This window comes from Triticum urartu, chromosome 4, assembly GCF_003073215.2.
Source record: "Triticum urartu cultivar G1812 chromosome 4, Tu2.1, whole genome shotgun sequence".
Classification (NCBI taxonomy): Eukaryota; Viridiplantae; Streptophyta; class Magnoliopsida; order Poales; family Poaceae; genus Triticum; species Triticum urartu.
In genome coordinates, this window is record NC_053025.1 from 262,165,209 (window position 1) to 262,237,297 (window position 72,089).

Sequence of the window (72,089 nt, forward strand, 5' to 3'; positions counted from 1 at the left end):
CACAGGAGGAAGATGAGCCCCAACCCACTGCAACTCCACCGGCGCCTACATTCCGTAGGATTCGCAAAGGGTCAAGGGCTCAGGCTGCTGACGACATTCCGGCTTCATCAGCCGAAGAGCATTCAGAAATACCACAAGCTCCAACTCCCCCGCACCAACAAGAAGCAGTTCTCGAGGAGAACGTGCCTGAGTTCGTCCCTCCCACTACACGTGTGGAGGCTGCAAATGTTGAGGCTGCCACAAACAACGCCGAAGCAAATGTGGAGCCCTCCCCAACAACAGCTTCAGAAGACAATGAAGCTACTGCTCCTGAACCTTCTGTGCCTGAGTCTGCTGCGGGTCCCCAATACAACTATCATATTGCGCACAGGCCCCAGGTCCAGAAGCCGATCCCACGACTGCCAAGGTTCCCAGGTCCTGCATCAGCTCCTGGTTCCTTCAACATCAACGGCTTCAGGGCAGATAACACGTTTTTCGACCGCTCCAAGAACCCTTATTCAAGGGAACGGATTATATCAGATAGGTTCTGGAGCCATCAACAGCGCAGCTATTATTCATGCATCCTATACAACCAAGGCCGCATCTTTCCTCACAAGCGCCTTGAAGTTGAAGCTGTTGCTGGTCTGCCTGGACTGGAAGGAGCACTGGATTGCTTCAAGCAAGTGGGTCTGCTGCCGTTTATCACTGATGAAGAGCACTGGAACGAAGAGCTTCTGCTCCAATTCTATGCCACCCTGCATATCAAAGGCTATAACAGAGATCCGAAGACATGGGTCCTGGAGTGGATGACAGGCAATGTCCATCATGAAGCCAATGCTTTCGACATAATTGAGCTTACCGGCCTTCCCACTCCTGGCGAATTCTTTGAAGAAGGGTGCCAACTCCATGCTGAAGCAATTGAAAGCATATTTCAGCGTCCTGAGCCAGATTTGAGTCAGATGCTCTCAATGATGAAGCCATTGCCTCCTAATGCACCCTATCAAACCCGGTTCTTCGTTGAAGACTTAGAGTACCTGCCCAGAACAATATGTCACATCATAAGGCGGACTCTATGGACCGTTAAGGGACACTCTCGATATGCAACGATTGATGGTGCAATGAAGACTCTCATCTTCTGCATTCTTCATGGCAAATGCTTCAACGCACAGGATCTCTTCATCTGTCAATTTGCAGCGTCTGCCTCAGAATTGTTTGGATTGAAGTTCTATGCTCCTTGGGTTATGAGGCTGATCAAGCTTCACTCTGCAATCTCCTATCAACCCTCAGCCCACAACCATAGGATATTTTTGCCAGATGTGGACACATCAGCTGAAGCAATATATCCAGAGCCTGCCAAGCAACCATTAAGTCTTCAGAATGCAGAACACCAGAGCTTCACTCAAAATATTGAAGGTGTTGAAGCTCTCTCCCGAGTGTATCCAATGGCTGGCACCACACGTGCCCCTGCATCAACTGAAGCCACTAACAGCACAGCTGCACAGAGACCCAAGAAGCGCGCTCGTGCACTTAATGACCGAGAGCTTCTTGTGGCTCTTCACCAAAAGCAAGATAGGCATCACGATTGGCTCAAGAGGCAGATGAGAAGCATCATGCAAGACGTCAATCGCATCAGAAATCTGGCAACCAAGAATGCGTTTGTCGCACACGAGACCTGTCGCCGCACTTGGAAAGGCCTCACCATGATGAGCAATGAAGCTGACCTGCAAGAGGATGGCTTCAAAGAGAGATTCAAATTTGACTCCACGCCTCCAAGAAGAGCTGTGATGCGAAGCACACCATCACTTGAAGAGTCAGAGTTCTCTTCTTCTACTGCCACCGTGTCTGCCCAGATTATTGAAGAAGAGGACGACGCGACATCATCTCCACCTGCTTCAACGCGCGTCGAATCTGCACCAAGCTCGTCTGCACCGCCACCAAACTCAACCGACCCTGCTGCGCCTGGGAACGCGTAGAAAACTCTATGTCTTCAAACCTTTTTGGTCATCACTGACAAAAGGGGGAGAAGCATATGATGTTTATAGTCTTCAAGCGGGTCACTATGGGCGGGTGCCTTCATATTTTGCTACATTTTGCTTCGTGCTTACAACTCCCGTTTTTCTTGCTACATTTGCTTCATTGAGTTGTAACACTTAGCCTTGATGGTCGTCTGCTACCTGTTTGTCACCCCGTTTTGCGAAGATAAATTCCGCACTCATCTCATTCTGCAGACGTCCATTTTCCATTATGCATGTCATTATCTTAATATATTTTCACATGCATAGTGAATTGTCATCATAAGTTGAAGTGGATCTCCACAAGTACAACCTGCCATGTGCATTTGCATTCAAGAAGCAAATTACTTATATGCACATCTTCAGGGGGAGCCCTTGCAACTTATGAAGACAATTTCTTTACTATTTCACAAATTATGTTCCCCGTTGAAAACTTCAACTAGTTTGTCATCAATCACCAAAAAGGGGGAGATTGTAAGTGCATCTAGTGCCACTCCTAGTTGGTTTTGGAGTATTGATGACAAACCTAGTTGAGGGACTAATGTGTTTGTGAGAATTGCAGGAAAACACAGGTAGAAGTCCCTCATTGATTCGGTTTAACTACCAGAGATGACCCCTAAAAATGTACGAAGACATTGAAGACAATGGTGGTTTATGAAGATATTCATATTGAAGACAATGACATGAGAAGACTCCCTATGAAGCTTATGGACCTCGAAGACTTAGATCCTTCGTAGTTTCATTTCATTTATGTTGTGTCGTAGGAACCACCGTACTGTTAAGTGGGGTCCAGGAGAACAAGTCAGAATGACTGAAGTGATGCCTAATTCAAATCCTATGTCTTCGAGCGAAGACTATGAGAGAAAATCTTGTCCAGAGTCAGACAAGTCAGCTTTACTGTAGCTCAAGTAAAGTTGCCGTGTGAGTTCAAAATTCGACCGTTGGTACACGTGTCAGTTCCTTAGTGACCCAGGGTCATTTCGGACAAATCAGGTCAGGTTGCCAAGTGGCTATAAATAGTCCACCCCCACAACCATAAACGGTTGGCTGCTCAGATTTTAGTGCACGGCTTTTGTCGTTTGAGAGCAACCCACCTCGAAGCCTTAGAGAGAAAATTCCTAGCGAGGAGAAAAGCCCTAACCACCCAGAGCCAGAGTAAATTGGGCATCACTTAAGTCTTCGTGTCTGTGTGATCTGAAGACTTATTACACTTGAGGACCGTGCATCCTCCAGATGGTTAGGCGTCGCGTTCAGAGCATCCAAGAGAAATTGTGGATTGCCAGTGAACGAAGTCTGTGAAGGTTTGGGAGTCTACCTTGAAGACTTACCAGAGTGATTGGGCGAGGTCTGTGTGACCTTAGCTCAAGGAGAAAACGGTGAGGACTGGGTGTCTTGGACTAAGTGTCCTTGACTGGGTGTCCGGGACTGTGTGTCCTTTGGTTTAAATACCTAGCCGCTCCAACCAGACGTACAGTTGTCACAGCAACTGGAACTGGTCCAACAAATCATTGTCTTCAATGTGTCACTGGTTTCATCTTCACTTCCTTTTACTTACATTTATTCATTGTGAAGTCACTGCATGCTTGCTTTATCTTTTGTCTTCACAACATGAATGTATGATCTGTTTGGCTTCATAACTTCTTCCTACCTGATCCTTATTACACTGAAGCTGTTTGTCATTGCACTTTCACTCTATTGAATACATGACCATGGCTGGCCTAGTGTAATCTAACTTCCGCAACATAGTAATAGGCATAATCTTCACTGTTTGTCTTCATAACTCTCACGTTTTGAAGACTTTCATAAAAATCGCCTATTCACCCCCCCTCTAGTCGATATAACGCACTTTCAACGTGCAATAAAAAATACCTCGAAAATAAAAGTTCTCCAAATACCTTGAAAATTTAATATGATTTTTCTGGAATATTTGAGAATATCTGGCACTGAGAACACGTTAGGGGGAGCCAGCACCTAGCCACGAGGGTCCAGGGTGCGCCCCCGCCTCGTGGGACCCTGGTGGCCCCCCTCCACTTATTGCAGCCACCACACATGACAGGACCCCGATTCCAAGTCACATCGATCTAGCCGGTAACACCTCATATCACATTGCGGCCTCACGCATGGTATCCCCATGGGAGTCGCCTTACCATGGCCCGAGACCGTTTGCGCCTTTTGGCTCACGTATATGATAGTGTCGCTAGCATCCATATGACAGAGAACCCGGGCCGACATGGCTAGCCATGAACCCAAAGAGGCACAGACCTATGGAGACAGGCATACATGAATCACATCGAGCATGTCGGTCATCAGTGTGTGAATCCGGGCTGTAGCACTGGGCTAACAGGACTCCGGGGAACCCGGGCTGTAGCAGGCTAGGCAGGACTCCGGAAGTCACGGCATGACATTTCCCCGAAGGGACAGACATAGGAACAAAGTGAAACACATGCCGGCCAGTCAAGTGTCCTGAGCAGTAGTGCTGGGCTAGCAGGACTCCGGTGAACCGGGCTGTAGCGGACTACTATGGCTCGAGGAGCACTAGACTACATTTCCCCATAAGAAAGGCTGCCAAGGATAAACAACTAGATTGTCGGATCCCACACATACCAAGCATTTCAATCATACACACAATATGCTCGATATGTGCAAATACAACATGGCATCACAACAAAACTCTACAACTCAAGTACTTTATTTAAAGGCTCCAGAGAGCCATACATAACATGTTCATACAGGTAGGGGTCACATGACCCGACACTCAAATCATACAAGCATACAAGCACATGCGGAAGCAAATAGTCTGAGTACAGACACTAGAAAGAAAGAAGGCTTCTCGAAGCCTGTCTATCTACATAGGGCCCTCCATGGCCAGGATCACCACCTAGGTGGCTAGTTACTCGTCGACATCAAGGTCTACGTAGAACCCATCGGAGGGGGCGGTGTTGTCGTCTGAAAATAGTAATTAAGCAAACATGACTACAAAGGTACTCATCAAGTCTTACATCAGAACCTACTATACATGCTCATTCTCAAGAAGGTGGTGGAGTTATTGCAGCAAGCCAGCTTTGACTCTTGGCTAAGCTATAATACGAGACTCCACTAGTAAAATAGTTTTCGCACACGAGTCCACTACTCACCAACACAATACTCCACCGGGGATCCTCCCTCGTCATCCTACGAGAGGGCCATCCTCGGTACTCACACTTATCTTGAGTCGTTTAGTAGTATCCATTAACTTGTCTATGAACTGTATAGGCAACCAAGTAGTCCTTTACCGCGGATGCGGCTATTCGAATAGATGATGTTAACCCTGCAGGGGTGTACTTCTTCATACACGCTTTCACCACTTACCGCCGTTTACACGACATGTACTCGGCAACCTTCAAGCGGAAGCCCAACGAGGGTGTCGGCCACGGCCTACCTAAACACTCAAGTCTCTAGCACATGTTTATCACCTATCCAGGTTCCATCCGCAGGGAGTCCGGCCGAGGTTTCCACATACGGCCCCGAAAGATGTGAACAGGGTCCCGAGACGCCAAACGGGCACCCAGCATACCCGGCCACGTGTATCTACCACAACATAGCCCACCCCTAGGGTCAGCGCTACACACGGCCGCCAACACATAACCTACAAACACCAGAAACTATTTGCAACTCCTGGACAGAGTACTAGGGTGATTAAGAAGCGGAGAGGGTCCATTGGTTTTGGGCCCAATGTATGGTAGTAACTGAATCTTAAATCACACATACAAATCTCAGTTCTTAGGGACGGCCTCAATGAAACAACCCACCATGTACTCCTACATGGCCTCTCATCGATACCTTTACCAAAACATGTTCAACACATCCCTCACATTACCGACATAATCATTTCACTCTAGCCCATCACCCAGATGAACCAGACCTGACACAACTCTAAGCATAGCAGGCATAGCAAGGTAGGAAACACATACAAGGCTCAATCAACTCCTACGCATGCTAGTGGGTTTCATCTAGTTACTGTGGCAATGACAGGTCATGCAGAGGATAAGGGTTCAACTATCGTAGCACACAGCAGTTTGAATCGCGTTGTCTTAATGCAGTAAACAAGAGCAGAAGCGAGAACATGGGTTTGTATCGGAATGATCAATGGGTTGCTTGCCTGATGTGGTGGTAGTAGGGTACTGCCCTTCAGACGGATATTCGGGGTTATCCTCGGAGGCAGAACCTACCACGAAAGACACACATAACATAATCAATACATGACGATATGCAACAATATGATGCATACTATGACATGGAAATATGAATGTGTCTTGGCCTAATGCAAGCTAAAACAGAAAGGAATGAACCCATTTGAATCAAAGATTCAAATGTTAGTTCATTTAACATAGCCTTATTAGTGCATTATATTATTTTGCTTAAACAGCAATGTCATCTTGTTTTATCATGCATGAAACCATTACCAATTGATAGATTGATTTTTTCTGGTCAAAATTCATATATCATTTGTTTGATTTGGAGCTATGGTTGATTTTCTATGATTTTTAGAAGTTTTGGCTATTTTTCTAGAATTTCCTATTAAAGAATAAATCCAGAAAAGGATTTACTGCGTCAGCCTGGCGTCAGTGTGACGTCAGCGGTCAACTGAGACGGTCCAGGTCAACACTGACCTGTGGGTCCCGTCTGTTAGTGTAAACTAACTAACTAAGTTTAGTTAGTGTTAAACTAATACTAACCTAGTTTAATTAGTGGCCTGGGGCCCACACGTTAGTGAGTCAGGGGAAAGTCAAACAGGGGTCAACCCGGGTCAAACTCGCCGGAGTTGACCCGGGGCTCGTCGCCGGCAAGGCCAGGGACGGTGGAGGGGTGCGGGTTTCTTCCTCCGACGACCAAATGGCCGGCGGAGGGCATCTACGTGACCCGGGCACTCGTCCACGTCGAGTGGTGTAGGTTGTTGGGCCTGGGGTGGCCGGAGTCGTCGCCGGCGTCGACCTTGGCGGTCGCCGGGGCCCGGGTGAGGTCAGGGTCATCGTTGTGACGGTCGTGGTCGCTCATGCGGGGCACGTACGTGCTCTACGCGGCGCGGGGAGGAATCCGGGCACGACGGCCAAACCATTAGCTGGCCGGAGACTCATCGGCGGTGAGCACAGGCGGCGGCGCGTGCGGGTGAACTCGAGGCGGCGCGTACGGTGCACGAGAGCTAGAACGAAGAGGGGGAGAAGGGTCAGTGGCTCACTGCGGTTGCAGGGGGAGCGAACGGTGAGTTCGGGGAAGAGCTGGAGCGAGCGGGGCGGCGAGGGGGATCTCCGGCGATGGCGGATCGGCATGAGCTCGGTGCAGCATCTCCGGGGCGAGCGAGCGCTCGGGGATGGGTCGAGGCGAAGTAGTGGACGATGGCAGAACTTTTTGGCATGGCGAGGCAACGAGTGGATGGCGGTGGCTGCGGGTTTCACGACGTCGCGGGCGCGGCTACATCGGCCATGGCGTCGAGGGAGCGAGGGAGAGAGTAGGGGGGAAGTGTGAGGTGTCGGGAAGGTAGGGGCGACACCGAGGAGGCATTCGCAGCGTCGAGGCGGTGGCCAGGTGAAGCAGAGGAGCAGGGAGGTGGCGTGGTGAGCTCGGGCGCGCGCGCGCCGTGTCCCTCCTCTACCTACTGGCAGAGGTAGGCGATGACTGGCACGGGCCAGCACAATGCTGGGCCGGCCAGTGGGCCAGGTGGGCTGCGCCAGGTAAGTTCCTTTCTCTCTCTTTTTCTGCTTTTTTATTTATTCTATTATTTCTGTAACTTCAGGGCTTTTATTAAAAATTCCATGGCATTTCCAAAAATCATAAAATTAATCATGGCTACTGCTTAGAATATATCCAACAACAAACATTTTAGTTTATGATTATTTGAGCATTTAAAATATTTTATAGCATTTAAATGCCCAAATGCAAATACTATAAGAATTAATCCAATGACCTTAAGATGTCCTAGAAAAATGTGCACCATTTTTGTCAAAGGTTTTAACCCAAAACAAAAAGGGTGGGCTTTCTAGAAGGGCATTTCAGGTTCATTGAAAAAGTTTTTAGTAAACCCTAGTTGTTCCAGGGGGGTGCTGGGGGTTCTGTCATCCCCATTTCAGTTTTCTGGGAATTTAAACATGATGCAACACTCTAATGCTTGAACTAGCTAGGGTGTGACAACTCACCCCCACTCAAAAGAATCTCGTCCCGAGATTTAGGATCCGTTGGGAAGAAGGTGGGGTCTCGAGTCGAAGACGATCCTCCCTTTCCCAAGTGGCTTCTTTTTCAGAGTGGTGTGACCATTGAACCTTGAGAAACTTGATGTTATGGCGTCGAGTGGTACGCTCGGCTTGATCAAGGATACGAACGGGATATTCTCGATATGAAAGATTATCTTGTAGATCAAGCGTTTCGTGGTCCACTCCACAGATAGGATCCGCGAAGCAACGCCTGAGTTGAGAAACATGGAAGACATCATGAACTCTGGAAAGATGCGGAGGTAGTTCCAATTGGTAGGCAACTTCTCCTCGTTTGGCAAGAATGCGAAAGGGTCCAATGTAACGAGGAGCCAATTTGCCTTTGATACCGAAACGATGGGTTCCCTTTAACGGAGTAACCCGAAGCTAAGCCTTCTTGCCGACTTCATAAGTCATGAGCTTATGTTTACGGTCATATTGGCTCTTTTGACGAGATTGGGCTGTTTTCAATTTCTCATGAATAACGCGAACCTGCTCTTCTGCTTCCTGAATCATATCTGGACCAAAGAGTTGTCTTTCCCCGGTTTCTGACCAGTTAAGAGGCGTTCGACATTTTAGTCCATAGAGAACTTCGAAAGGAGCTTTGCCCAAGGTAGCTTGATGACTATTGTTATAAGCAAACTCCGTGAACGTAAGGCATTTCTCCCAACCCATTCTGAATGAGATGACAGAAGCTCGGAGGATATCTTCCAAAATTTGATTGACTCGCTCTACTTGACCACTTGATTGAGGACGGAAGGTGGTGCTAAAAGAGAGACGAGTTCCCATAGCATTTTGGAAACTTTCCCAAAATCGAGATGTGAAGAGACTCCCACGGTCTGAGTTAATTTCCAATGGGACACCATGAAGAGATACTATTCGGGAGATGCATAAATCAGCTAGCTGGCTAGCGGTGATACTCTCACGAACAGGTAGGAAATGGGCTACTTTGGAAAGATGGTCGATCACAACGAAGATGGCATTATTCCCTCTCTTGGTCCTGGGAAACCCAGTAATGAAATCCATAATGATTTTATCCCATTTCCACTCAGGAATAGCGAAAGGTTGAAGGGTGCCAGCAGGCCGTTGGTGCTCTGCTTTAACACGACGACAGACGTCGCAACTAGCAATGTATTGAGCAATTTCTCTCTTCATCCTAGTCCACCAAAACCTCTGGTGTAGGTCTTGATACATTTTAGTACTACCAGGATCAATGGTGAGAGGGGATTCATGAGCTTCCTTAAGGATCAGCCGCCTCAGGTTTCGTGCCTTGGGAACCACTAAGCGGTTTCCAAAGTATACGACACCTTGATCATCAACGGAGAAACAATTCGCGACTCCTTTCTTAATGTTTCTCTTAATACGAGAGATTCCTGGATCTACCTTCTGTGCCTTGATGATCTGATCCGTAAGGGTAGGTTTCACCACCAGGGTGGATAGGAATCCTCGAGGAACAATGTGAAGATTAAGCTTACGAAATTCCTCATGGAGAAGTGGTTGACTTTGTTGTAACATCAGGTTGTTACAATAGAATTTACGACTTAGTGCATCAGCCATGACATTGGCTTTGCCCGGGGTGTAAGTTATTCCTAAGTCGTAATCCGAGATCAACTCGACCCAACGTCGTTGTCTGAGGTTCAAATCCGGTTGGGTGAAGATATATTTCGAACTTTGGTGATCGGTGAAGATCTCGCAACGATTACCGAGGAGGTAAAGTCGCCAAGTTTTAAGTGCATGGACTACAGCTGCAAGCTCTAGATCATGTGTGGGATAATTTTCCTCATGTGGGTGTAATTGCCGTGAAGCATAGGCAATTACCTGACGATCTTGCATGAGTATGCAACCTAGTCCTTGTCGTGAGGCGTCGCAATAGATAATAAAGTCCTTGGAGAAATCTGGTGGTACCAGTATGGGAGCAGATGTCAGGCGTCTTTTCAGTTCCTGAAAGCTGAACTCGCACTGTGGGGTCCACTCGAACTTTTTATCATTCTTGAGGAGTTCAGTTAGAGGTTTAGCAACCTTGGAGAAATTCTCGACGAAGCGGCGGCAGTAGCTCGCTAAACCAAGGAAGCTCTGAACTTGCTTGACCGTCTCAGGTGGAGTCCAATCAAGGACGGCTTGAACTCGCTCGGGATTGACAGCAATACCCTTACCAGAGATTACATGGCCTAGATAGGTCACTTCTGGCAACCGAAATTCACACTTGGAGAATTTGGCATAAAGACGATGCTCTCGAAGTTTCGTCAATAGCAGCCTTAGATGTTCGGCATGTTCCTCTTCATTCTTGGAGTAGATGAGTATGTCATAGAGGTATACTACGATGAATTTATCCAAATACTCCATGAAGACTGAGTTCATTAACCGAGAGAAGGTGGCTGGGGCATTGGTTAAACCGAAGGACACAACGGTGTACTCATATTGGCCATAACGAGTAACAAAGGCCGTTTTGGGAATGTCCCTGTTTCTGATTTTGATTTGATGGTAGCCCAACCTAAAATCCATCTTGGAAAAGACTGAGGATCCAGCGAGCTGATCATACAGATCATTGATCCTGGGAAGTGGATACTTGTTCTTGATGGTGACCAAGTTGACAGGTCGGTAATCAACAACCATCCGATCCGTTCCATCCTTCTTCTTGACGAAGAGGATGGGGCAAGCCCAAGGAGAGGAACTAGGATGGATGAAACCCTTTTTCAAGGACTCATCGAGTTGGTTCTTAAACTCAGCTAGTTCTAAGGGTGCCATCTTATAGGGTCTTCTAGAAATTGGAACGGTTCCTGGAACAAGGTCTATTACAAACTCGACATCCCTGTTAGGTGGAACACCTGGCAGTTCTTCAGGAAAGACATCCGGAAATTCTCGTACTACTGGAATATCCTCAAGGTCTGGAAGGGGGTTGGCATTTAGGGAGTAAAGCTGGCACTTGGCCACTCGAGTCAAGACATTGACTGTCTTGACCGATGGGTGAGTAAGTTGAACGGTTCTAGTGGCACAATCAATCTTAGCATAATGAGCTGACATCCAGTCCATACCAAACATGATGTTTATGTCCAAGGACTTGAGAGCTATTAAGGATGCAAGGAAGACAAGTCTATCAACAAGAATTTCGTTCCCATGGCTTACTCTAGAAGTTTGCCATCTAGAGCCAGGGGTTTGAATTTCCATGGTAGTGGGCATGTCATAGAATGTCGTGTTATGCAATCGAGCATAGTTCTTGGATATGAATGAATGAGATGCTCCAGTATCGAAAAGAACAGATGCCGGATAGCAATTAACAAGGAGCGTACCAAGGACGACGTTAGGATCCTCATGAGCCTCCTCGGCTGAAACATAGTTGACATGGCCACGTGCAGTGGTGACTGGCTTGGCGTAGATTGTCTTTCCTGCTGGCTTACCACGACCAACGGACTTTCCAGATTGATTGGGGTTGTTGTTCTGGGGACACTCTCGACTATAGTGACCCGACTCTCCACACTTGAAACATGTCACAACATTGGGGCGTGGAGTAGCATTAGCAGCGGGGCTACCATAGGGCTTGGGCGGTGCAAACTGCTGGTTGGGGCGAGGCGCCTCAAAGGATGGCCTCAGAATGAACCTAGGTGGCAGTGCCGTGCTTGGAATCCACACCCGGCGCTTCTGAGATCCAGAGCCGGATGAAGAGCCAAAATCACGGGAGTGCTTGCGTGAAGCGTCATAGTCAGACTGGCCTGTCTCAGCACTGATGGCTTTATTGACCAACTTCTGAAAGGAGGTGCACTCGTGCAGACGAAGATCGCGGCGAAGCTCAGGGCTAAGTCCCTTGCGGAACATTGCCTGCTTCTTAGCGTCGGTAGATACTTCTTCAGGAGCATAACGTGCCAGATTCCCAAATTCACGACTATATGCATCCACAGTCAGTCTTCCTTGGGTGAAATTGCAGAACTCTTCCCTCTTGCGATCTATGAGACCTTCCGGGATGTGATGCTCACGGAAAGCCTCACTGAATTCAGCCCAAGTAGTGATTTGGCCGACCGGGCGCATAGCTTCAAAATTTTCCCACCAAAGGCTAGCAGGGCCTTCGAGATGATAGGCAGCATAAGTAACCTTATCAGCTTCGGCTACGTTGGCAGAACGTAGCTTGTGGGTGATGCTGCGAAGCCAGTCATCCGCGTCGAGGGGCTCGACAGAATGGTTAAACTTTGGTGGGTACAACTTGATGAAGTCACTGATTGACACCAAGTCATTTCGCTGATGGTGTGCAGTGTTCTACTCAATCCGCTCCAGCAAGCGGTTAGTCTCACGCTTGTTTCTTTCCGCCTCTAGCATCACTTCGGCCAGAGAAGGTGGGTGGGGCAGATTTTCATCCCTAACTGCACTGGCTTCCCCCTGCTCCAGGGCAGCAGGGTTGCTGCGGGTGTTGACCATCCTAGGAGAAAACAAGACAACGGTTTAGATAAGGATGGCACAACTTAGCAAGGAAGTGCAGAATGTAATGGATAACACTAAATGCAGAGATGTTCATCCGTATGTCATGGTAATATAGAACTGCCATATATATACCAACGGTCATACACACCATACATAGTTTATTACAAGCCCAGGCTACAGTACAACTATGATGAAAGACGTTACATCTCATCGGAGGCATTCCAAGCTCCTATACATTATTTGTCTACACCTCCGGAATTGATTACACACTAAGTCATATTCCACAAGTCACGCAGGACAGTGGAGATACAACTATTACAATACTAGTGATACTACTACTAACTCAGACAGCTCTGTAGTAGTTCTCATAGAAGTCACCTCCATAGCCTGGAAGTTCAACGTGATCATCCGGGAACAGACGGTCCTGAGGAGCTTGTGGACCAAAGGAGCTAGGATGAGGTCTTGGACCAACAAACGGTGGCCTGCGGGGACCACGGGGTGGGGTGATGCCTCCCACATCACGCCAATCCACCATGTCTGGCAGAGCAGATCTCACAGGATACAGATCCCTTGTATCCATACATCCAGCTTGCACCGTAGGTGCAAACCGAGTCAAAGTGGCCCAATGATCAGCACGGGTGTTGAAAAGCTCCAGTCTCAAGGCCCGATTCTCTCGGTCCTTATCCTCGAGCATCTCGATAGTGGTATGAGTTAGTGAGTCCTCCTGAGTGGAGTAAGCATAGATAGCCTAGACATACCCTTGCGTTCCCGGGAGTGAAGCTGACATATAACGAAAGTCGGTGTTCCGAAGCAGGCCAGTCCGGACTCGCATGATGGTCATCATGGAATAGGCAGCATCCTGCACAGCCATCTCAACAGTAACCCCGAGTCCATAGGAACAGTGGAGGGGCTCGGTAGATCCAGGATAAGAAGGAAATATCCTGACGGTGCAGAAATATTGGCTTTGATTAAAGTCTCGGAATTGCTCTTCGACAGTGTATTCGGGATACCAACGGTAACCCGTCTCGATCATTACCCAGACTAACATAGCAGTATGACCGGGCACATCGAGGCACCGGGTCAGGCGAACCACTTGGTTTTGAGCATGAGTGTCCATCTGAAAGCACAACCACAATGCAAAGACATTAGAATTTCTAGGGAAAATTTGATAGCATAACAGCTGTAAATGCTAAGAAAAATATTTGAGACATCCACAACAGTTTGCAATACCACTCAACAACATCATATCAGGGTTCTGATTCAAGTGGCAACATACTAAAAGTAGTATAAACTATACTGAGGCTTGTAACAACAATCCTATAAGCTACTACGGATTAGTAACACGTGAACCTGACAGAAGAAGAGAGCCTAGTCCTTAACCCACGTTGAATGAGAGGAGAATGACACAGATCAGAGGGCATAAGGTAAAGGAGTAAAAGAGCCTTACATTCCCTCCCACAATCAATTCCCCTACATATAACTAAAGCATTTCTAGACTCGACATCGACCAGTTTGGCTCAACGAACCTACAGGCAGTCCGGCTCTGATGCCAACGCTGTCAGGACCCCGATTCCAAGTCACATCAATCTAGCCGGTAACACCTCATATCACATTGCGGCCTCACGCACGGTATCCCCACGGGAGTCGCCTTACCATAGCCCGGGACCGTTTGCGCCTTTTGGCTCACGTGTATGATAGTGTTGCTAGCATCTATATGACAGAGAACCCGGGCCGACATGGCTAGTCGTGAACCCAAAGCAGCACAGACCTATGGAGAAAGGCATACGTGAATCACATCGAGCATGTCGGTCATCAGCGTGTGAATCCGGGATGTAGCACTGGGCTAACAGGACTCCGGGGAACCCGGGCTGTAGCAGGCTAGGCAGGACTCCGGAAGTCACACCGTGACATTTCCCCGAAGGGACAAACATAGGAACGAAGTGAATCACATGCCGGCCAGTCAAGTGTCCTGAGCAGTAGTGCTGGGCTAGAAGGACTCCCATGAACCGGGCTGTAGCGGACTACTATGGCTCGAGGAGCACTAGACTACATTTCCCCATAAGAAAGGCTGCCAAGGATAAACAACTAGATTGTCAGATCCCACACATACCAAGAATTTCAATCATACACACAATATGCTCGATATGTGCAAATACAAGATGGCATCACAACAAAACTCTACAACTCAAGTACTTTATTTAAAGGCTCTAGAGAATAAACTTTATTTCTTCTTGTATGGAAGGCCGTAATTCCGGTAACCTCGACTGCTCTAAGAATGATCCGGGCTAGCCGGGCACATCACATCAAAGTTAGGTCATTTGTCAAAAACATGGCAAATAGCTCAGTTGGTTTGGTAAGGGAGCTATTCTCTCACTTAAACCACTCCCATATTAGGTATTCTATCTCGTCTTAAAGTTCCCCCGCATTACCCATAACTTACCACCTGTATCTCCGGAACTCAAATCGCAAAATGACAATGCTTTCGATAGTCTGTACTAAATTACTTTGTACGAATGCACATCTCGGCCGTCGGGTAGCTGATCACCATTTCAAAGTCTATATCCGTGGTTCAAGAAATGGAATTGCTATTCTCGATTCAGACAAGACACTGATTTGTTTACGAAACGCTCTTCATTTTATAGGATCTCCCAGTCGTCAAAAAGGCCGTTCCTTCTTTTTAAAGACCAATCATTTATTTATTTATGAGATAACGGAAGAAATGGCGAGCTATTTAAGAAGCTATTTAAGAAATGTGAATTCTCATTGTTTCGATGATTCTCAATGGAAGATCGGGGCGTTTTTGACCAAATCTTTTGCAAATAAAAAAAATTCCGTTCAAGAAAGAAGAAGATCAATTTTGGGTTGAACCAACAACCTGATTGTGTGGTTAGTCTGAATGCAGATAGAAAGTCTTCGGTCATACTGGAAGCTGATCGATCACAAATACCTATTCCATCCTTAGTTGATTCTACGATCCCATGGGAATCCTATAAAAGAATCACTTATCCCATCCCAGCGAATGATCCTATACAGTTCGTATATCTATTTCGTCATTCGATCATGAAAACAGTGATTCTTGAACAGAATGCGATTAGTAGAGAAGCGCAATCTCTCAGAGTCACTTTGAGTACGGGGAAGTCCGCAGGAGGGATGAGATCTGCCTGCTACTCCACCTCTTCTTCTTCCCCAATAGACGAAGAAGAAAATAGGGCCAAGGCGCTATTGGAGATGCGCAAAAAATATCCATCGGGAGATGGCGCTGACGCTGACGCTAACGCTCGCAAGGCGGTTTTGCAGGCAATTTCTAAAAATACTTTTTTTTTCGTTGAGCTCATAACCCGGTTTGGGCCGATTGACTCTGAGAGCGATCGAGGGGTCGCGGGCTCACACCTTGCTTTTGCGCATAGGATCGAAGAGATCCTAGAATTTAATGGAAAGAGTAGCGGCTCTCTGAAAGACCTCATTGATCTTAAATTGGATTTGGAAGACGCCTCTAAAAGAGAGGAGATTCTACTTCCATATTTTTCCTCAAAAAAAGAGGCAAAGTCCTAGCGTGATACAAAAAGAAATAATGGGCAAGGGCGGGGAATGATAGGTTCATAGATGTGGAGTAATCAGTTCTTCATTTGAAGAGTTAGTTGGCTGGCCTACCGGCCCGCAGATGTAGAGAGGTTGCCCCCACCATCCTCTTGAACTACGAAATCAAAGCGATTCCTGTTGATGGAAGAAAGGCTAATTTCGTTTGATCCGATCCGCCTATGCCAGTTCGAGTCTAGCGAGTCGCTATCATCTGTTGCCCTAACTTTTTCTATTAGCTCATCTTGTCCGTAGTGATATTTTGGAGCCATACATAACATGTTCATACAGGTAGGGGTCACATGACCCGACACTCAAATCATACAAGCATACAAGCACATGCGGAAGCAAATAGTCTGAGTACAGACACTAGAAAGAAAGAAGGCTTCTCGAAGCCTGTCTATCTACATAGGGCCCTCCATGGCCAGGATCACCACCTGGGTGGCTAGTCACTCGTCGACATCAAGGTCTACATAGAACCCATCGGAGGGGGTGGTGTTGTCGTCTGAAAATAGTAATTAAGCAAACATGAGTACAAAGGTACTCAGCAAGTCTTACATCAGAACCTACTATACATGCTCATTCTCAAGAAGGTGGTGGAGTTATTGCAGCAAGCCAGCTTTGACTCTTGGCTAAGCTATCCTACGAGACTCCACTAGTAAAATAGTTTTCGCACACGAGTCCACTACTCACCAACACAATACTCCACAGGGGATCCTCCCTCGTCATCCTACGAGAGGGCCATCCTCGGTACTCACACTTATCTTGAGTCTTTTAGTAGTATCCATTAACTTGTCTATGAACTGTATAGGCAACCAAGTAGTCCTTTACCGTGGATGCGGCTATTCGAATAGATGATGTTAACCCTGCAGGGGTGTACTTCTTCATACACGCTTTCACCACTTACCGCCGTTTACACGACATGTACTCGGCAACCTTCAAGCGGAAGCCCAACGAGGGTGTCGGCCACGGCCTACCTAAACACTCAAGTCTCTAGTCCAGGTTTATCACCTATCCAGGTTCCATCCGCAGGGAGTCCGGCCGAGGTTTCCACATACGGCCCAGAACGATGTGAACATGGTCCCGAGATGCCAAACGGGCGCCCGGCATACCCGGCCACCGTGTATCTACCGCAACACAGCCCACCCCTAGGGTCAGCGCTACACACAGCTGCCAACACATAACCTACAAATACCAGAAACTATTTGCAACTCCTGGACAGAGTACTAGGGTGATTAAGAAGCCGAGAGGGTCCATTGGTTTCGGGCCCAATGTATGGTAGTAACTGAATCTTAAATCACACATACAGATCTCAGTTCTTAGGGACGGCCTCAATGAAACAACCCACCATGTACTCCTACATGGCATCTCATCGATACCTTTACCAAAACATGTTCAACACATCCCTCACATTACCGACATAATCATTTCACTCTAGGCCATCACCCAGATGAACCAGACCTGACACAACTCTAAGCATAGCAGGTATAGCAAGGTAGGAAACACATACAAGGCTCAATCAACTCCTACACATGCTAGTGGGTTTCATCTAGTTACTGTGGCAATGACAGGTCATGCAGAGGATAAGGGTTCAACTACCGTAGCACACAGCAGTTTGAATCGCGTTGTCTTAATGCAGTAAACAAGAGCAGAAGCGAGAACATGGGTTTGTATCGGAATGATCAATGGGTTGCTTGCCTGATGTGGTGGTAGTAGGGTACTGCCCTTCAGACGGATATTCGGGGTTATCCTCGGAGGCAGAACCTACCACGAAAAACACACATAACATAATCAATACATGACGATATGCAACAATATGATGCATACTATGACATGGAAATATGAATGTGTCTTGGCCTAATGCAAGCTAAAACAGAAAGGAATGAACCCATTTGAATCAAAGATTCAAATGTTAGTTCATTTAACATAGCCTTATTAGTGCATTATATTATTTTGCTTAAACAGCAATGTCATCTTGTTTTATCATGCATGAAACCATTACCAATTGATAGATTGATTTTTTTTGATCAAAATTCATATATAATTTGTTTGATTTGGAGCTATGGTTGATTTTCTATGATTTTTAGAAGTTTTGGCTATTTTCTGGAATTTACTATTAAAGAATAAATCCAGAAAAGGATTTACTGCGTCAGCCTGGCGTCAGTGTGACGTCAGCAGTCAACTGAGACGGTCCAGGTCAACCCTGACTTGTGGGTCCTGTCTGTCAGTGTCAACTAACTAACTAAGTTTAGTTAGTGTTAAACTAATACTAACCTAGTTTAATTAGTGGCCTGGGGCCCACACGTCAGTGAGTCAGGGGAAAGTCAAACTGGGGTCAACCCGGGTCAAACTCGCCGGAGTTGACCCGGGGCTCGTCGCCGGCAAGGCCAGGGACGGCGGAGGGGTGCGGGTTTCTTCCTCCGATGACCAAATGGCTGGCAGAGGGCATCTACGTGACGCGGGCACTCGTCCGCGTCGAGTGGTGTAGGTGGTTGGGCCTGGGGTGGCCGAAGTCGTCGCCGGCATCAACCTTTGTGGTCGCCGGGGCTCGGGTGAGGTCGGGGTCGTCGTTGTGACGGTCGTGGTGGCTCATGCGGGGCACGTACGTGCTCTACGCGGCGCGGGGAGGAATCTGGGCATGACGGCCGGACCATTAGCTGGCCGGAGACTCGTCGGCGGCGAGCACAGGCGGTGGTGCATGCGGGCGAACTCGAGGCTGCGCGTACGATGCACGAGATCTAGAACGAAGAGGGGGAGAAGGGTCAGTGGCTCACTGCGGTTGCAGGGGAGCGAACGGCAAGCTCGGGGAAGAGCTGGAGCGAGCGGGGCGGCGAGGGGGATCTCCGGCGATGGCGGATCGGGACGAGCTCGGTGCAGCGTCTCTAGGGCGAGCGAGCGCTCGGGGATGGGTCGAGGAGAAGCAGTGGACGACGGCGGAACTTTTTGGCACGGCGAGGCAATGAGTGGACGGAGGTGGCTGCGGGTTTCACGACGGCGCGGGCGCGGCTGCGTCGGCCATGGCGTCGAGGGAGCGAGGGAGAGAGCAGGGGGGAAGTGTGAGGTGTCGGGCATGTCGGGGCGACACCGAGGAGGCGTTCGCAGCATCGAGGCGGTGGCCAGGTGAGGCAGAGGAGCAGGGAGGTGGCGTGGCGAGCTCGGGCGAGCGCGCCGTGTCCCTCCTTTGCCTACTGGCAGAGGTTGGCGATGACTGGCACGGGCCAGCACAGTGCTGGGCCGGCTAGTGGGCCAGGTGGGCTGCGCCAGGTAAGTTCCTTTCTCTCTCTTTTTCTGTTTTTTATTTATTCTATTATTTCTGTAACTTCAGGGCTTTATTAAAAATGCCAGGGCATTTCCAAAAATCATGAAATTAATCATGGCTACTGTAGAATATATCCAACAGCAAACATTTTAGTTTATGATTATTTGAGCATTTAAAATATTTTATAGCATTTAAATGCCCAAATGCAAATACTATAAGAATTAATCCAATGACCTTAAGATGTCCTACGAAAATGTGCACCATTTTTTTCAAAGGTTTTAACCCAAAACAAAAAGGGTGGGCTTTCTAGAAGGGCATTTCAGGTTCATTGAAAAAGTTTTTAGTAAACCCTAGTTGTTCCAAGGGGGGTGCTGGGGGTTCTGTCATCCCCATTTCAGTTTTCTGGGAATTTAAACATGATGCAACACTCTAATGCTTGAACTAGCTAGGGTGTGACAACACACTCCTTCTTCCTCCCAAAAAAATCACCAACCAGCTCAAGCAGGAGTTCTAGCTCATCTTGCTGCCATTTTCGGTCTCCTACCTACCTATATTGCTGCCATTTTCGATCTCCTACCTACCTACTAAGCAGGAAATACTAAGGAAAAATTTCCATGTGATGCTCAAATCAAATCCTACCTACCAATCCGTTCGAGTGTATCCATTAGAAATTTCATACAGTTCAGTCAAATTTCTTCAGTGACAGAGACAAAGTTCTTTTGGTCTCTGAGGAATTTGTTCTGACTGAGGAGTTAGGAATTCGCCAGTGTGGATTGCCTCCAAGTGAGGAACATGATAGCCCTGAGGAATTTGATACTCAAAATTCCGACCATTGCTATGCTATGCGCCAGCTGTCCCAAAATATCTACCCACTTAACGGTCATATCAATGAAGGGCATTTATGTCTTATCATGTCGGGCTGCTCCCTAGGCTATAAATAGCCGCCCCCTACAACCACTAGCTGGTTGGCTGCTTCGAGAGAAACTGACACTTGTCATTTGAGAGCATCCCATCCTCCGAGGACTTTGAGTGAAAATCATCAAGTGAGGAAAACCCAAACCCAAACACCTACAAACCCAAAGTGATTGAGCATCACTGAAGAGATTGATCCTACGTGGATATGACGCTTGTTACCTTTGAGGACTGTGCATCTTCCAGACGGTTAGGCGTCATGGTCGAGAGCATCCAAGAGGAAATTGTGGATTGCCGAGTGACCAAGTCTGTGAAGGTTTGGATGTCACCTAAAGACTTACCACGAGAGATTGGGCGAGGTCTGTGTAACCTTAGCTCAAGGGGAATACTGTGAGGACTAAGTGTTCTGAACTACGTGTTCAAAACTGGGTGTCTGGGACTTTGTGTCCTTAGGTTTAAATACATAGCCGCCCTAACCAGACGTACAACTGTCACAGCAGTTGGAACTGGTCTACCAAATCATTGTCTTCACCAAGTTACCTGGTTCCATTTCCTCAACCCTTCCATTTCCTCTTTTATGTGTTGAATGCTTGTTCATATCTGTTTGAAGACTTTGACTGAAGACTTCCTCTATTTCCTCAGTTCAATTTCTTCAGTCTGTTTGTCCTATCCTGTGTTATCCCGTGTTTATGCTTTCTGTACTCAGTACTTGTTTTCATTTCATCATGGAGACCATGCTCATGCACTCCTATGTTTACTTCTCAGTACTTATTCCGCTGCAAATAGTTCTTCACTCAGGAATTTCCTCACCCGCAAATTCCTCAGTGAAGAATTCATAAAAATCGCCTATTCACCCCCCTCTAGTCGATATAACGCATTTTCAATTAGTATCAGAGCAAGTACTCCCTTGTTCCGTGTGATTTTGGTTTAATCGCTTGGAGTTTTAGTTATGTCGGCCACAGGAATGAAGACTGTGACTTGCCCATCTTCGACGGTCATGATTATCCCAGGTGGAAGGCCATGATGAAGAAGCGCCTCATGGCGATAAATAGCAAACTCTGGACCATCACCGAGATTGGTCTTACTGACCTATGCAAGATGGCGGAGGCTGATGATATTCGCAAATACACACTTCTCAACCTCACGGCGAAGGATATCATCTGCTCCAGCTTGTCACAAAATCAGTTCAGGAACGTCATGCATCTCAGCCATGCAAAACTCATCTGGGACCGACTCTCTGAGGTCTATGAAGGTCATCGATCTCACCATGATCCCTGGTTCGAAGAATTCATGGAATCACGCAAGGCTATGCCTTTCAATCCAGAGTCATCATCCTCTGCACCATGCCTTGTGGCAAAAGGTGCCAAGGTAACTGACTGCTACTTATCTGAGTCAAGTGATGATGAATCTGGTGACGAATTTGGGCCCAGTTATGTCAAACTTGCTTCCCTTGCCACTAAACAACAAAGTGCTTTGGAAAAAGTTCAATACATGCTGGATAAAAGTGATGAGATGTTGGGTGAAGAAATGGATCAGTCGAAAGCTTTGGCTGATAGTCTTCAGAGACTTCAGTCTAAGTTTTACACCCTTCAAGCTCATCATAATACTCTCCTATCTGATCATGAGAAGCTTTCTTATGAATTTCTTCAAAGAAAGCAAGATATTGAGCAGTTAAGAGTGAGTTATGAAGGTCTTCAGAAGGAGCGTGATTCATTACTTGCTCAATAGATCAGCGCTACACAGGATGAATTTGTTCCTCCATGTTTGAAGTGCATTGAACGTGAAACTGCTAATTCTTCACCTGAATGCTCAAATACTTCCATTGCTGCAAATTCTTCAACTGCGTCTGCTATCACTAATTCCTCATCTGAGGACATTGCTAGTATTACTGATGATGCAGGGCTGAAGGAATTGTATATGACAGGCATGTAAAAAAGCCTCAAAGGGCATCAGGCTCTGTGTGACATGCTTAAAAAGCAGATCCTCAGCAGGAACCCTAGGAAAGAGGGTATTGCATTTGAGAGGAAAATCAATGCTGATGGGACCTACTGGAAACCTGAGCAGTATCCCAAAACCTCATGGGTTGCTGCAAAGGGACCTTCAGTGGATCCATCTACTTTATCTGGCTTTACATGTGAATCTTCATATTCTTGTGATGAGTCCATTGACTCTAACTATAAACTGTTCAAAAATCAGAATGGTGAAGTATTTGCTAGATATGTTGGCACTAACTGCAGGAATGGTCCTCCTATGAAGAAAATTTGGGTTCCCAAAAGGTGCCTTGAAAATCTTCAGGTGAATTTCATCATGACACCACCTGTGAAGAGTAGGAACCCCAGATCAAATTCTTCATATGGACCAAAATTTTCATATGGATCCAAGTCCTCATACGAACCAAACTCCTCTCATGGATCAAACTCCTCAAAAGGATCAAAGTCCTCATATGAACATCATCGTGCTAACCCGTCTGTTTTTCAGGGAATATCTAAGGATAATGGATATGTGCATTATCCATCAAATCATTATGTCCATAAGTCCTCGAAGAATTTCTCTACCTACTCTTATGCTTATCTAACCCCTCTTATGTGAAACAAAGTGGATTGGCGTCTATGCCACCTTTCTCTTATGGAGCTCGCAGAATGATGAACTCTCTGCCACCCCTTCAGATGTGGGTGGTGAAGAAAAAGAACTAATCTATTATGCAGGGTCAGGTCTCCAGATGAACTTAATCGTCTGAAGAATTTGCTGGAGACCTAAATATGCTTGAAAGGACGCAAGCTAATCATGACGAAATGATTTTTCATTTCTCACGTCCTCATATTGTTTTATCTGTTCTATTGTCTGATGAAATTGATACCATATTCTTCATTGGTGAAGTATATGAGTTCATTAGTTGTACTAACTCATCTACAGGGTGATCAACCCAAAGCCACTGAGTGGGTCCTCGATAGTGGATGTACAAATCACATGACTGGTGACAGGAGCTTATTGATGAACACTGCTTTATCTCCATCACATATGAAGCATATAACCTATGCTGACAAAGGCAAAAGCAAGGTATTGGGTCTAGGTAAGGTTGCAATCTCAAAGGATCGAAACATGGACAAAGTGATGCTTGTCGAGTCCTTAGGATTCAACCTCATGTCTGTCTCAATGCTTTGTGATCTTGATATGGTGGTTGTCTTTGGCAAGTATCGTTGTGTTGTGATCATGGAAACTGACAATTCCAAATCTTCGAAGGCTTTAGGAGAGGAGATTTGTATATTTTTGATTTCTCTACAGGACCACAACCTACTACATGTCTTCTTGCAAAAGCTTCAGAAGGCTGACTATAGCATCGACGACTTGGTCATGCTGGCATGAGGAATTTGCACACGCTCGCGAAGAAGAAGCATGTCATTGGCATTGAAAATGTCAAATTCCTCAAGGATCACTTATGCGGAGCCTGTGAAGCTGGAAAGATGACCAAGGCCAAGCATCCAGCAAAGACTATCATGACTACTACTCGACCATTTGAATTGCTTCACATGGATCTCTTTGGCCCTACTCACACTACAAGAAACATGTTAATCCATGACGGATTCCTCGTGACGTTCTCCAAAACCGTCACAGATCAGCAACGCGAGATTAGGCCCCAAAATGGTAGCCCACTCATGACAGACCCAGAGAAACCGTCATGGAAACCGTCACGAATAGGGGAGCTGGGTCTAGCCTTTCTTTTTTATATATACAATGTTCGAACCATCATGGATGACTCGTGCTAATGTGTCTTGTGTTCCCCTTGTATGGCCAATATGTCAGTCTGATGTGGTAATAAAAAAGAGATACAAAGAAAAAGAATGCATTAATAAAAAGTAATTTCAAAAGAAAAAAAAGACCCTTAATCTCGGTCGTAAGTTATGTGTATATACTCAAGGTAAAATGGTTCGATTCGGACTGACATATGGGCCATAGAAGGGGAACACAAGACATGTCATGAGAATTTTAGAAGGAAATTTTAGAAGGAATAAACCCTCCCGAATCTAACCATTTTTCCTTAAGTATATACATATAACTTTGCCTCAAAAAATACACATAACAGCCTGCTAATGGCTAGACTGACATTGTGACTCAGACGGGAGTTATTTACAGATAATCACGCATATTAACACAACTCCCTACAACCCAGCCCTTGGCACTTCAGCGCACAGTATAAGTGCAGGTCCCACATGTTAGTATATGGCAGAGAGAAAATAATTTCGAATTTTTTAGTGCAGGAGATTCGAGTCTAAGATGTACTCCCTCCTACCAAAATGACTTATATTTAGGTACAGAGAAAAATTCATGTTATTTTTTTAGGGACAATACATGTCATGTTAGAGCCGTGCAAGCTAACAAACCAGCTAGCGGTAGGGCAGCGCTATTTCTCGCGTTAAAGCGAGTCGGAACTCACTAAAGTCAGCGAGCATATGAGCCCACTCACGTGCACATGTAAGCAACTGATGTTTCCTGTTTCTTTTTTTCACGTTTCTCTTTTTTGCTTTCTTCTTACTTTTTTTATACTTTAAAATATTCTAAATACATAAATTGCAAAAACACTCTCCCAAAAACACATTCAAAAAATGTAGAGTAGAGATTAAAAAATGTTGAACAAGAATTTGAAAAATGTTGAATAAGTATTAAACATGTTGTACACGTATTTTAAAATGTTGAATAAGTACTAAAAATGTTGAACGTTTATTTAAAAATGTTGAATGAGTATTTAAAAATGTTAAACGAGTATTTGAAAAATGTTGAGCAAATATTTGAAAAAATGTAGAACAAATATTTTAAATTGAACAAAGTATTTTAAAAAATGTTCATGATATATAAAAAAGTGTTGAACAATTATTTGAAAATGTAGAACAAATATTTGAAAAAATGTTACAAATTATTTGTAAAATGTTGAACAAGTATTTGAAAAAATGTTGAACAAACCTTCAGCGAAACTTCCCGTCTCGCGTTGCTTAAACCGACAGATAGTCAATGCGCTAGCGGTAGTGCACATACCTTTTTAAAGACTAAATATCGCTCGTTTTCAGAAGCACTTGGGCTGGCCCTATCTTCTAACGATTTTCTTAATGCGTATTCTACATGATTTTTTCTTTTATTTTACCTAGTTCATGTTTATTTTTACATTGACCTTTAAAAAAAATAAAATTGGTGTGTATTGTAATTTTTTTTCAATTTCATTGTATTTTAGCTTGAAGAGGTAAGCATGAACTCGTTTGAAATTTGTGAGGATTTAAAAAAAAGGAATTGTAACAGCAATTATGTATCTTCCTTCGGGACCACAAGCACGCACAATTATTGGGTATCATGATTGTATTTCTACACAACAAACTATTATAAAAATGACAATTTGTTCAACATTTTTTTATAAGATGGTTACATTTTTGCTAAATTATATTATCAACTGCTGCTTTCATATAATTAGTTTTCAAATTCATTTTATTTTTTCTTTTGGCTTTTCCCATTGAAAAATAAATCTAAGAGAAGTTCAAAATTCATTTTATTTTTTCTTTTGGCTTTTCTCATTGAACATTTATTATATTTCATTACATAGAAAATGTGATTTTTTAAAGTACGAATATTCACTCATGACCACAAGCACCCACAATTATTGTGTATCTTCGTTATATTTTTTCAAAAGTACACAATTATTAAAAATAGTATGCATTTAAAATATGTTTGTAATAATAATAAATTTTAGAAATGTATTAAAAATATCTGAATATTTTCTAGAAGAATATTCATTTTTTAGGAAATACACGTTGTCAATTATTTGAAGTTTTTTTTTCAAAAAATACGCCCATAGTTTTCTAAAACACGTGAATGCTTTTTGAATGCTTTTTTCAAATGCACAAACACTTTTTTTGGCTGTCTTAGTTAAATGTTGTGCCCTAGTACTTGCTGAACTAAAAAAAAGGCTTCCAGCCCGGACTCGAGCCCTCGACCTCACATGTCCGAAACTAGGTGCTTAGCATTTTGATACGGTTCAGATGTTATTTATATATGTTTTTGTCCTTACCAAAGAAAATGGAGTGTATTGGTTAATTAATACTAAAAAATGGTAACAAAGTCTGGAAAACATAAACTTGGCATGCTGCTCTCATACGACACTTGGAGGACGCGGCGAAAATTTTAGAGGTTTCACAAAAGTTGTGACGTATGGTGCTTAGAAACCGGACAATCTTCGGAAAAGAATTTAGGTTCCAAGAGATAACGGGTGAGGTTTGGAGGCGAAGCAACCGCCGCTTCATCAGTTGGCCTTGAATTATTTCTACACTCAACATACACCATTACACGATCCATGCAAAAAATTTAGCATTTTCAGTGCCAGTTTTCTATATGTAAGTCATTTAGTGCATTTCTAGGCATTTAATGAATATAATTCAATTTTGAACTACAATTGAGTGAAAAAGTTGGTGCCAATTATTTGAAAAATCATGTTTGTGTTCTTGAGTCTATGTTTTGGCCCTATCCAAATGAAGGAATTCGAAATACAAGGGTGCCAGGTCTTAACCCTGAACATGGAGTTTATTGTTTTCGTAATTTCGGATAATACAAATGAAGTCTGAAAAATATTTGGCGTGGTGCCCTCATATCATATAACCTCAGAGGTTCTAGTAAAATGTTTGCCCGCATGGTTTTGACAAGGAACAATTTGGATTTGATGGAAAAGTGTCAGTTGCTTCCTCGTTTGACAATAGTTTTTTTCTACACTCGAACATACACCACTAAGAATATATGATTTCTAGAGGAAACGGGCCGGCAATGTTTTCAACCTTACTTGATATATATGTAGGTCAAACTGGAACTAATTTCAATAGACACGCCGAAATTCATTTTATGCAATATCCTACAAAACAACTTGCATGTAGAATCTTACATTAAAATTTTATTGTGATATATATGATAATTCCTTTTCCAAGTTACTCAACAAGGATGCCTTATTTGGTTATTTGAATAAAAAAACTGAATTTCACGCTGGCCTCACTGTCAATAGAGGCCCACCTAAGTTTGCAGCCGACATGGCAATCCAGCGTGAGGCCGAAGCTGCGTTGTGATTGGTTGATTGAAGATCCCACGGATCGCAGATCCATACCGTCTATACCCCTGAGATCCAACGGCAAGGAAACCTCACCCTCTTTCTTGTGTTTCCTTCCGTCCAACCGACCGCTTCTATTCCACTTGGAGGAAGTGGATCTCAGTTGGCCTCTTCCAGATCCCCCATCCTCCATTCTCCCCATCCGTGGCCGCTGCCACTGCATGAAAAAGGCTGGCGGCTGCCTCAACCTCGCCATCCACGGCCATCTGCCACCGCAGCGATAGCCTCATCCCGCAGGCGGGGACGGCCCTGAAGGCGACGTCACCGGTGCCGTTGTTGTGGATGGTGCCCATCTTGTTGCAAGGGACTAGCAGGTCCCTCGTGTGCGTGCCAAAGCTGGATGGGCCTGGTGCAATGAGTACATACATGCTCGAGGTGGAGTCCTCCGCATCGGACGGGCGGGATCTCATATTCTCTGTTTTTTGAGGGATCTGTGGAGGCCAGGGGCTGCGCGCCTGCAACGATCTTCGGACGGTACTAAGCCTGGTGTCGTTCCTTTGTCTCCACCGGTGCCACTTCCCTCGCCTTGTCATATTCACCGACCTTGGCAGGCTATGAGCAGCATGTACCACCAGGTCCTTCTCCCACTGTTGCTTTTGATTTTTGCATCCCTTTCTTTTCTGACATTCCAAGACGTTCTTATGGTTTCTGGACATGCAGGTAGTACATGTTCTATGGAGTCTTCATCGGTACAGACAGGGTGTCGTTAAGGAGCATGGTTCGTGGTGAGATGGTTGCAAAAATGGTCTCTCCCTCTAATGACTTCAGTGGGTATGGCCGGATCTGCGGCAACAAAGGCACGGGGATGAACCCTGCTTGATGCATGACGAGCGCCACCAGTGCTTGAGGAGTTGGAGATGGACGAGTAGCCTAGTGTTCCGTCCGATGTTTGTAATTTCAAGTTTTTAGGGATCCTTTTTGACATGCTATACCCAACCATCCGTTGGCGAGTCTACGCAGTAGCATATAGTTGGATTAGCTATCGGACGAGTGTGTTCAGACGAGTTTGATCTTTTTTTCTTCTGTACATGTGTATTTCCCTGGGATTTTATGTAATGATTATTTATTTAATAAATAAAGATATATTTTTCTGACAAAACATATTGCTTGGAGTGAATTAGTGGGCCTTGGATGGACCATAATTTAATGGGCCGAACTTTTAATTGGTCTGATACTATATGTGCCACCAGACGTAGTTGAAATTTATTGGGCCAAGATTTCAATTGGGATGATTACTACATGGGCTGCAATATTAGATCCATGTCAACTGATGACATGGCAAACATGTTAACGCCGTTAACAAGCTCGTTCGTTAAGCACGCGCGAAGCAAATCCATGACGGCCAAGGACCATCATGGATGGTAGGAGGTCAAATTATGATGCGATATACATGACAGAATTCGTGTCCGTCATGAACGATCACACATGAAAGTTTTTCATCGGTCCATGACAGATTAGAACCGTCATGTATTAATAGATTTCTTGTAGTGTCACTATGCCACATTTACCAATGCTGCATCTTTATATGGCTTTGTCATTGTTGATGATTACTCTGGATATACATGGGTCCATATTATCACTTACAAAACTAAAGTGCCGGAAGTCTTCAAACGATTTTCCTCGAGGGATTCAACTAACTTTGGTGTGAAGATCAAGCACATCAGGAGTGATAATGGAACTGAGTTCAAGAACAGTGGCCTTGATGACTATCTTGATGAACTTGGTATTACTCATGAGTTATCTGCTCCTTATACTCCTCAGCAAAATGGCGTTGTGGAGCGCAAGAATAGGACTCTTGTTGAGATGGCCCGCACTATTCTTGATGAGTACAAGACGCCTCCTCGCTTCTGGCCTGAGGCAATTGATACAGCGTGCCACGTCATCAACAGGGTATATCTTCACAAATTATTCAGGAAGACAGCATATGAACTTCTCACTGACAAGAAACCCAATGTGAGTTATTTCAAAGTCTACAGTGCTAAATGTTGGATTGGAGATCCTCATCACAGTTCTAAATTTGTACCGAAAGCACATGAAGGTTTTATGCTCGGTTATGGTAAGGACTCGCACACCTACAGAGTCTTCAACACCTGTCATCACAAGGTTGTTGAAACTGTAGATGTGCGGTTCGATGAGTCTAATTGCTTGCAAAGAGAGCACCTACCTCCCGTGACAGATGAAATACCTCCTGAGGAATCTATTAAGCTCGAGGCTACAGAGGATGTCATTCCTACTGAAGAATCAGCTGAAGAAGTTATTCCAGAGCATCAAGAACGTCATGCTAATGCACCTGAGGAAAATGGTGCTGAAGAAAATGCTGATCAAATTCCTCAACGACAACCCGCTCATCCTCGCGTCGCAAATGAAGTGCAAATTGAGAAAATCATCAGCGACATCAACATTCCAGGTCCTCTCACACGCTCAAGAGCTTCACATTTATCTAACTTTTGTGGGCACTTTGCTTTCGTCTCTATCATAGAGCCCACTAAGGTAGATGAAGCATTTCTAGAGCCTGGGTGGATTCAAGCTATGCAAGAGTAATTACATCAATTCAAGCTCAACAACGTCTGGGAATTGGTCAAACATCCAGATCCACGCAAGCACAATATCATCGGCCCAAAGTGGATCTATCGCAACAAGAAAGATGAAAATGGCCTTGTGGTGAGGAATAAGGCACGGCTTGTAGCTCAAGGCTACACAAAGGTTGAAGGAATTGATTTTGATGAAACTTTTGCACCTGTTGCTAGACTTGAAGCTATTCACACATTACTTGCTTATGCTAACCATCATGATATCACTTTATATCAAATCAATATGAAAAGTGCATTCCTCAATGGTAAGCTTGAGGAAGAAGTGTATGTTGCTCAACCCCCAGGTTTTGAAGATCCAAAGCATCCTGACAAAGTCTTCAGACTCAATAAGGCCCTCTATGGCATCAAGCAGGCCCCATGGGCATGGTATGATGCTTTGAAGGAATTCCTCATGAAGAAAGGCTTCAAACCCGGTTCACTTGACCCAACTCTTTTCACTAAATCTTATGATGGTGAATTGTTTGTGTGCCAAATTTATGTTGATGATATCATTTTCGGCTGTACTGACCAACGTTACAGTGATGAATTTGCCTATATGATGAGTGAAGAATATCAAATGTTTATGATGGGGGAATTGAAATTCTTCTTAGGTCTTCAGATTCTTCAACAGCGCAATGGCATATTCATATCTCAGGAGAAATACCTCAAGGATGTACTGAGGAAATTCGGCATGCAAGATTGCAAAGGAGTCAAAATCCCAATGCCCACAAATGGCCATCTATGCACTGATGAAAATGGTATTGACTTCGATCAAAAGGTATACTGCTCCATGATTGGTTCTTTATTGTACCTATGTGCATCTAGGCCAGATATTATGCTTAGTGTTTGCATGTGTGCCCGATTTCAAGCTACACCAAAGGAATCACACCATAAGGCTGTGAGGCATATTCTTCGATATCTAGCTCACACACCAACACTTGGATTATGGTACCCCAAGGGCTCGGCTTTTGATCTCATTGGATTTTCAAGCTCTGACTATGCTGGTGATTGTGTGGATCGCAAGTAAACATATGGCACATGCCATTTCATCAGACGATCTTTGGTCTGTTGGTCCTCGAAGAAACGGAATTGCGTATCACTGTCTAGTGTTGAAGCTGAGTACATTGCTGCTGGTTCTTGCTGTGCTCAAATGCTATGGATGAAGCAAACTCTCAAGGACTATGGAGTCAACGTGAAGAATGTGCCACCCTACTGTGACAATGAGAGTGCCATCAAGATTGCTCATAACCCAGTTCAGCACTCGAAGACAAAGCATATTCAGATTTGTCATCATTTTCTTCGTGATCATGTGTTGAAGGGCGACATCTCTATTGAGCATGTGAAGACCGAAGAATAGCTAGCCGATATCTTCACTAAGCCCTTGAATGAGAAGAGATTTAGCAAGTTGCGGTGTGAGCTAAATATCCTAGAATCTTCGAATGTTCTTTGAAAAGGACACCCATCCTAACACTTATGCAAAACTGATGACTTAGATGTGCAACACATGAAGAAACGTTTTTCTTCAATCAATGAAGACTAACATTCTAAGTGTGAAGAAATTAACAAAGAATTTGATTCTCAGAACCCTACGACAATTGTATGCGGTGTCTGAAATCATCATTCTTATACGGTGGGTCACGCCACCACAAAATGTTGAAAATCTTAAATTGAGCTTTTCCCCAGTTCTTTGAAATTCCTCAGTTGTTTTTCAATTTGCATTGTCTTCACCATTTCCGTCGTTTTTCTTCACTATATATATATATGAGTTTATGTCCTCTATAGCATTCACTTATTGCTCTTTCTTCAAGTTGCTTGTCCCGCTAAGTGAATGTGATCGGACCCTTCCCCCTCTATGCTAAACTCAACCCAATCTATTCACAAATTCTTCATGTGCGTTCTATTTGAAACTCATTCAAAATCTTCACTATGTCCTTGTCAGCTGAAGAAATTGCGAACGGAACTTTAAAACCTATCTTATCTAAATTTTTGGCTTTGTCGCTCAAATCGTTCCACATCCCACGACAACACTTATCCATTCAACTACGATCTCACACGATCTCCACTTCTCAGTACGTGGGTGACACATGTCAGTCGAATGAGAAGGGTCAGGGGCACGTTCGTCCAATTTCTTCGGATGAACAGTTTTTTCATCGTGGCTATAAATACCCCTTCCCTTCCTCACTTCACTTTTACTCCGCTCGTTCTCACTCCAGCTCGAGCTTCTCAAAACCTAGCGCCGCCGCTACTTCATCGTCGTGGGTGAGGAAGAGCTTCACTGCCTCAACCTCGTCACCGTCGTACTCGCGCCGGCTGCGGATTTCGTCACTCGGCCGCCGCCGTAGCTGTCTTCTTCTACCAAGTTAGGGCGTGGAAGATCTGAACTGACGAACTTCACATCTACACCTCTCAGTTCGTCTTTTTCTTCATCCAGGGTAATTAAAAGTTTCTTTTACTGCCCTCTTTGATTCAAATGATAACTACAAAATCTTCAAAGGTGTTTATACTTCAAACTCATCACACACTGAACACCTCACATGTCATCTGTTCTTGATTCATTTCTCTAAGCTATATTTTTCTTCAAGATTCCTCAAATGTGTGGATTTTCGATCTATACATCTCTGGAACATAAGACAAAGAACGCTTAGTGAAATTCTTCAAGAATCATCTGTTCAAATTCCTCAAACTTGCTCCTTTTTGAAAAACCTCTCAGAACTCATATGACCTCTCCATATTTCTCGCAACTATACTCTGTTCACAGGTACTCATGTCAGCTGCTAAATCACTAGGTTCTCATCAACTTAACTCATTTGCAGCGTTCCTCGAAGAAAAGTTGCATACATCTTCACAGAATTACATTGTTCAAATTCCTCATCTGAAGAAAATGGCTGATGGAAAGAAGCCACAGAAGGGAGGAAAGAGGCGTGAGGTCAATATTGCTTTTGAGATCCCTGATGACATATACAAGGACTATTGCACTCCTGATGAGGCCACTCATGGAAATGGAACCAAGAATGAGCGCAAAGTGCGCATTCAAAGAATAGAGAGGAGATGGGCAAGAGAGTGGAGGGAGTACATGTATGTTACTCCCAAGTACATGAAGAAATTCTCTCTCAATCCTCCATGCCCAAGACCTTCGTTGGCACCTGGCCAAGAAGCAGATCCCACCAGCCTCAAGCGCGGTGAGGATTATCCTAATGAATGGGCCAAGCTCCAGGCCAAGTTGGCTAGAAAAGCAAGAGAAGCAGTGAGGAAATTCAATGAAGACTCTGCTGCTGCTGCTACTACCACTGCTGAGGCCTCTGCAAGCAAGCCAAAGAAGGCCATGCCAAAGAAGCCTGCTCACAAGCCAAGTGCTTCACCATCAATGCCCTCACGGCCAAGTTCCTCAGCAATGCCCTCAGGAACAGATTCTTCAAAGCCCTCACGGCCAACTCCTCAAGCTGCTCCCACTTAAAAATCCTCAGCTGCTCCGACCAAATCCTCAGCACCTACGCATCTCGCCACGTGCGAAAGGACGACGGGCATGTCTATTGCCTCAGGAGCATCTACTAGTTCCTCAGCACCACTGCATTCTTCAACTGGTCCCACTCTGTTGAAGACCAAGGCAACTGCTGGACGAGGCTCTCGACCAAGTCCTCAAAAGAAGCAGGTCTCTTTTCAAGTGCCGTCAGATGAAGACAAAGCTGATGATGATGAAGTTGCATAAATCATCAGAGACAGGCAGGTCAAGGCCGCTAGAGCCAAGGGCACAAGTGTGCCTCTGCTTTTGGATCCAAAGTAGATCCTTGAGTACATTGACCTATGGCACAATGACCCAAATAGTCCTATGCCTAATTTCAAGATGACTCCTGGCCAAAGTCATATGTTGACTCACTTCATACAAGAAGAAAAATGGAAGTTTGAGAAGGCCAGGCAGATCAAGAAAGCGCGGTACAAAAAGGAGCGCTACCTGAAGAAAAACGTTGTCTCTATGACAACTAAAGAACTCGTCAATATAAAGTCTGAGATCAAGGAACTCAGTGATGAATTTGACGCATACCATGCTGATTGGCTGGGAGCCAAGGTTCATTTTGTGAGACTCGCTGACAACTTCACTTCAAATGTTGCAGCCCCAATGCAACAAGAAATTCCCCAAGCTGAAGCATCTGCTCAGCCTATCGAAGAAAATGCCAGCATCACTGATGACAATCAGGCTGCTGAAGAAAATGCTAATTCCAGGGCTGACGACTGCATTTCAGCCGCTGAAGAAACTGCCAGGGCAACCACTATTGTTGTGCCCGAAGAAAGTGAAGACGTTAGGGCAACTGCATCAGTTGCGCCTGAAGAAATTCAACCAAATTCGTCTGCTCCTCCTGTGCCTACACCAACTTCGATCCTTCCATCTCCATCAGGTGTGAAGAAGACCAAGGCTACAGAGCGTGCATCAATGAAGAAAAGGAAGGCATTAACTTCATCAGATTCTTTAGCCCCGAAGAAAATGAAGCTGTTGACTAGCTCATTGGCCAACCCAATTGATGTTGTTCCTATCTCAACCATGCCATCAAAGGACCTTGTTCCGTCTGATGAAGAATATGTAATTACAAGTGAATCCGATGAAGAGAATCCCTCTGCTGCTTCGTCGGAGCAGTTGGATGAAGAAATTGAAGTGGATGATATCCCTTCAACCCTAGTTATCTCATATCTCATGCCTCAGTTCACTCCTGAAGAGGCCGGCGTTGAAGAAATGGATGAAGAAGTCGATGTGGACATTGGATGCACCACGCCAGTGCTGAATGATGACTTTTGGGGAAGTCAACACCCCAACTCTCCTCTGTTCACACCTCTTCAAGAAATTCCTCTGTCCCTAGTAACTACTAAAGTCCAAATGGGATCTGAATAACCTCATGCAACTCCGTCCATCCATGAAGAAATTCCAGCCACTAGTGCTGATGAACATGTAAATGAAGAATTGAAGTCCCAGGCTGCCACTGAAGAAGTACCTAAAATTCCTCGGCCCGTGATACCTGAGATTGAGATCCCTGAGGTTGTGATGCAATTGAATGACACTCCTCACCCCAAGCCAAAGAATCCCTTCTCGAATAAAAAATTCAAGGCTGATGACTTCTTTGGCGAGCATGTATTCTTCACTGACTACAATCCTTATGACTCTGCTCGTCTTAGGAGGAAGCGCTTGTGGACTGCCAGCCAGGCTGCTTTTCAACAAGGACAAAATCTTCTATCATGAGCATATTCCTCATGTGGACATGGAATCATTGACTTGTTTCACTCCTGTGCTCAGTGTGCTTCATGACGCAGGCCTCCTCAACTTTTTCTCTAACATTGTTGATTGGAATGAAGAGCTTATTCTTCAGTTCTACGCTACATGGCATATCACAGGTGATCCTGAAGATATCAACTCCTGGGTCTTGGACTGGATGACCGAAAATACTCATTATACGGCACCGCCCTCTGAATTGCTTCACGCCTGCCCATCAGTCCACCCAGTGAAGGAGCTCGCTGCCTGTACCAAGAACCTGAACTCACTGCTCATTACATGCAAGTGTTAATGAAGCCTCTGAAGCCCAGTCAAGCCCCAAGGACCAAATTGCTCGTAAAGGACTTATTCTATGTGCCCAGAACAGTCTATCGCATTCTGACGAGGACAATGAGTCCCATCAAAGGCCATGACTCATCTGATGAGGAAATAGTTGGCAGCATGAAGAATCTACTATTCAACATCATTCATAGCATTCCAACCAATTATTATGATTTTTTCATGAGGACTCTGGCAAATGTTGTCCGTTTGAGTTGAAGCCTTATGCTCCTTGGATTATGAGATTCCTTAGAACAAGGTCTTCACTCAACTACAAGGCTGATTTTCAGAATCACCTCAGCTACTTGCCCCCGATTGAAGTCCTCAAGCAGACTTTTACTTCAACTAATGAAAAGGGCAAGACACCTCTTGTCATTGATGAAGGCATTCGTCCATTGGATGGTCAGTTTCGCAAAGCTGCATCTTACTCCACCAATGATGACTCTGCCACTCATGATTCTGCTGCCAATGCACCCAAGTCTACTCCTCAAGCCACAACTCCACGTGTGATGACTGATCGTGAGCTGCTTCTTAGTCTTCACCAGAAGGTGGATCAAAATAATAAATGGGTTAAGCGTCAGTTTGGTTCTCTTCTTCACAACATGACAGCTACACATAATGCAGTGAAGAAAAACCATTACTACCTCCATGAAGTTTTCGGTCACACGTGAGCTGTCTTATCTCATCTGTATGGTGAAGAAGATCTGAAGGAAATGGGTCTCAAGGAAGATTTTGACTGGTCTGCACCTCCTCCGAAGAAATTCAAGAAGGTAAAAGTTCCTACCTTGGTGGCCAGTCATATTCTTCATCCCGCGACACCGATGAGTATGAATACTTGGACGACACTACGGCAGGCCCTACAACGACAAACGACCCCAACATTGCTGGCGCTCCTCCATAACTTGATATTCTTCAGGGGCGTTAGTCCTCATTTTCAACCCTTTTGGTCATTCGATGACAAAGGGGGAGAAATTTGAGTTAGTCTTCAAGCGGTCTACTTTTATGGGCGTTTTTTTTCTAAGTTAAAACTCTCGTTCTTTTGAAGACTTTGCTGGATCAAGTTGTAATCTTAAACTCTATGGTGGCCTGATACTTTTGCTGTGATTTCCTACATGCTTATTCCTTATTAATGTTAATGCACGCATGCTGGATTACATCAGTCACCATATTTCATCATGCATTTCAAATTCTTCATATTATATGTCAAGGCATGTATGAATTACAAGATATAGGGGGGATCTCCATGATTCTACTCTTCAAGTGTGCTTTGCTTCAAAAGCAAATTCCTCACTATGCACATCTTCAGGGGGAGTTCTTCTATATCTTGCAATAAAATTCCTCAATTCCAGTATTTACACTTCATATGTTTATCCCCGTTGAAAACTTAACCTCTTTTGTCATCAATCGCAAAAAGGGGGAGATTGTAAGTGCATCTAGTGCCCCTTTGTGATTTTGGTGTATTGAAGACTTATAGGTTAAGGGAATAATATGTTTATGAGTGTACACAGGTCTATAAGTCTATGAGGAGTTTGATATTTACAGAGAAATTCGACCCCTAAAAATGAAGTTCTTCAACCGAAGACTTTGGCTTTCTGAAGACTTTCTGAAGACCTTGAAAGTGAAGAAATTGGTGCAATCTTGATGACTTGGTATTCATTCGAGGAACATGAAGCATGAAGACTTTTGTTTTCGCAGTTTCATTTTCTCTTTCTTGAGTCATAGGAAACACCGTACTGTTAAAGGGTGTCGAGGAAATACTAAGGAAAATTTTCCATGTGATGCTAAACTCAAATCCTACCTACCAATCCTTTCGAGTGAAGCCATTGGAAATCTCATATAGTTCAGTCAAATTTATTTAGTGACAGAGACAAAGTTCTTCTGGTCTCTGAGGAATTTGTTCTGACTGAGGAGTTAGGAATTCGCCAGTGCAGATTGCCTACACAGTGAGGAACATGATATCCCTGAGGAATTTGATACTCAAAATTCCGACTGTTGTTGGGCTATGTGCCAGTAGTCCCAAAATATCTACCCACTTAACGGTCATATCATTGAAGGGCATTTATGTCTTATCATGTCGGGGTGCTCCCTAGGCTATAAATAGCCGCCCCCTACAACCACTGGCTGGTTGGCTACTCCGAGAGAAACTGACACTTGTCATTTGAGAGCATCCCATCCTCCGAGGACTTTGACTAAAAATCATCAAGTGAGGAAAACCCAAACCCAAACACCTACAAACCCAAAGTGATTTAGCATCACTGAAGAGATTGATCCTACGTGGATATGACGCATGTTACCTTTGAGGACTGTGCATCTTCTAGATGGTTAGGCGTCATGGTCGAGAGCATCCAAGAGGAAATTGTGGATTGCCGAGTGACCAAGTCTGTGAAGGTTTGGAAGTCACCTGAAGACTTACCACGAGTGATTGGGCGAGGTCTATGTGACCTTAGCTCAAGGGGAATACTGTGAGGACTGAGTGTTCTGAACTACGTGTTCAGAACTGGGTGTCTGGGACTGTGTGTCCTCAAGTTTAAATACCTAGCCGCCCTAACCAGACATACAACTGTCACAACAGTTGGAACTGGTCTACCAAATCATTGTCTTCACCAAGTTACTTGGTTCCATTTCCTCAACCCTTCCATTTCCTCTTTTATGTGTTGAGTGCTTGTTCATATCTGTTTGAAAACTTTGACTGAAGACTTCCTCTATTTCCTCAGTTCAATTTCTTCAGTCTGTTTGTCTTATCCTGTGTTAACTCCTGTGTTTACGGTTTCTGTACTCTGTACTTGTTTTCATTTCATCATGGAGACCATGCTCATGCACTGCTATGTTTACTTCTGAGTACTTATTCCGCTTCAAGTAGTTCTTCACTCAGGAATTTCCTCACCCGCAAATTCCTCAGTGAAGAATACATAAAAATCACCTATTCACCCCCCTCTGGTCGATGTAACGAACTTTCACATCCCCCACTGGAGATATAGTTTAGTACGTACTCCAAATATTATACACAGACTCCAAGAATGCAGCCGAATAAGAGGCCTTATTGCATGATCTTCGGATGGCTGTCTCCATGGGCATACAACGCCTGGAAGTGCGCGGGGACTCGAACCTCGCAATATCTCAAATAAATGGAGGTTTCGATGCCAAGTATCCGAACATGGCGGCTTACCGTAATGCCGTTCTCAAAATGTCGGCTCGTTCGAGGGGCTCGAGTTTCACCATGTGGCTCGAGAAAGTAATCAAGCGGCGGATGTCCTTGCTCGCATCGGCGCCAAGCGCGACCCCGTCCCACCTAACATATTTTTGGAAAGGCTTTTCAAGCCATTCGTGGTGTGGCAAGGGGATAGTGGCAACATCAGTCCAGATCCGACCATAACCCTAGATTCCGAACATACCGATATCATCGGAGGCTCGGCCACCGAAATAACATCGTCGGCCCATCTTATCATGGAAGTCATTTCCCCATGGACCGAACCCTTCTTGGCCTACCTCAATAGGAAAGAGCTCCCTGAGGATCAGAATGAGGCTCGCTGCATTGTTCAGCATTCGAAAGCATATAGGGTCCACAAAGGAGAACTCTACAGGAAAAGCGCTACCGGAGTACTTCAAAGATGTATCTCCGAGGAAGAGGGGCGGCAGCTCTTGGCTGAAATTCATGCCAGTCTCGGTGGTCACCACGCCGCAGCTCGGGCCCTTGTAAGCAAGGCATTCCGTACAGGTTTGTACTGGCCGACGACCCGAGCAGATGCACAAGACCTTGTTCAACGTTGCATCGGATGCCAGCTTTTCGCTAACAAAAGCCATATGCCACCCACTGCCCTACAAACAATCCCCATCACTTGGCCTTTCGGAGACTGGGGGCTTGACATGGTTGGACCCCTTAAAGGAGGCAGCCATAAGAAAAAAATTCTGCCAGTCATGGTAGATAAGTTCACTAAGTGGATAGAGGGCAAACTAGTCAAAACGGCCGAAGCCGGACCAGTGATAGACTTTATATCCGGTGTTGTGCACCGTTACAGTGTCCCACATAGCATCATTACCGACAATGGATTCAATTTTATAGTCGATGAGGTGAAAGCCTGGTGTGCTAATCTAAGCATTAAGCTCGATTATGCCTCCGTCTATCATCTGGAAACAAGCGGTGAAGTCGAACGAGCCAATAGTCTTATTATGAGCGGCATCAAACCCAGACTAGTGCGGTCTTTGAAAGAATCAGATAAGCACTGGGTTGAGGAGCTCGACTCCGTACTCTGGGGGCTACGGACCATGCCCAATCGCACTATCGGATATACACCTTTTTTCATGCTGTACGGCGCAGAGGTTGTGTTACCCTGCGACATTATTCATGACTCACCTCCAGTGCGCATGTACGAAGAGAGAGAGAGACCGAGCTTGATCGGCAGGATAGCTTAGATGCCCTGGAGGAGAAGCGCGACGTTGCAAAAGCCCGTTCCGCATTTTATCAATAGCAGGCCCGTAGATATCAAAGCAGAGAAGTACGGGCCAAGACTTACAATGTTGGCAAATTCGTTGTACGCTTGCCGGTGAAGAAAAAGGACAAACTCAAGCCCAAGTGGGAGAGTCCCTTCATCATTGACGAAGTTCTCACTGGAGGAGCGTACTGCCTGCATGATGCATCAGACAACTGCCTTGAACCGAACCCCTGGAATGCGGCCAAACTCCGAAGATTCTATGCCTAGCGTCGAACCCTTCGTGTGTTTCCTTCTCCCTATTGTTTACATTATTTTTTATCGTCTCTTTTTGCCCTTTTTTATTAGCCTTAAATCTTTCGTGCGGCTAAACCATACACCTATGACGTACACATTCTCAAATGTGTACCTCCATTATACCTGGGGGATTCTTGCACAAAAGCTTATTATTGTTATTTTTCGAACATCAAGCTCATTACATATGCATTTTTTCCTCATATGTGCCTTTTCTTCGCCATTATATGCATCGATATGACTTAAGTTTTGGCCAAGCTGGGTTGCCTGGCTCCTGCGCTTATGCCCTACGTTCTCGTTACTGCCGGGTCATCCGGATATGTACCTCAGATTGGGTGAGGCCGAAAGCTAGCGTTCTTAAGGGAATATTCGGTCGGCGGACTAAAGATGTTTCACATTTCCTCCACTATGAACCCCCGGATGTTACCTATACTGCGATGTTTTCAATCACAGTTCGGACAAGCATATTAACGCATGCACACCCAGGGAAAGGTACCCTTAATGGAACTATTCTCTATGGAAGTTGTTTCTTACAATCACAATGTAATATAACATAGCTAGCTAGATACAACTTGTCTGTTCAAGCAACTATGACCCCTACATCTGGTTTCCATGCATACCCCGGTCTATTTTACCGCTCGAGTATTCGGAAACACTCCGCACCTTCGGGTCCAGAGGTCGAAGCAAAAAGGTCGGCCACGACAATCATTTTACAATCCGTCTAGGGACAAATATATCAAGGAAAGTACATAGTCACTTGGACTCAAAAACTTCCTCCTCTATACCGTCTAACAGGCTGTCTAGCTTACAATCCTCTTGGGAATATTTGGCAGCTACTTCTACTTGGTCATATACCAAATTAACGAGCATTTCTTTCCCATCTGACCCTAGCGGTCCGACCCGGGCCATATGATTTGGATTAAGCTTGGTATACCGTGTTTTTACCATGGCCCATGCCTCTCGCGCACCTTCCCGGCAGGCTGATATCTTCCATAATCGAATACGCCACCATGCCCCTTTAAACAGCTCCACGAGCTCCGCCATACCTCCTAGAGGAGAGGCGGATGGTCATAAAGCCTTGGTGAGGGAGTCCTGGATTAGGGGGTCTCCGGACAGCCGGAAAATAACCTTTGGCCGGACTGTTGGACTATGAAGATACAAGATTGAAGACTTCGTCTCGTGTCCGGATAGGACTCTACTTGGCGTGGAAGGCAAGCTAGGCAATACGGATATGTATATCTCCTCCTTTGTAACCGACCTTGTGTAACCCTAGCCCCCTCCGGTGTCTATATAAACCAGAGGGTTTTAGTCTGTAGGACAACATACTATCATACCCTAGGCTAGCTTCTAGGGTTTAGTCTCTCCGATCTCGTGGTAGATCAACTCTTGTAATACTCATATCATAAAGAATAAATCAAGCAGAACGTAGGGTTTTACCTCCATCAAGAGGGCCCGGACCTGGGTAAAACATCGTGTTCCCTGCCTCATGTTACCATCCGCCTTAGACGCACAGTTCGGGACCCCCTACCCGAGATCCGTCGGTTTTGACACTGACATTGGTGCTTTCATTGAGAGTTCCTCCGTGTCATCGCCGTTAGGCTTGATGGCTCCTATGATCATCGATAGCGATGCAGCCCAGGGTGAGAGTTTTCTCCCCGGACAGATCTTTGTGTTCGGCAGCTTCGCACTGCGGGCCAACTCGCTTGGCCATCTGGAGCAGATCAAAAGTTACGCCCCTGGCCACCAGGTCAGGTTTGGAAGCTTAAATTACACGGCCGATATCCTCGGAGACTTGATCTTCGACGGATTCGAGCCCCTGCCTTGTGCGCCACGCGGCCACGATGAGTACGATTTAGCTCTACCATCGGACCGTATTCAGGAGATCGCACCGGTAGCCGCTCCGAGCCTCAATTTGGAGCCAGTTGCGCCATCCATGGACGAGTGGATAGACCCCATCACGGAGGCCGTATCCTTAGCGGCGATCGAGCCGAATATCGACCTTACCGTTCACGAGAGCCGTGTTGCCAAACTACCAGATCCTTCTCCGGCCACGGGCTCCGAACCGCCTACGCCCATCGAATCCGATTGGGCGCTGATCATGGAGTTTTCCTCCACGGATATTTTTCAGCACTCGCCCTTTGGTGACATACTGAACTCATTAAGGTCTCTCTCCTTGTCAGGAGAGTCCTGGCCGAACTACGTCCGGCAGGATTTTGATGCGGATAACAAAGAAATTCGCCGCCCACCCACCACCCACTTAGTAGCCACTGTCAATGACTTAACCGACATGCTCGACTTTGACTCTGAAGACATCGACGGTATGGACGACGATGCGGGAGGCGAATAGGAACCACTGCCCACAGGGCACTGGACGCCCACTTCGTCACATGACGTATACATGGTGGACACACCCAAAGAAAATAACGACGAGGAACGGAAGGACGCAACAAAGGGTGGTTCCCTCGAGCAGCAGTCAAAGCGGCGGCGTAAACGCCGCTCCAAATCCTGCCTCGGCAGAAATAATGATCACATAGAGCCAGCGTTAGAGCAGGGTGAACCATTGCCCGACCATGGCAACACGGAAAATCAAGCTGAACAACCCAACCCCGTCGAAGATAACAGTCCGGACGACATCACATCGGACAGGCACCAGGAGCAACATAATGCCCACCAAAGGCTTGTTGCCACGGCGAGGAGTCTGAAAAAATAGAAGCAAAGGCACAAGGTTGCACAAGACACACTCAAAATCAAATGGAGTGAAGTACTCAACACTGCAGGGAAATACGGCAGTAATCGCCACACCAAGAGCTATCCAAAGCGAAAGTTGCTACTTGAATTTGAAGAGGAGGCCTTAGATCCTCCACACTTAAAAAATAAAACGGCCATCCGATCGGATAGACGACCTCATAGCCAACATAAAGTGGCAATCGACGCCGCACATAAACCAGTACGCGATCAGCGTAAGGGCTCACATCAAAAGGACGACGCAACCAGATCCATCTATGGGCCACGCAGGCGCGCTCCAACATACAATGCAACACAACAAACATCCGAACACCATGGTCCACACAAATATAGGGGTGCCGCACACCCTCTATGTTTCACCGACGAGGTGCTGGATCATGAATTTCCAGAGGGATTCAAACCCGTAAACATAGAGGCGTACGACGGAACAACAGACCCCGGGGTCTGGATTGAGGACTACATCCTCCATATCCATATGGCTCGAGGAGATGATCTCCACGCCATCAAGTACTTACCCCTCAAGCTCAAAGGGCCAGCTCGGCATTGGCTTAAAAGCCTCCCCGAAAACTCCATCGGAAGCTGGGAAGAGCTCGAAGACGCCTTTCGGGCAAATTTTCATGGGACATATGTCCGACCACCGGATACAGACGATTTAAGTCATATAACTCAATAGATGGTGAGTCAGCCCGAAAACTTTGGAACAGGTTCCTCACTAAAAAGAACCAAATAGTTGACTATCCGGACGCTGATGCCTTAGCAGCCTTCAAGTATAGCGTTCGAGACGAATGGCTTGCCAGACACCTCGGTCAAGAAAAGCCGAGAACAATGGCAGCATTAACAAGCCTCATGACCCGTTTTTGCGCGGGCGAGGATAGCTGGTTAGCCCAATGCAGCACGAGCGACCCAAGTACATCCGAAGTCAGGGATGGAAATGGGAAATCACGACACCATAAGAATAAGCGCCGGAATAAAGAAGACGTCCCGAAGAGCATGGCAGTAAACGCCGGATTTAGAAGCTCTCGGCCAGGGCAGTAGAAGCCGCCCTCCAAAGGCAACAAAGATGAATTGTCCAGCCTAAACAAAATTTTGGACCAAATATGTCAGATCCATAGCACCCCTGATAAACCTGCAAATCATACCCATAGAGAATGTTGGGTCTTCAAACAGTCCGACAAGCTCAACGCCGAAAACAAGGGGCATGATACACCAAGTGAAGACGAGGATGAGCCTCGCAAGCAAAGCACAGGGGAACCGAAGAAATGCCCACCAGAAGTCAAAACAGTCAACGTGTTACACGTGATAAAAGGGAGAGACAAAGCGGCACCTTTAGAGGAACATGCCCCAGGCCCTATCACCGCGGAGCTCCGCCACTGGTCGTCCCAACCGATCACCTTCGACCATCAGGATTACTCGGCAAGTATCCAGTGTGCAGGATGGGCTGCCTTCATATTAGATCCAATAATTGATGGATACCACTTCACCCGAGTCTTGATGGACGGCGGCAGCAGTTTAAATCTGATATATCACGACACAGTCCGCAAAATGGGGATAGACCCAACAAAAATTTGCCACAGCAATGCTACTTTCAAGGAGTAACGCCGGGCCCGGAGGCTCACTGCAGGGGCTCCCTACTACTAGAGGTTATATTCGGCTTCCCCGATAAGTTCCGCAGCAAAAATTTAACTTTCCACATCGCTCCATTCCAAAGTGGCTATCAAGCACTACTCGGACGCGAAGCTTTCGCTCGCTTTAACGCAATACCACATTACGCTTCCCTCAAGCTCAAGATGCCTGGTCCACGCGGCATCATTACAGTAAATGGAAATATTGAGCGCTCTTTGCACGTCGAAGTCGGTGCGGCCGCCTTGGCCGCCGCACACTAAACGGCCTCACCAATTCAAGCATTTGACAGGTCATTAAGACCATGAACACAGCTAGACGAGTCCGGCTCAGCTATATGCAATTAATATAGGTTTGATGGCTATACAGCTATTACAATACAAGGGGCTCAACGCACGCGCAAAAGTGGCAATAAAGCTCACCTTTACTCATTTTCAACTATATATTGTTTATTTAGTATAACTTAACTTTTGCATGGCAACTTTTAAATTAAGTTCCTCTCTTTTTCAGATGACCATCGTGCTACACCCGTCCAGGATACGACACAACGGAGACACAGGCGCAGACGTGCAGCAGGGGCCCGTTCCAAGGATTCTTTGTAGATTAAGACCCTGCCTAAACCTTTTTTTTACTGTCTCTTGTTGATTTACATCCCTCGGATTCTCAGTACAACCGAGAAGGATGCTCACGTCTTGGCATGTGGCCACGCCAGAATAATGCACGTACCTGGACACCAGGGGCTTATTACAAAGGGTACTATTTAGACCCGGTTTACACCATGAAGACCGAATACCTTAGGGAGTGTTCGGCGTCGCGAGTTTGGCCTTATATGCATCAGCTCCGAATCATGTCTTTGGTAAAATGTTAGGTTTGCCCGGCTCCTGTGTTTTGCTGCCTTACGTTCTGCTCTATCGGCTAAGGCGGCACCAGGAGAACTACTGCGATTGTGCCCTGGTTCATCCGGACGAGCACCACAGTAGAGAAAGCCGAAAACTGACTGTCATGATATAGCGTGAGACTGGTCAACCACTCAATGACCTATTGGAATCTTCGGGATTCCTCCGCATTAACGAAGGGCCGTTTCCCGGCCAGGCATGTATGCATCTCGAATCCGGACGAGTGCGGAGCCACCAGGGGCTATATAGTAGCCCCACTGTCAAACTCCTATGGCTAAGTGAAAGTGTTAAAGCATTATAGTCCGGTTGCCTAGTTCGCTGCGCTATCACCTCCTTATTAGGACCAAGACGTTGGATTAAGTGTGAATACGCGTATTCTGCGAACACCCCCGCATTGTATGCGTGGGGGCTGAAGCCGACGACTGCAATCTTTCAGGTTATATACATGTATACATAAATGGCCGCACAGGAGGCATCACAATACTTTCGGGCAAAAGTATAAATACAGCCTTGATAAATTCAATACAACGTTGTTTTTACAATGGGAATACATGTCACTCAAACATAACATTCTTCGAGCACTGGGCCTCTATCGTACGAGCGCCCTCAAAAACTTCTTCAAAATAGTGCTCGGCAGCCACTCGGCCTATGGCCGAACCCTGCGCCACAAAGGTGGTGGCATCCATCTCCGCCCAGTATGTTTTGACATGGGCAAGGGTCATCCGTGAGCCTTCTATGCACGCCGACCTCTTCACCGCATTGACGTATGGCACCGCACCAAGGAACTGTTGCACCAAGCTAAAATAGCTATTCGGCTTCGGCCTTTCCTGCCACAAATGATCCACGACAGACCTCATGGCGAGTCTAGACAATCTATTGAGTTCGGCCCATTCAGCAAGTTGATCAGTCAATGGAAGCGGATGCTCTGGAACGTTGAATTGCGACCAGAACAGCTTGTCCACTTCACGATCTGTTTGATCTCAGAAGTATTCGGCCGCATTGACTCGCCGCTAAGTCTAGATATGCGTCGGCCGAACTCCAGAGCCGATCCAGAGGAGCATACCGCGGATCGCCGAACTTCCTCCGCAGCATAAAGGGCTTCCCAGCCACAATATCCCCGGCTTCACGCAGTTCCTCCTCCTTTGCTCTCATTGCAGAGCGGGTGTCTTTGTTCGCCATTGTGGTCTTTTCGAGGTTCGTAGCCTTCGCGCGGCTTTCTTCTTCAAAAAACTGGCAGTGGTCGACAGTGTCTTTTAACTTCACAACCATTTTGGCCATTTTCTCTTTGCTCTCGCTATGCACGGCCTTCTCGGATCTCAACTCTTCGGTCGCCTTCGAGGCGGCCAGATTACTACTTCTTGCTTGCTCCTTGGCTCGGGCATGCTCCGTCCGCAGGGCCTCCACGGTGGCAGCTCCATCTGCAGTCACAACATATTAAAGATACTGGCATCACGTTGCTCTTACTATGTGACATTCACTATAAATATCACCTACCCTGTACCTCGTCAAGCCGCTTGTTAACAAGCTCGATGTCGGCATCCGCCGCATCAAGTTGCCGCTTTAGTTCGGCAACCCCATAAGTCCGGCTAGCCACTAGAGCTCCAGCCACCTGCACATAAAGGTGGACTGGTTATTACCTGGGATTACGATCCTCTGCTCGCCGCCGTTCTCGATGACAAGCAGAGTCTCAGGGGCTACTATCTACACAGGGCACACCTAAAAATGTGCAATACCATCACAAATGTATGCCATTTCACGTACCTCAAAGCCCGTTAGTAGACTCATAAAGGATTCATGCAACCCGTTTCCGGCGGACAAAATCATTTCAATCACCATACACATTAATGTACGGTGCTCTTCTGAGATAGTCGCTCGCTCTAGCAGACCCTTCAGTACGTCCGACCGCATACCAGATGGTGCCGCACTATTTTGATTGCTCTCTTCAAGAGCCGAATACTGAGGGCTTCGAGTGACCATGGGATTATCTTTTGGCCTTGCCGGATCCGGAGAAACTCTCTGTGATGACACTTCAGGCCGCCCGCTTCTTGAGCCAGGGAGTTTGGGGGGAGGCGTTTCGCTCTCCATCATCTCCGGAAGAAGATCCCCCGAAGACGAGCTCTTCTAAGAAGGGCTCAGATCTGAACTACAAGATAGATGCTTCGGTTATTTTCCTCAGAAGTAAGGTAGTACATCTTCACCACTAAGTAATTTTTGATTACTTACAGCTCGTTAGATGGCTGATCACCGCACGGACTTTGTGCGGCAAGAGCACCCTCCGAGGCGGGACCCTCTAGTGGAGTTTTCTTCTCCCGTTTGGAAACCTTGGTTTCCGGATCATCATAGGTAGTCCTCTTCCTCCCCGGGGCGAGGGGATGTCTGATTCTTTCCCTTCGTTATCCTCCCTCACGGAGGCGCTCGTTCCCTCGGTTGGAACAGGTAGCGGTGGAGGCCCGCTTTGGCCCTCTCTATTCCCCCCTTTATCTTCCTTTGAGGGCACCGGGAAAGGTGCTGGCTCGAGCATCTTTTCTAGCACCAGATTGTCCAAGCCTTCGGGAAGGGGGGCCGAACACCGGATCATCTTCGCCTTTGTTATCTAGTCCTGGTCAAAGAGCGATCCTTCAGAATGATGTCATGATAAAAGAGAGACAGTGTGTTCGACTCGAGGAATACTTACTTGGGCTGCGGTGCGGTTGCTGCTCAGGCCCATGTCCTCGGAGGTGTCTGGACACTCTATTTAGGGTCCAAAGAATGACTTGTACATCTCCTCGTGCGTCAGGCCGAGGAAATTCTGAATAGCGCATGTCCCTTCTGGGTTGAATTCCAATAAACGGTGGGGCCGGCGTTTGCAGGGCTGGACTTGACGAACCAGCATGACTTGCACTACCATAACCAAACTAAAATCTCCCTTGAAGAGATCCCGGATGCGGCTCTGCAGTATGGGCACATCCTTGGCTGGGCTGGGCCCTGCTGATCCATGACATCAGTTGTGGTGGAGGGCCCGAGCGAAAGGCGGGGGAAGCTACCCACTTGGCACTTCTGGGAGCGGTGATGTAGAACCACTCCCGTTGCCATAATCCGGACACCTCTGGAAAGGAACCTTTTGGCGACGGAGCTCCGGCAATCTTGCTTATTAATGCACCCCCGCATGCTGCATACTGCCCTTCAACCGTCTTCAACTTCACATCAAAGGTCTTGAGCCACAGGCCGAAGTGAGGGGTAATGCAGAGGAAGGCCTCACATACGACAATAAATGCCGAGATGTGGAGAAAGGAATCCGGGGCTAGATCATGGAAATCAAGCCCGTAATAGAACATCAAACCCCTTACGAAGGGATCCAGAGTGAGGCCTAGTCCTCGGAGGAAGTGGGAGATGAACACGACGTCTTCATTGGGTTCAGGAGTAGGGACGACCTGCCCTCGGGCGGGCAGCCGATGTGAGACTTCGGCGGTCAGGTATCTTGCCTCCCTCAACTTCTTGATATCCTCTTACGTGACGGAGGAGGGTATCCACCGGCTCTGGAGGCTGGATCCGGACATGATTGAAGGTCCGAAGCACCTGACCTAGGCTTTGGGTGTTAGAACTCGAGGCGGGGGAAGGATTCGATTGAGCACGGGAGGAAAAAAGTAAAAGCCTTGACCCTTTATAAAGAGGGTGAATATCAAGTGTCCTCCTCGTGGTCGTTTGGGACTTGCCTAAAATCTAGGAGTCCTAGGCGTGGTTGGGTTACCCACGACCGTATTAATGAGAATCCCATAATAAGGGGGACATGATCTCTGCTTTGACAAAACGTGTCAAGAAACTGCCTCGCGTTATGTGCGGGGCTAGTTAAAGAAAAACGGTTCAAATAATCACCGAGCCATGGCGTGATGTCATGTTGCCAAAACGTGTCAGGAGATTAGATTTTTGGAAATATTATTCTCTCTACGGTGGTATGTGGAACTTATTTTGCAGGGTCATACACTATCCTTGTATTCAAATTCTTCCGTGGTGTATTCGGAGGAGGAACCCGCCTTGCAATGCCGAAGACAATACTGCGCGCCGGACTCATCGTCATTGAAGCCTGGTTTAGGGGCTACTGAGGGAGTCCTGGATTAGGGGGTCTCCAGATAGATTCGGAGGAGGACTCTACTTGGTATGGAAGGCAAGCTAGGCAATACGGATATGTATATCTCCTCCTTTATAACCGACCTTGTGTAACCCTAGCCCCCTCCGGTGTCTATATAAACCGAAGGGTTTTAGTCCATAGGACAATATACTATCATACCCCACTACACCACAACACCTAATTAGGGGCAGTTAACTGCCGGGATAAATACCCAACCAAGGGCAAATGAACTGTCGGGAATTGAATAACTGCCGATAGAAGTACTTACAGTCAGAGAAACTGCCGGGAGAAGTTAACAAACGAGGGCACCCAAACTGCCGGCAACGATGTCCACTTGGCAGGTCATCCTATCTGCCGGCCCAACTAAACAGCGGCCTGTTGTCTGCCGGGAGTATATGCTACGCATAACCAAAGTAGTTGGGTCGTTTTTAAAAAAACAACTGGGCCAAGCGCGCTCGCGCTGGACAAAGGGCGCACGAGATGGAAATATTCACAAGGGTTCCTTTGGTCGTCGGCTTGAGCCCCACCAGTTCTTTCCCAAATCTTGCAAAACCTAACCCTCAACCCCAACCACGCCACCGCCGCCACCAACCACTCGACCGCAGCGCCGGCTTCCTCCCCAAACACAGTCGCCGCCGACCGCCTAGTCGTCGCCGAGCACCCTTCACCGCCTCGTCCCCATCCCCCGCGCACCCAGCGCCCACATCCTCCCGAGGAATGCCGCCGACCGCCCTCCATCCCCACCACAACAGCGACCTCCTCCACAGGTTTCCTCCCCCGAGAAGGCCTCCTCCTCCTCTAGCTTTCTCCCCCGAGCAGGGCCTCCTCCTCCACGAGCATCCTTACCCGAGCACTAAGTTGGGCTGCCTCCTGGTTCCCTCATCCGAGCAGCGGACCTTCCTATACGGCCCCTCTCCCGAGAAGCTCCACCTCCTCTACATCCTCCCCCAGGTGCAGCGCCACCTCCTTGCTCACCGAGAGCACTTGGCTGGTGAGATTTCAATCTTTGCAAACTTTGTTCCTTTTTTCTTCTAAGCAGTAACTAGAACGACTTCAGAAAGTGTTTGAGTTTGTATGTCACTATGTTTTGAAGATAACGACCAGCTTTGTCATCCGATAGCCCAAGTTTTTCTTATGGTGAAGAGATCTTCCATTGCAGCAAATGGATGCTCCAACTACGTAATAAATCAGTGAATCCCAGTAGGTGTACTACATGCAAGCTTTCAGAAATTAAGTTTCAAGGTCATGCTACAAATATAGCTAGAGAACTTCTTTCTGTCTATTTTTCTGCACATGTAGACTGAAAGTGAAGTAACGCTTCTAGAGTTTAATAGTTTTAACTAGTGAATGTGTTAGTTTTATGAAAATAGATATATGGGGTTTGATCTGGAATTTTCTTCTGTAATTTTCTATTGCCAGTTTGCCGCTGCTCCCATTCATGTGATTCAGGAATTTAATTATCAGTAGTTGTCTATCATAGTAGAAATCCCTTCAAGTGTTGCAACCTTTATTATTGAATTGAAAAACATTTGCCTGATAATTTAATTTTCTAGAGTAAAATGAGAGCAATTGGGTTTTGTATTGTCGCCCCTACTGGAAATTGCATGGCATCATGACTTATTGAATTACCAGATCCCCTGTTCTTAAAACTGTTTTTATTTAGCTTAATGCTTAAGAACAAATTCAACCAAAGCTATGTTCACGGAGATGGTAAATATCTTAAGATGTGCCTGTGGTTCAGATTTTAGAAAATACCTACTCGCAATGTCACATGCAAGTAATATGACCCTGGTAGTACAGTACCTTGTCATGCAGGGCCACGAGTAATATAAGACTATTGTTTTGTTGCTGATAATTAGAATGTTTGGATGCTCATTGTTTAGGTTCTGCGTCTAGTTTGGTAGTAGTGCTGGTGTGTGTGGCTTAGTTACTGATGTTTTGAGGTACCCCTGGAGGGGGATGAACTTGAGATATGTGATGTTTTGAGTAATGGAAATTGGGAGATATGCTCCTAAGTAGATTTTTTAAAAAAGAATTGGGTCATGGGGCTAGCTGACTACCATGATCTTTTCTCCTATATGTAATTCTTACAAACTATTCCCTAATTTTCATTTGATGCTTTCACTGAAATAATATTTTGGATTGTTTGTTTTGTGATCGGTGTGCATCTTGTTTGTCCTCTCCACCAAGCAGTGTCGACTACTCAATACAAGCACATAAGCTTATGCCCTTATGAAGTTATGATTATATATTTACCAAAGACTATTATGGTTGATAGCTTTAAAGTCTTTGCTTCTATATGCAGCTGAGAATGACTTATAAGTTCATGGCAAAAGCAGCAACATCAGTACGTAACCACAAGCAAGCTGAGGGGGTAATAATCTTGGTATTTAAGTCTTAGATTCAGTATTTTGCTTTTTGGATACATGAACATTGAAACTTATTTAGCATTTCATTTCTTATATGCTTCATGCAAATAAAACTGCAGTAAAATATGAGCCGAGATTTTGCTTGGCATGTGTATGTATGCATGCCCTGAATTTGCTTAGTAGTTTTATGCATACAACTATTGGAAGCTTTTACATGTCCTGGAACTGAGCTTTTGCATGCCCTGTGTTTTCTGAAGCTGAGGCTTTTGTTATTGGCTAGTACTTGAAACAGAGTCGCAGGCCTCCTACCATATAACCATTTATGAAGTGCATATGTGATGCCTTATCTTGTATTCCTACAAAGAGTCCAGTATTTTTTTCATGTGTAAAAAGTGGCTGACCTGGCATTACACTGTTAAGTATTTTGTACACATCAGGAATCTTGTTGTAGATACACACTGAGCTGAAAATGTTGCTAGCAGAAATAGGTTTTCTGTTAGCTACGCATCTGGTTTAAAACATGGTATGACTACTTGCTTGGGAATAGTAATGCCTTGATATTATCTGATCCTATCTCATGCATATTTTAGTTATTTCTAGACAAAGCTTTAGGAACCGAGTTCACTACAACTCGAAGTCTTGTGCATGGAGGAGAATTGAGATATTTGCGCATTATGTACTAGTCAAAAGGTATGTGTAGATATTTTGCTCATTCTAGTTCATGCTGCTACTTTATTAAGGTCTTCTTTTATGAGCCTCTACCTTGTGCAAATAATATGATTACTTAGCAGCCTGGTTTCATAGCTTTGAATCTCATGTGAATGAACTATATGTCTAGGTGTTTGCTGTTCTTTGCTTAACTAGATATGGAAGTATAGACAACAAGCTCATGTACAAGATGGAAATTATGATGGTTATTTAGTTTATTTCATTGGTTCTCAGCATATTAATTGATTGTAACGTTCTAGCTTTATTTAATAAGAAGATGTAAAAGAAACAACAAGTAATCTCCATTTTTTGTTCTATAATATAGATAGTTTACCAAGCTTATTAACTTATAGCAGATCTACCATCTTCTCCTTTTAGGTTGGCATCATGGTTGGAAGATCTTGTGTGCTACTCTCTACACGATATTTCTTCTACATGATAGCACTTGACGTCTACATGATAGCACTTGAAGTCTACATGATGTTTCTTGTATTCATAGCTCAAACCATTTGTTTAGCTTAGTTTGAACAAAAACTATTATTGTCTTACATGTAAATAATGTTTACTAATGTAGCTGGATGCTACTGAACGCATGTACGAAAGTCAAAATACTAAGTGTTAGTCATTATGTGTTTGACAACTGCCATTGAATCTTGAGTGAATTCCTGTATGAATAGAAATCAAAAGAAATATAAATGCTACCAAATTCCTGTATGAATAGAAATCGAAAGCAACATATACACTACCTGGATCAGGAAAAGTGTCAGGGTAAGTAAAAAACAAGGGCAGACTATCTGCCAGGAATTGCATTACCAGCATATACTTCTATCTGCCGGGAAAACGAGGCTTCTTGGCAGTGTAACTGCCGGGAGATCTGTATCTGCTGGGAGATCAATTTCCCGACAACCGTTCTCGTGGCAGTTCTATCTGCCGGGAGAATGGCTGTCCCGGCAGTTTATCTGCCCTCTTAGGGGACTTCTTCCGGCAGATTGCATGCCGTTACATCCGTGTTGTGGTGTAGTGCCCTAGGCTAGCTTCTAGGGTTTAGCCTCTCCGATCTCATGGTAGATCAACTCTTGTAATACTCATATCATCAAGAATAAATCAAGCGGGACGTAGGGTTTTACCTCCATCAAGAGGCCCGAACCTGGGTAAAACATCGTGTTCCCTGCCTCCTGTTACCATCCGCCTTAGACGCACAGTTCGGGACCCCCTACCCGAGATCCGCCGGTTTTGACACCGACACTTGGCAACACTATGCATTGCCTGCCGAAATCGCTCGTGCATCTGGGACAGCTCTTGTAGCAGGTCGCCTTGAGAACCGGACATTTCTTCCTCGGGACGGCTAGTCAGCATACCTGCAGACATAAATCTGTCAGTTCCGGCCCTCGCCGAATTATAGGGAGGCAAGTTTGAAAAGCATACTGAATATGCCGCCTTGTAGCCTCCTATTCTCCTTGACGGTGTGAGCTAGCTAGGCTCAAACATCTTTTTGTTCTTCGCCCAGTTGGGTATGGGAATCCTGCAGCTTGTTCTTTTCATCCCTGACCCGCGTTAGCACACGTTCGCCTGCCACATGTTGCGTTTTGGCCTCTTGTTCACCAGCCGGGGCGTCCTTTACTTTCTCTCTCAAATGCTTTACTAATTTTGTCAGCAGAAACACAACAGTATTAATACAACTGGTATATGATTATACTTCTTTCTGCTGGGGAGAAACATTACCAGGTGGTGCCTCCTTGGATTTTTCCAATTCGGGGGTAGCCGCAGTTAGTTGAGTCTGACATTTTCTAGCTCTTGAGACAGCAGGCTATTCTTCTCCATCAGTGCCTGATTATACAATGATCCTTAAATCAGTTGTATCACCTGCTTTAAGTCTCGGGGGCTACTGGTGTATGATTATTAAATCTACACTTACCCGCATATCTTTTAGATGCTAGTCCGTGGCTCTGGCAAGCCCATCCCGAGCAGCTCGGATGTACGCGTCGGCCGAGCTGAAGGCATCGAATGCCTCCTTTGAAAAGCCGGGGTCATGGAGAGTGGACCTCCGATGATGATGATTCATGGCGCTCTCCACTTCAGAGTTCGTGACGGACATATCGTTTGAATCCTCTGTGGAAGAACAGTTCGGTGCCACTCCCGTGTCAGCCCCCGTCCTTAGGGTAGGGTCGGGAACCTGACTAGTGGACGCACGACCGGCAGGATCCCTAGACATAGTCTGGCGGACACTTATCCTAATAGAATGCGGCGAATGGCATCACGATTTGATGTGGCGATCAGGAGATGTGTTTTTGAAAAGAAAGCCTTACCTCTTCGATGAAGTTGATGCCGTATTATCGTTTGCCTTCCTCTTCGAAGATGTGCTTGGCGCGGGCGCCGCTCTCCTCGGAGATGCTTCTGGTGCATGTTGTGACATCGAGCGCCTCCCCTTTGGAACACGAAATAGTGCGGTGGGTGAGGCATAATAAGGAAACTCTTTCGAGGAAGGTGTCTCTTAAATTACTTACATGCGAAGCAGGGAGGAGGCAGGGATAATCAGCGATGATGGGTACTTCCATACCATCGTAGCTCGTCTGATAGAATAATCCATTCTCGAGCTCCACAAATATGTCCGGATCTTCTTCGAATCTGGGGTCAAGGTCCCGGTTGTGACCCTCCGGCTGGGGGGCGGGGTTATGGATCCCCTCGGTAGCCTTCCACCATTCCTGTTGCGAGTGGATAGGTTACTATCCATTAAAAATGATTCAGTGAGAGGAGTAAAATGGTGTGATTGGAACTCACCCAGCTAGGTGGATTATACATGGAAAATCCATCTCAGCGTTTGAGACGAGTGAAGTCCTCCTTCTCCCCTTTGTATAGTTCGGCCAGTATTTTGGCTAAAGCAGCGGGGGTTTTCGGACTCTTTCGACTGCAGCGTGAGGTGTCATCTTCCCCATTATTGTGCCACATGGGAATCCCTCTATATTAGAGTGGTTGGAATCCCTGCGCTATAGAAATTGCCATTACCTCAATTATTGATAATCTGGACTGGGCGAGCATCTTGATCCTGCCCATTAACTGACTGACTTCTGCACTGTCCTCCTCCTCGAGGATCCGAGGGTGCCAGCTATGGCGTATCTTCAACGGAGCGCTTGAAAATTCGGGAGACCTATCCGGACTGGGTCAGGAAGAGCGACGTCGCCAATATAGAACCATTCGGAAGGCCACTCTTCGGACGCCTTCTTCGGCGTGCCGGACAAGTATCCGGTCCCGGTGATGCGCCATACCTCGGCTCCCCCTACTTCGAATATTGATCCCCCTTGATTATGAGGGAAGAGGCAGAATAGTTTCCTCCATAGTTCAAAATGGGCCTCACAGCCCAGGAATAGCTCACACAGAGCAACATAATCCGCGATGTGCAGGACGGAGGCAGGAGTGAAATTTTGCAGTTGGAGTCCATAATACTCCAGAAGTCCTCGAGGAATGGGTGGATTGGAAATCTGACGCCTCTTAGCAAGTAGGGAATGAAGCACACTCGTTCCCACCTGGACGGATTGGGGAAACTCTTTGCCTGAACCCCGCTGTTAAAGGACGTCAATCATGCTCAGACGGGGACTAGATCGGCGGGGGAAGAAAGCCATGTGTTTGCAGCTTTGTCAGCTGACCGTGAGATACGAAATATCTCTCCCAATCACCTTTCTCGGAGCCATGGAGACGGGAGGAAGAGCTGGGGGCGCTAGCCATGTTGCAGTGGTTCCTCCTAGCAAGCTCTGAGGATTTTTCCGCGGGGTGTGTAATGGATCTGGGATCCAGTCCCCTTAAATAGAGGCCTTTGTTTTGTGGCTGGAGGGGGGTTATGCAAAAATGCCCCGACCTATCATATTCGCTCAACTCGTGTAGGAGAAGGTGTGGAGGCACAGAAGCCAATGGGTGCGACATTAAATGGAAGGTTGAATACCTCTCTTTAAGTCGGGTGTTTTGAAGTGATCAGAGGAGGAACCCGCCTTGCAATGCCAAAGAGAATCTGCGTGCCTGACACCTCTTCATTGAAGCCTGGTTTAGGGGCTTCTGAGGGAGTCCCGGACTATGGGGTCCTCGAGCGTCCGGCCTGTTGGACATGGGCCGGACTGATGGGCTGCGAAGATACAAGACCGAAGACTCTCACCCGTTTCCGGATGGGACTCTCCTTGGTGTGGATGGCAAGCTTGGCATTCAGATATAAAGATTCCTTTCTCTGTAAGCAACTATGTATAACCCTAGTCCCCTCCGGTGTCTATATAAACCGGAGGGCTTAGTCCATAGAGACAGTCATAATCAGATAGGCTAGACTTCTAGGGTTTTAGCCCTTACAATCTCGTAGTAGATCAACTCTTGTAACCCCCATACTCATCAATATTAATCTCGCAGGACATAGGGTTTTACCTCCATAGAGAGGGCCCGAATGTAACACCCACAATGCGGCTATATCTTCCACGTGTCGGGGCATGACTTAGAGGCATAGCCGCATGGTACTTTTGTCGCTAGAGGGGTAATCTTCACACAATCCCATGTACTGAATAAGAAAGGGATAAAGAGTTGGCTTATAATCGCCACTTCACACAAATACAAGTTAAACATACATCAACCAGAATACAATCAAGGTCCAACTATGGAACGAAAATAAAAGAAGAAAACCCCAAATGCTAGATCCCCGATCGTCCCAACTGGGCTCCACTACTGATCATTCAAAAAATACAAAAAACAACGACCAAGATCTTCATCGAGCTCCCACTTGAGCTCGGTTGCGCCACCTGCACTGGTATCATCGGCACCTACAACTGTTTGGAAGTATCTGTGAGTCACGAGGACTCAGCAATCTCACGCCCGCGAGATCAAGACTATTTAAGCTTATGGGTAGGATAGGGTAATGAGGTGGAGCTACAGCAAGTACTAAGCAAATATGGTGGCTAACATATGCAAATAAGAGCGAGAAGAGAAGCAACACAACGGTCTTGAAGCTAGAAGTGATCAAGAAGTGATCCTGAAACTACTTACGCACAACCATAACACAAGAACCATGTTCACTTCCCGGACTCCGCCGAAAAGAGACCATCACGGCTACACACGTGGTTGATGCATTATAATTAAGTTAAGTGTCAAGTTCTCTACAACCGGATATTAACAAATTCCCATCTGCCACATAACCGCTGGCACGGCTCTCGAAAGTTTATACCCTGAAGGGGTGTCCCAACTTAGCCCATCACAAGCTCTCACGGTCAACGAAGCATATTCCTTCTCCTAGGAAGACCCGATCAGTCTCGGAATCCCGGTTACAAGACATTTCCACAATGGTAAAACAAGACCAGCAAAGCCTCCCGATGTGCCGACAATCCCGATAGGAGTCGCACGTATCTCGTTCTCCGGGCAACACCGGATGAGAGTAGCTACGAGTAAAACCAGCCCTCAAGTTTCCCCGAGGTGGCCCCGCGGGCAGCTCGGTTCGGACTAACACTTAGAGAAGCACTGGCCCGGGGGGTGTTAAAATAAAGATGACCATCGGGAGCGCGACTCCCAAGGGAAAAGTATAGGTTGTTAGGCAAATGTAAAACCAAGGCTGGGCCTTGCTGGAGGAGTTTTATTCAAAGCGAATTGTCAAGGGGTTCCCATAACACCCAACCGCGTAAGGAACGCAAAATCAAGGAACATAACACCGGTATGACGGAAACTAGGGCGGCAAGAGTGGAACAAAACACCAGGCATAAGGTCGAGCCTTCCACCCTTTACCAAGTATATAGATGTTGGGGAACGTAGTAATTTCAAAATTTTCCTACGCACACACAGCATCATGGTGATGCATAGAACCGAGAGGGGAGAGTGTTGTCCACGTACCCTCGTAGACCGTTAAGTGGAAGCGTTATGACAACGCGGTTGATGTAGTCGTACGTCTTCACGATCGATCGATCCTTAGTACCAAACGTACGGCACCTCCGCGTTCAGCACACTTCAGCTCGGTGACGTCCCACGAACTCACGATCCAGTAGAGCTCGGGGAACAGTTACATCAGCACGACGGCGTGATGACGATGTTCATGAAGTTCTGCAGCAGGGCTTCTCCTAAACACCGTTAAAGTATGACCGAGGTGGATTATGGTGGAGGGGGGCACCGCACACGGCTGGGAGTGATCATTGTGATCAACTTGTGTGTCTAGAGGTGCCCCCTGCCCCTATGTATAAAGGAGCAAGGGGGAGGCCAGCCGGCCCTTGTCAGCGCGCCTAGGAGGAGGAATCCTCCTCCTAGTAGGAGTAGGATTTCTCCCTTTCCTACTCCTACCAGGAGGGGGAAAGGCAGGGAGAGAAAGAGAAGGAAAGGGGGGCGCCGCCCCCCTTCTCCTAGTCCAATTCGGACAGGGGGAAGGGGCACGCTGCCTGCCCTAGGCCGGCCCCTCTCTCTTTCCTTTATGGCCCAACAAGGCCCATTAGTCTCCGGGGGGTTCTGGTAACCCCTCCGGTACTCCGGTAAAATCCCGATTTCACCCGGAACTATTCCGATGTCAAAATGTAGGCTTCCAATATATCAATCTTTATGTCTTGACCATTTTGAGACTCCTCGTCATGTCCGTGATCAAATCCGGGACTCCGAACTACCTTCGGTACATCAAAACATATAAACTCATAAAATCGATCGTCACAGAACTTTAAGCGTGCGGACCCTATGGGTTCGAGAACTATTTAGACATGACCGAGACACGTCTCCGGTCAATAACCAATAGTGGAACCTGGATGCTGTTATTGTTTCCTACATATTCTACGAAGATCTTTATCGGTCAAACCGCACAACACTATACGTTGTTCTCTTTATCATCAGTATGTTACTTGCCCAAGATTTGATCGTTGGTATCCCAATACCTAGTTCAATCTCGTTATCGGCAAGTCTCTTTACTCATTCTGTAATACATCATCCCGTAACTAACTCATTAGTTATCATGCTTGCAAGGCTTATAGTGATGTGTATTATTGAGAGGGCCCAGAGATACCTCTCCGACAATCAGAGTGACAAATCCTAATCTTGATCTATGCCAACTCAACAAGTACCATCGGAGACACCTGTAGAGCACCTTTATAATCACCCAGTTACGTTGTGACGTTTGGTAGCACCGAAAGTGTTCCTCCGGTATTTGGGAGTTGCATAATCTCATAGTCATAAGAACATGTATATGTCATGAAGAAAGCAATAGCAGTAAACAAACGATCAAGTGCTAAGCTAACGGAATGGGTCAAGTCAATCACATCATTATCCTAATGATGTGATCCCATTGATCAAATAACAACTCATGTCTATGGTTAGGAAACTTAACCATCTTTAATCAATGAGCTAGTCAAGTAGAGGCATACTAGTGACACTATGTTTGTCTATGTATTCACACATGTATTATGTTTCCGGTTAATACAATTCTAGCATGAATAATAAACATTTATCATGAAATAAGGAAATAAATAATAACTTTATTATTGCCTCTAGGGCATATTTCCTTCATAGATGCATTAATTAAATTAATAAATATTGTGATATCCCAACATATCCATGTTCCAATATGGAACAAACTTCAGCTTCACCTTCAACTAGCAATGCTATAAGAGGGGCTGAGCAAAAGCGATAACTTAGCCAAACAATGGTTTGCTAGGAAGGTGGGTTAGAGGCTTGACATGGCAATATGGGAGGCATGATATAACAAGTGGTAGCAAGCGCAACATAGCGATAGAACGAACAACTAGCAAGCAAAGATAAAAGTGATTTCGAGGGTATGTTCATCTTGCCTACAAAGTTCTCAACGTTGTCGAAAGCTTACTCCTCGAAAGCATACTCAACAGGTTCCTCGTTCACGTACTAGTCTACCGGCTCTACCCAAGGCAAGAACACAAGCAATGGAACAATGATCAATCACAGTGCAATGAACAAACAACATGATGCAAGACATGGCATTATATGCAAGATATGATATGCAATGCATATGCGTGCTCCGAAAGGGAAAGAATGATCGAGGCATCAACTTAGCAAACCAAGTATGCCGCTGGAAAGATGAGATGATTTCGGTCGAAATCGATATAAGGATCACCGAAAACGGATGCATGGTTTGCAAATGACAAGCAACACAAGAATGATGCAAAACTGCGATTAACAACATGATAGCACTTAGAATGCAAGAAAAACTAAGCTACTGCACTCGAACATAGCAACAAAGCATATGGCAATGATGTATAAGAGATGCTTGACAAAACATGAACACTGAGCTATGGCTAAATCACACTAGAGCAGGTTCAAACAAGCATGGCAAAAGTGCACAAGATATCAACTTCACAGACTTTGTGAAAATACTAACATGTCAAAAACAACATCAGAAAACACTACTTAGAGCTAGCAAGCAACATGCTAAATGCATAGAACAAAAGTACCTTACTGAATATGAGCCAAAAAGGCACAGAAGATATGATGGCACCCATGTAAACATAGCAAGTTTTATTAACAGTTTCAGACTGAAAAACAGAGCATGGCATAAATAGATTTATGATATCAACTTTACGAGCTCATGCCTCTCACCACAAAGCATTAAATGACAACATAAGCATACCAACAGCAAGATGACATGTTCTTGAAACTAACCGTGGCAAGATAAAGTTCATAGTGTGCAAGGATCACTAGCAACAACCATGGCAATATTGATTAACATGATAACAATCTGCCAGGAACATTTTATAGCAAAAGAAGGGCAAGAAAATGACATTCTAGAGCACTCCACAATTGCAAACAGGGGCAGGAATGGATATAGAATAACCACATGATCAAAACATCCTTACTGAAGTATCTCAAAATAAGCATGAATCTCATGGTAGCATCAAGTTTACATGGCATCAAAATAGCTGCAGGAAAAGGACTTAGGAAAAACCTAAGTCCCTGAAAACAGCAACATCACGGAGCCCAGTTTGCATGCTTGTGCTAGTCACCACATAGACCACAAATATACAAGGCTTGCACCTCTTTAATTATGGCATGTTGTAGTTCAAAACACATGTAGACCTCATGCTCATATAATGCACACATCAAATGCAACAAAAAAGACAAATCATCATGTTCTGTTAAGAACCAGCAGTTAACATTTTATAGCACTCTTGCAACAATTAAAATGGCGTCATATTGGACAGTAACATGCATGGATATACTGCTAACATGAAGAGGTTAACGAGATGAACATTTCGACATATCGTATGCACGATTTGGAGATACGGTCACCAAGATGTGGCATGTGGAACAAGGCATACAAATAATGCAGATTCAGGGACTTAGTGGAAATTTCACCTCCGGAAAGTCAACGGGACGGGGACGTTCTGGGATGGAGAGATCCGGGACGGCGGGGAGGCGTTTGGTTCGGGGACGGGTGGATCTCATCCCACCCGTCCGCATCCGGCGCCGGTGAGGTTCGGTCGCCGGCGGGAGGAGGTAAGGCGGCGGAGCTCCGGCGAGCTCGGCGACGGAAGGAGGCGGCGGGGCACTTGCAGGACGACGGCGGTGGCGCGCGAAGGTGAGGGGTGCGGGGTAGCGAAGGTGCGCCGGTGGGGAGGCGGCGTGGCGGCACGACGATGGGCGGTGCACGAAGGCGACGGGTGCCGGGTGGCGGAGCCTGGGAGCGGCGTGGGCGCGCGCAGGCTTTGGCGGTGGAGAGATGGGCCCCGCGGGCCCGATTTGGGTTCGACAGGCCGCGGCGGTGGGAGGAGCCGGCAGGGCCGACGTGGCACGCTCCGGTTGGCCGGGAGCGGGCGCTGGGGTGAGGTGGCGTGACTTGATTGGTCGAGGGGACATGTCCGGCAGACATGTCCGGCGCGGTTGGACATGTCCGGCGGCACGAGGAGGAAGACGCTAGGGTTTCATCCGCGAAAATTTGGGGGAGGGGACTAATTTATAGGTAGAGGGAGATAGGAATGTCCAAATGAGGTGCAGTTTTTGCCCACACGATCGTGATCCGACGGCGGAGAACATGGAGATGGTTTACATGGGTTATTGTGCTGTTTTGGAGGGGAGTTGGGCTGCAACACAAAAGAGGCTTTTGAAGTTACCTGGTTAACCGTTGGGGTATCAAACAGACTCCAAATGGAACAAAATTTGACAGGCGGTCTACCGGTGATGTACCAAGGCCACTTGACAAATCTCAGCCCATTCAGAGAATGTATAACTCCCGCTCAAGAAAAGAGACTAGAAGGGTGCGCTGGTGCATGTGGGAGTGTCGGATTGCAAAACGGACAACAGGGAAAATAACAGGATGCATGAGAAGAACCTGAATGCAAATGCGATCCACATGATGACATGATATGAAATGCATGACATGAACAAAAAGCAAAAGAAAGACAAAACCCAACCACGAAGGGAATATCATATCGCATCTCCGGAAAAGGCAAGAGTCGGAGTTATAAATATGGAAAGTTACATCCGGGGTGTTACAACACTCCACCACAACAAGAGGATCTCTTCCCGAGATCTAGGATGGCACCAGAGGGAAAAAAGAAAAGGAAGAGGAGAGGTAAACTAAGTTGCTTCTTCGACAAACGAGTGAAACCACGAACCTTGAGAGGTTGAAAAGTTCAAAGAAAGAACGCAACGAAGTTGAAGACAATTGAGAGCACTGCGGTATAAAAGAGCAGGAAAACTTGATAAGATGAAAAGAACTAGAAAAGAAGACATGACACTCTGATTAAATGGATAAGCACGAAAAGAACAAGATCCTCACAATTCGAGATGGTGAGTGAAGAGAGCAACACCACAATGCCTCCGAAAGAAAGAATAGAAGGTAGATCATTGGAATGAAAGAATGGAGAAGAAAATGCCAACTTCTGCCACAAACTATCTTGGAGAGCACCCTTCCAAGAAGGTTATAACGGAGTTGTTGGAAAAAACGAACAACAAAACGAATAAAATTGTAGTGGGGGTTATGGTGAACTTCTCAAAATTGAGGCGAAATTCTGCCACTACGGAAACAAAATATTGGATTGATATCAACAAGGAGACGAGAAACTTATTTCACCAGTGTGACGCCCCCGATTTGACTGTACACTAATCATACACGCAAATGTGTATGATCAAGATCAAGGACTCACGGGAAGATATCACAACACAACTCTAGACACAAATTAAAATAATACAAGCTTTATATTACAAGCCAGGGGCCTCGAGGGCTCGAATACATAAGCTTGATGTCGGTGTCAAAACCGGCGGATCTCGGGTAGGGGGTCCCGAAATGTACGTCTAGGCGGATGGTAACAGGAGGCAGGGGACACGATGTTTACCCAGGTTCGGGCCCTCTTGATGGAGGTAATACCCTACGTCCTGCTTGATTGTTCTTCATAATATGAGTAGTACAAGAGTTGATCTACCACGAGATCAAAGAGGCTAAACCCTAGAAGCTAGCCTATGGTATGATTGTTGTTCTTGGTCCTACGGACTAAACCCTCCGGTTTATATAGAAACCGGAGGGGGCTAGGGTTACACAGAGTCGGTTACAAGGAAGGAGATCTAAATATCCGTACTGCCAAGCTTGCCTTCCACGCCAAGGAGAGTCCCATCCGGACACGGGATGAAGTATTCAATCTTGTATCTTCATAGTCCAATAGTCCGGCCAAAGGATATAGTCCGGCTGTCCGGGTACCCCCTAATCCAGGACTCCCTCAGTAGCCCCCGAACCAGGTTTCAATGACGATGAGCCCGGCCCGCAGATTTTCTTCGGCATTGCAAGGCGGGGTCTTCTTCAAACTCTAAGTACCTGCTAAATAGTGTCCGGCTTCTCGTAAATGTTGTGCTTCTTGGCTTCTGCATCCAATAATGGCCATCTTCCACGTGTCAAGCGAATATGAGGAGCCAGGGTGTTTTTACATTTACCACCCCATCCATGTGAATGAACTGTCTATTAAAGAGACAAGGATCCTCAGATCCAAACCACACCATCCTCCCTCAGCGAGCATTCATCGGAGCGCGCCCAAAAAAATCCATCCCAACATGGCTGGCCAGCGCAGCTCCTCCTCTCGCTCCCGCAGCCCCAAGCCCGGAGATTGGGAGAAGTGTTCCGTCCCGCACAGTCAATTAGTGAAGCTACAGACCCAGGGATTCCTCCCTCCAGCGTAAATGGTCCCGGTTCGAGCCGGGCTCGCCACCTATAATGGCGGGGAGCAAGCGGAGAGCTTTCCCAACCCCTCTAAGGGAGAGCGGGTATGCCTTGTCCCTTATTTGTTAAGGGGACTTGGATTTCCAATCCATCCATTTCTCCGAGGGCTCCTGGAGTTCTACAGCCTCCAGTTGCACAACCTCACCCCTGCCGCGAGCTGTTTCTGGGTTGTGAAGATCATTTCGCGTTATGGAAGAAGTTGTTCTGCCTTGTGCCCCGTACACAGAGGGGGTCAATATATCAAGTGGGCGGAGCCAAAGTATGGCGCATCGCCGGGATCGGATACCTATCCGGTACCCCAAAAAAGACGTCCGAGGACTGGCCTTCGGAGTGGTTTTATATAGAGGATGTTCCTCTCACTGATCCTATCCAGATTGGTCTTCCCGAGTTCGACAACGCCCCTTTGAAGAAACGCCTAAGCTGGCGCCCACGGAGCCCACAGGAGGAAGATGATAGTGACGTATTTTATCTGATGGGCCGGATAAAGTTGCTAGCCAAATCCGGACTGACCATAACCGAGGTTATGGCAATATGCATTATGCGGGGGGTGCAGCCACTTCAATATCGAGGCCACCCTATGTGGCACTTCAACGGGGAAGATGATGCCACTCGCTGCGGGCGCAAGGGACCAGACTCAGTTGCTCCTCTAGCAAAAATTCTATCCGATCTGTATAAGGAGGAAGAAGAGGAGTTCCTCCACATCAAGCCACGGGATGGATTCTCCATGAACAAACCTTGAAGCTGGGTGAGCCTCCGCTCTTTTACTTCCATCCTACCCTTGTTTTCGTGATAAATATTTACCTTGCCATTTCATCGCAGGAATTGCGTAAGGAGGTATGGGAGATCAATAGCCCACCTCCACAACCGGAGGATCCTGAACGGGTCCTCGACCCCGGTCTCAAAGAGGATCCGGAAATATTCGTGGAGCTGATTGATAGGATTTTCTATCAGCTAAGCTGTGATGACGCCATGGTGGCCATTATAGCCGACTACCCTGGGCTACTCCCAGCCTCGCAGGTAAATGAGACCGGAGTCCCAACCTTTGAAAAGGATTTCCTTTTATGAACTTCACCTACCGTATACAAACAGTGTTTTATAGGGAAGGCCCTCGGGACGCCATGCCGAGCCCACGACGACTCGCCAACAAGGGGCTTCAAAGCCGGACAGGCTAAAAAGGAAGGCGGTCCGGACGGAGACGCTAGTGCAGAGGTATGATGAAACACCTCACTCCGTGGTTGTCGTCTTTAAAAACATAATAACACCCGTGTTTCCTAGAAGGAAGAACGCTCGCCGGACAATATCCGGAGAGGTCGCCGATCACGCCTCTACCAGTCGGGGTCCAGGGCCGGACACAAAGGCGGAAGCTAACACGAGGCACATGACGGATACTCCTTCTACAGAGGATGCGGATAAGATATCCGCTACGAATTCCGAAGTGGAGAGCACCATGAATCACAGGCGTCGCCGAGACGTACTCTGTGACGCTTGTTTCTCCCGGGAGGCGTTTGATGCATTCAACTCGGGATATGCGTACATCCATGCTGCTCAAAATGGTCTAGCCAGAGCCACGGACCAGTATGTAAAGGATGTATGGGTAAGAAAATTTGATGAGTATATATATCAGTAGCCCCTGAGACTTGAAACAGTTGGCACAACTGATTTAAGGATCATTTATTGTGCAGGTTCTTACAGAGAAGAATACTCGACTGTCACAGGAGCTGGAGGAATGCAAGACCCAACTTCGGGCCGCCGTTGCCGCATTGAAGGAACCTGAAAAGTCCCCAGCTGGTAACATTTATTTCAAAGAATGATAGGTACCATATAGTGCGCGGCATGGCTGCAGATCTAACAATAGATATTGCAGATGACTCTGGAGAGAATTCGGAGGACCAGCATGTCGTACGACAGCTAAAGGCTGGTGAACGCGTGCTGACTAAGGTCATGCGGGAGAAAAACAATCTCCAAGACGCCAATACCAAGCTGAGCGTGGAACTGAAAGATGTTCGAGCCCAGCTTGCGGACTCCATGAAGGAGAATAAGCGGCTTCGATGCGGCATTTTCAGTAAGTGCTTGAACGAACCCTTAAAAGAGTGTGGCGGAGAAGCCGGCTAACAGAGTTATGTCTGCAGGTATGCTGACGGGTCATCCCGCGGAGGAGATGCCCGGATCTGCGGGTGATCTTCTACCCGAGCTCTCACAACTGCACGAACAAGTTCGGCAGGTGATGCAAGGTATTGCCCAGGCATTGTGGCCATCCGTCTCCCTGTAGCAGGCATTGGAGAGCTTGCAGAGAAGCTCAAGGGAGCACGGCGACGCTTCCGATTATGGAAGATATCGGCCTGCCGTCAAGGTGCCAGGGAAGCCTGGGCCATGGTGATGACACGGTATACCAAGGCTGACCCAAACCACATGGCCGAGGTCGGACCTGTGGGGCCCGATGGGAAAGAGATCCCCGTTAGCTTAGTGTATGGGCAAGTAGAATTAGCCGCAAAGTATTCCCAACAGGATTGTAGGCTAGACAACCTGTTGGATGGTATAGAAGAGGAATTTAGTCAGTCTACATGACTATGTAATTAAAGTGACATGTATAATGCCTTCTAGCCGGATTGTAAATCATTTGTCATGGCGGACCTTTTCGCTTCAACCTCGGGACCCGATAGCCCGGAGTGTATCCGAATACCCGCTCAGTTATATAAGAACCGGGGTATGCGTGGAAACCAGGCGTAGGGGTCATTAGTGCTTGAACAGACAAGTACCCAACTAGTTATATTATATTACATGGGTAGTAAGAAACATCTTCCAGAGAGAATAGTTCCGTTAAGGGTTCCTTTCCCTGGGTACACATGCCCTAAAGTGCATGTCCGGACTGCGAGAGGAGACGCAGGCAAAAACATCTGGGGGCACATATGGAAAATAAATGAAAATCATCTTTTGTTCACCGACCGAATATTCCCTTAAGAACACTAGCTTTCGGCTTCACCCAGTCTGAGGTACACATCCGGCTGACCCGGAAGTAACAATCGCAGAGGTGCTCCCCTTATGCCCTAGCTGAATTAACGGGAACGTAGGCCATAAATACAAGAGCCAGGCAACCCAGCTTGGCCAAAACTTAAGTCATATCGATGCATATAATGGCGAAGAAAAGGTACATACATAAGAATAACACATGTGTGGGGCATGAAGCCCAGATAAATAATCAAGCTTCTGTGTAAGAAGCCCCCAGGTATAATGAGCGCGGTTAGCGCGTCAATAGTGTGCAAGCAAGGCACAAGTTGTCCCTTGAAGGCCTTGAAAAAGAATAAAAGAAAGAAAGAGAAAAAGGACAGATAATGTATATGCAAAAAATGGACAGAGGAAGGAGATGAACATAGAGTCCGGCACTAGGCGTAGAATCTTCGGAGCCTGGCTGCGTTCCATCGGTTCGGCTCAAGTCGATTATTTGATGCGTCCAGCAGATGATACGCTCCACCGGTCAGAATTTTGTCAATAATGAAGGGACCTTCCCATTTGGGCTCGAGCTTGGTCTTTTTCTTCTCCGGCAGGCGTAGAACTAGCTCGCCAATGTTATAAGTTTTGGCCCGTACTTCTCTGCTTTGGTTTCTGCGAGCCTATTGCTGATAGAATGCAGAACGGGCTTTTGCCACATCACGCTCCTCCTCCAGGGTGTCTAGACTGTCCTGCCGATCGAGCTCGGCTTCTCTTTCTTTGTACATGTGCACTCGAGGTGAGTCATGAATTATGTCGCAGGGCAGAACCGCCTCTACGCCGTACACCATAAAGAAGGGTGTGTATCCGGTAGTACGATTCGGCATGGTCCGCAGCCCCCAGAGTACGGAGTCGAGCTCCTCTACCCAGTGCATGTTAGACTCCTTTAAGGACCGCACTAATCTGGGTTTGATGCCGCTCATGATAAGAGCATTTGCTCGCTCAACTTGGCCGTTAGTTTGTGGGTGATAGACAGAGGCATAATCGAGCTTAATGCCCATGTTGCTGCACCAGAGTTTTACCTCGTCGGCCGTGAAGTTCATGCCGTTGTCAGTGATGATGCTGTGGGGGACACCATAATGGTGTACAACCCCGGATATGAATTCTATCACCGGTCCGGATTCGGCTGTTTTAACAGGTTTGGCTTCTATCCATTTGGTGAATTTATCCACCATGACTAGTAAGTATTTTTTCTTATTGGTTCCCCCTTTAAGGGGTCCAACCATGTGAAGCCCCCAGACCGCGAAGGGCCAGGTAATGCGGATTGTTTGGAGGGCGGTGGGTGGCATGTGGCTTTGGTTTGCAAAAAGCTGGCAACCGACGCAGCGCTGGACCAAGTCCTATGCATCTACCCGAGCCGTCGGCCAATAAAAACCTGTACGGAAGGCCTTGCTTACAAGGGCCCGGGCTGCGGCGTGGTGGCCGCCGAGTCCGGCGTGAATTTCTTCCAAAAGCTTCCGCCCTTCCTCTTCGGAGATGCACCTTTGAAGGACAACGGTAGTGCTTTTTTATACATCTCTCCCCCGTGGGCCCTGTAGGCTTTAAATCGCCGCACTATGCAGCATGCCTCATTTTGGTCCTCGGGAAGTTCCTGCCTAGTTAGGTAGTCTAGGAATGGTTCTATCCACGGGGCGATGATGGCCATTATTACGTGGGCTGAAGGTGTTATTTCGGTGGCAGAGCCTCCAATTATGTCAGAGTGTTCTGTATCGGGCATTTTTGCCAGGTCCGGACTATTGTTACCGGTGTCCCCTTCCCATACCACGGATGGCTTAAACAACCTCTCCAAAAAGATGTTGGGGGACCGCATCGCGTTTGGCGCCGATGCGGGCGAGGATATCCGCCGCCTGATTGTTTTCCCGAGCCACATGGTGAAATTCGAGCCCCTCGAACCAAGCTGACAGTGGATACATAGTGTACCGGCTTTTGAAGGGGGAATTTATGTCCATCCGTTTCTCGTTCGACGACGAGCACTGCTCTTAGAACCTGATGAGTTGCCACAATGTACAACAGCATTGGGTTGGTTGCCAGTATGGCTTTTATTTCTTCCAATCCGGCTGTGGCAGCATCCGTCCACTCGATGTGTTCGGTGCGCCGAAGGAGGCGACAAAGGGGTAATGCCTTTTCTCCTAAGCGGGAGATAAAGCGGCTTAGAGCCGCCACACATCCGGTTAATTTATGGATTTGTTTGAGCTCCGTTGGGATAGCCAACTGTGACAGAGCTCATATTTTGGCCGGATTTGCTTCAATTCCTCTACCGGAGACAATGAAACCCAGGAGCTTTCCGGCTGGTACACCGAAAACGCATTTCTCCGGATTGAGCTTGATGTCATATGTTCGGAGGGTCACGCCCTCGATGCGGCTATATCTCCCACGTGTCGAAGCACGACTTAGAGGCATAACCGCATTGAAAGCAATGTCGCAAGTGAGGTAATCTTCACACAACCCATGTAATACAATAAGGGGAAAAGGATACATAGTTGGCTTACAATCGCCACTTCACACAATTACATGAATAAAGCATTACAACATCCAGATACAACCAGGGCCCGACTACGGAGCCAAAATAAAAGAAGACTACCCCAAATGCTACACAGATCCCTGATCGACCCCAACTGGGCTCCACTACTGATCAACTAGAACGAAACAACATAAAGGACAAGATCTTCCTTGAGCTCCTCCTTGAGCTCGGTTGCGTCACCTGCTCGGTAACATCGGGACCTGCAAACTAGTTTTGGAAGTATATGTGAGTCACGGGGACTCAGCAATCTCACACCCCTGCGATCAAGACTATTTAAGCTTATAGGTAAGGCAAAGGTATGATGTGGAGCTACATCAAGTGACTAGCATAATATGGTGGCTAACTTATTCGCAAAAGAGAGCGAGAAGAGAAGGCAAAAGCACGGTCGAACAACTATGATCAAGAAGTGATCCTACAACAACCTACGTCAAGCATTACTCCAACACCATGTTCACTTCCCGGACTCCGCCGGAAAGAGACCATCACGGTTACACATGCGGTTGATGTATTTTAATTAAGGTCAACTTCAGGTTTTCTACAACCGGACATTAACAAATTCCCATCTGCCCATAACCGCGGGCACGGCTTTTGAAAGTTCAAATCCCTGCAGGGGTGTCCCAACTTAGCCCATGACAAGCTCTCACGGTCAATGAAGGATATACCTTCTCCCGAGACATTCCGATCAGACTCGGTATCTCGGTTCTACAAGACACTTCGACAAGTTAAAACAAATCCAGCAACACCGCCCGAATGTCCCGATAAATCCCGATAGGAGCTGCACATATCTCGTTCTCAGGGCACACTCAGATGAGACATCCTGCGAGTAAAACCAAACCTCAAGTTGCCCCGAGGTGGCCCCGCAGTCTGCTTGGTCGGACCAACACTCAGAGGAGCACTGGCCCGGGGGGGTTAGAAAAAAGATGATCCTTGAGTCTGCAGAACACAAGGGAAGGTGGTAGGTTGTTAATGCAAATGGTAAAACCAAGGTTGGGCATTGCTGGAGGAGTTTTATTCAAGGCGAACTGTCAAGGGGTTCCCATTATAACCCAACCGCATAAGGAACGCAAAATCCGGGAACATAACACCGATATGAAGGAAACTAGGGCGGCAAGAGTGGAACAAAACACGAGGCATAAGGCCGAGCCTTCCACCCTTTACCAACTATATAGATGCATTAATTAAATAAGATATATTGTGATATCCCAACAAAATATCCATGTTCCAACATGGAACAAACTCCAATCTTCACCTGCAACTAACAATGCTATAAGAGGGGCTGAGCAAAGCGGTAGCATAGCCAAAGAACGGTTTGCTAGGACAAGGTGGGTTAGAGGCTTGGTTCAACAATATGGGAGGCATGATAAGAAAGTGGTAGGTATCGCAGCATAGGCATAGCAAAAGAGCAAGCAACTAGCAAGCAAAGATAGAAGTGATTTCGAGGGTATGATCATCTTGCCTGAAATCCCGCAAGGAAGAAGAACGAGTCCATGAAGAATACAAACGGGCGTAGTCGAACGGGTCCTCACAAACGCGACGTTACCGGAACCAACCCGGAGAAGCAACACCAGAAAGAAGCACAACATAGTAAACAACCATCACATAAGCATGGCACGATGCGCAAACAA

General features: G+C 46.4%; 1 long non-coding RNA gene and 1 pseudogene across 1 annotated transcript; both read left to right on the forward strand.

The window, feature by feature from the left end:
* Positions 1-14,853: 14,853 nt before the first annotated feature.
* LOC125553801 lies at positions 14,854-16,266 on the forward strand (annotated as a pseudogene).
* Positions 16,267-27,629: 11,363 nt separating this feature from the next.
* LOC125553802 lies at positions 27,630-28,594 on the forward strand. Its single transcript, XR_007304211.1, has 2 exons — positions 27,630-28,070; positions 28,156-28,594. It is a non-coding gene; the product is annotated as an uncharacterized LOC125553802 (long non-coding RNA).
* The last annotated feature ends 43,495 nt before the right edge of the window (positions 28,595-72,089 follow it).